At 45.5% G+C, this 61,874-nt stretch overlaps 3 protein-coding genes and 1 pseudogene across 3 annotated transcripts; all 4 read right to left on the bottom strand.

Annotated features, from left to right (window-relative positions):
* Window positions 1-3,322: 3,322 nt before the first annotated feature.
* Window positions 3,323-13,978, bottom strand: LOC125510350 (annotated as a pseudogene).
* A 2,345-nt stretch (window positions 13,979-16,323) lies between these two features.
* Window positions 16,324-20,497, bottom strand: LOC125510352 (G-type lectin S-receptor-like serine/threonine-protein kinase At1g11300). Its single transcript, XM_048675504.1, has 7 exons — window positions 19,177-20,497; window positions 18,927-19,028; window positions 17,670-17,863; window positions 17,371-17,578; window positions 17,054-17,291; window positions 16,821-16,971; window positions 16,324-16,704 (listed from the first exon to the last, which is right to left on the bottom strand). Exons 1-7 carry the CDS (start codon window positions 20,495-20,497, stop codon window positions 16,405-16,407), a joined length of 2,514 nt encoding a protein of 837 aa, XP_048531461.1. The 3' UTR covers window positions 16,324-16,404.
* A 17,656-nt stretch (window positions 20,498-38,153) lies between these two features.
* On the bottom strand, window positions 38,154-41,739 carry LOC125510351 (receptor-like serine/threonine-protein kinase SD1-8). The gene is made up of 7 exons (XM_048675502.1): window positions 40,419-41,739; window positions 40,182-40,283; window positions 39,414-39,607; window positions 39,116-39,323; window positions 38,806-39,043; window positions 38,566-38,716; window positions 38,154-38,450 (listed from the first exon to the last, which is right to left on the bottom strand). Exons 1-7 carry the CDS (start codon window positions 41,737-41,739, stop codon window positions 38,154-38,156), a joined length of 2,511 nt encoding a protein of 836 aa, XP_048531459.1.
* Window positions 41,740-44,836: 3,097 nt separating this feature from the next.
* On the bottom strand, window positions 44,837-59,573 carry LOC125507292 (G-type lectin S-receptor-like serine/threonine-protein kinase RKS1). The gene is made up of 13 exons (XM_048671919.1): window positions 59,252-59,573; window positions 52,403-53,017; window positions 52,185-52,271; window positions 51,713-51,717; window positions 49,426-49,665; window positions 49,252-49,308; window positions 47,235-47,237; window positions 46,301-46,385; window positions 46,049-46,209; window positions 45,751-45,958; window positions 45,435-45,672; window positions 45,202-45,352; window positions 44,837-45,085 (listed from the first exon to the last, which is right to left on the bottom strand). The coding sequence occupies exons 1-13, from the start codon at window positions 59,571-59,573 to the stop codon at window positions 44,837-44,839; spliced, it is 2,421 nt and encodes an 806-aa protein (XP_048527876.1).
* Between the last annotated feature and the right edge of the window lie 2,301 nt (window positions 59,574-61,874).

Consider the following 61,874-nt stretch of genomic DNA (forward strand, 5'->3'; position numbering starts at 1 on the left):
ATCCGAATTTTCATGCCAGGCAGAGTGGCTTGCCGAGGACAAGCCGGTCATCAGACACGTTCACCGGAAGGAAGACCAGAGGATGAACACCGCCGTGCCTCTGCAGCAGGGGAGAGCAGGCCTATCCATCGGCCGATCAAGACAAAATGTTAGTACTAACTACTCCCTCCGCAAAGAAATATAAGAGCGTTTTGAAAGTAGTAACAAGCAAAGCCTATTGGTGCTGCTAATTGTGAGCACTTCCATTGCCAAACCTTGGTCTACAAGCAAAAACATGCTTTTTGACGAACGACTCGTTGCAGAATCCACACATATATTTGATCTCGTAACCAGATGATTAACTACTGTAGTTTCTGCCTTTCTGGAATCCTGGTATAGTTTTTTGTCTTTTATTAAACGGAAATCCTGGTACATTGCATTGGCTTGGTTCCGAGTATTTGAGAGTTGTGTGGGTTGAAATGGCAGCTGTCAAGTAGCAGTCGGAATGACTGGATAGACTTATAGTAAGTAAAAGCATTAAGCTACACCGGTGAAGCCGTGATTTGCCCGTCAACTCACGGCGACTTCCCGGGTCACAGCCCACCATTCTTGCACCCGCCCCCACGTCCTGCGAGGGAAGGATAATTCATCTGGAGACCTTTTGGAGCTTCGGGGAGGCCACCGGAGTCACGAGAAGCGACCCTTCAGCCCCATAATGTGTTGCCTGTGTGGAAAATAAATGGTTTGCTTGGCCTGTCTTTTAAGTGCTTGTATATTGTATATTGATCTTCCCCAATATCTACGTTTGATATTTCTGCTCTGGACACAATGGTTTCTCGTTCCGGCATGCGCTTGGTTAGATCAGAGATGCTTGTGATGTTATTTGTACATCTTCGAGCTGTATCGGGTGATTTTACAAAACAATTACACAATCTTAGTTGAAGTCTAGATTTCTACCTCTGTTCGTAAAAAGATGACTCTTAGCAAGCATTGTACTACTAATAAATACTAAAATATTGATTGATAATGACAGCACCATATGATTTTCAGGGAAAACATTCTTTTGGTCCAAATTTGTAATTTTATACTAAAATATATGACTACAACAATAATTGTCAAAGGTATAGGTTAGAGGACGTACCACTGTCGTCTAAAATATCATTTATTTATGAACAGAGGAAATATACGTGGTGAAGCAAAAAAGTGGACATATATCCTCGATTTCGGTTACTCAATGACGCTTCCAATCTCTATACAGAATCGTTGAGTGACTGTGCTTGTTCCCCAGCCCACCATTCTGGCGGGAGTTGGTGAATTACCTTTCGGTGGGTAAATCTACATTGTTTGGTTTCTCTGTGAAAATCATTCTACCCAAATTTGCATTATCATTTTGTTATGGTTCCTGAAACTAGCTGCGACTCCCTACATGAACATATAGTTTGAACTAGAATGTGTAACCTCGCTAGGAGGCTTCCCTTTTGAGTTTTGAAAGAAGGTGTACGGAATTACTTGCTAAATATGACAGTGGGCTTCGTTTGATGCAGAGGGGTAAACCCTCCTTTTCAAGAAAAAGCAAACATTGCTTTCTCGAACACAGTGTACCGCTAAAATTGTAGTTATTTCCTCTGTCAGGAATTAACTGTCGCTGAAATGAGTCAATTTACACATACACTCATTTCAGCGACAGTTAATTCTGGATGGAGGTACTTAGTCATTTTGATGTGTTCCCTTTCTGAAATCATTCAAAGGTGAACCATACTATAAATCACCTTGTTGATTCAGTTACTCATCATGGTTATCCGATGAAAATCCACCGTGTATTGTTGCCCATTCTCGTGACTTGCAGTTGGTCAGTTTAGACACCAAAGCTTCTTAAGGGCATGTACTACATGCCAGCATGAACAGCTGCCCCATATATCCACGTGGGAGGAAAGAATAGTGTGGACGAGAGATGGTTGCCTTTAGGCCAAGATGGGATCTTGCAAAGGAGCGTGCCCTAAGAAAGCATGCTGTTTGCAACATTGATAGTCCGGCGGGAGGGCTCTGTTTTAAGGTAAAGCATGCTCCTCACAACATTGATGATCCGGCGGGAGGGATCCATTTCAGTTTTCTTAGGCTTTGTGTCTTGCTCTAGAAGGTGAGATGGCGGCGGTTTTCTGAAGATGGAATAAGTTTCTCCCCACCTTGCCCCCATCCCGGTGGTGTGCCTAGCATTCTTAGAGGGCGGGTGGAAATGTGTCTTCGGCATATCTCGCAGGATTTTGTTGGTGGTTGTCTTTGGTGGATCTGCTCTGATCCGGTCTTCGTTTGTCTATGTTCCTGTGTCTTTAGGTTGGATCCTTCTGATCTACCGTTCTCTTCATCGGTGGCGGTTGTTGTTCTGGTGCATTAGTCCTATAGGACCTTAGCACGACGACTTCCTGACTGTCTAGTATAATAAGTTTTGTCTGGCTTCGACGGGGATGGGGCGATGATGGCGGCCGCCGGGGAGGGGAGGCGGAGAAGGCAGACCTGCTTCGTAACGTGGCGCACTTAGATTTTACTCGATGAGGTGGCACATTGACTGACGTGGAAGGTTGCATGTTGATGTTGATGTGGATAGTCTACATGTTAAGAGAAATCATCTAATGGGGAGCTCCTATTTATATATAGAAGACTAGAAATAGTTGTGTCTGGTTTGGACTCATTGGTGGCGTTTGCAAAGCACGTACTAGTTTTGGTAAGGTTGGAGTTTGTATCCGATTACGTTGGTTAGCTTGATCGTTAGGCCGGCAGCTTCGGGTGTGTATATACACAGGGAAGGCTGTGAAATATTGGATCATACCGAGAAAAGGAGAAAGAAATAAAAAGAAAAGCAGGCACGACACATGCCTTTGGCTAAAAAAAATTTGTGCACGTGTTCATCGTCTAGTTTGATGTGATCTATCTTGTAGGAGAATTTCCAATATACTTCGTCAAATCAGCCTCTCAACCAAGAGGTTGCAGATTCCCATCAGTTAAATGTTTGTCTTACATGTCAAAACTCTGTTTTTCTGCATCTTGGACTAACCAAGAAGATCACCGATTCCTAACGAAATCGATGTAGTGGCCTGATGGAAGCCTAGAGTCTTTAGTTGATTTAGTATATTGGGTGTATATCCCATTCCAAAATGAACTCTTAATATGCTAATAAGTCGTTTCACATCAGTTCCGTCTATCTCTTTACTATGGAAGACCAGATTGGCCCATTCCGCCATACCTAAGTACCCCCCCCCCCCTTTCGGCTTCCAAACAAACTGAAGCGCAACATATATGTTTCACAGGGAAATGTTATTTCCCATGTCTAAGAAAACTTGTATGCATTTCACCTCCCCTCAATCTCGGTTAGAGTAAAGCTATTCCTAGAGTTTAGGATACCATCTCCGATTTGCTCAAGTTCCACGCTTCGCTGCGTAAAGAAGGCAGGGCATATTGGGCATGGAAGTGTGGTGCTTCCATTCTCGAGGACGAACACCACTGATGAAATGAGTGGCCTATCACCTGGGTTCTCTTGGACACACAACAGTGCTACATGGATGCAAAGTGAAGCTTCATCCAATGAACAAGTATCCATGATAGATGAGTCCGCCAATTCATTTATCGTTCCTTCCTTCCACATATTCCATGACTGAAACAATGACGATTATTAGAAAACATCATCAATAACTTGATATATTCCTATATTTAGAACTTCACAAAATTCTTCTGTGTATACTTACATATACAATGAGGCTAGGGAAGCCCATGGTGTGACAATTTGAGATTCTCTTCATATCAGTAATAATCTCAAGTACTAGCACACCAAAGCTGTAGACATCAAACTTGGTAGAGAAGACACCTTTCATGGCCTATTATGGAGACATGTAGCCACTGTATGACATTGCACTCACATAGATTAGTAAACATGAATTTAACATGCTTTCAAATTTACATGGTTTATACTTTTGAAATTTTTACTCACTATGTTCCCACAACACGCTGGGTGCTTGCATTCTGTTGGTTGTCGCCAAAGATCCTCGCCATACCAAAGTCGGCTATCTTGGGTTTCATCTCTACATCAAGCAATACATTTCCAGCTTTGAGATCCCTATGAATTATGGTCACCCTTCTATTATATTAAACCGTATTGTCCAGTCCAGTATTAATCTTCTTGAATCAGCTTTACAATAAACACATGTTAGAAAATGTTGTGGTTTGTTTTCGGGAACTATTGATTGTTTCTGGAATATGTACCAAAAAGGACATCATCTAAGCTTTTGTTCGGCAGATACTCATAGACCAATAATTTTTCATCCCCTGCACCACAACATCCAAGAAGTCGAACTAAGTTTCTATATTGCAATTTGGCAATTAGAATTACTTCATTCTTGAATTCCTTTGTTCCTTGTTGAGAAGCACTACTTAGCCTCTTGACAGCAACTTCTTGGCCACCTAATAATCCCTGGAGAGTTTTAAGGGGGACTTAGACTCAAACTTTTCAATGAACAATTTAATTATACTAATTTTAGAATGAACTTCAGGAATTTGCTGATCTATCAAGATACCTTGTAGACCCTGCCAAATCCTCCCTGTCCAATCATACATGTCTCGGAGAAACTGTTTGTTGCTAGAGAAATTTCCTCAAAGCTTACAAATGGAAATTCATGGTCATGTGGAGGGTCTCCTTCCCCAAGTTCATCAGAGGTACAAATACCATTCAATGCAGTATTCTTGTATTTTATCATTTTTTTTGTTCTTGCCTGAATGCACAATGTTATAATTATTCCTCGTTTGATGAGTGTATGATTAACATAAAAATAAAGTGTTACTTCCTCCCTCCCATAAATGAATCTAATAAGATCTTAAATTATGGGATGGAGGGAGTATATTTCACCACTAGAACTGTCCATGTATGTCTACTATTCTCTCATGGACTAAAAAACCAAAGCAAATATAACCTTTATGCCATGGTGGGAAATGGTTGACCTGACAAAATGGTGACCCCCAATCATGTAAATTAAGTTACAACTTACATGTGTTACGAAAAACTACCTCTTCCTCCTAGCCTCATCCTCCCAGGTAAAGAGATGGTTTGGTTTCTCTAGCATGCACTAGTGCAGAACCGGGCAATAGCACCGGTTTGTAAGGCCCTTTAGTGCCGGTTCGGTAACCGGCACTAAATTGTAGGCACTAAAGCCCCCCCTTTAGTACCGGTTCAGCATGAACCGGTGCTAAAGGGCAACCACGTGGCACGAGCCAGCTCCGTGGGCGCGTAGGACATTAGTACCGGTTGGTAACACCAACCGGTACTAAATGTTTGGGTGTGTTTTGGTTTTATTTTTTATTTTTACTTTAATTTTGTGTTTTCAATTTAATTTAGTGATTGTTTTACATTATAATGAGTTGTTGAATCATTAGGTGAATGTACCATAGATTAGTTTGACTGGATGCGTGGATCCTAGCTAAGTCATCAAGTATATATCATATCCATATTATATATACTTGATCACCTACTTAAGTGATCAAGGTAATATGGATATGGCATGTACTTGATCACTTATCTAGAATCCATCCAGTTGAAACTAATATGCAATTTCTTTCATAAATGATATAATAACTCATCATCATCATCATCATATTAATATAAAAACTCTTGCATCATATATATCATCACCAACGGTTTTCATAGAAAAGATATCATCGAGTTCAACATGGTAATGATATTATAAGCGTTCATAACACCACAAAAGCAAATCACTCTTTGAGATTAGGTTCAGGACGAAGAACACGGACATAAGAGGACAAGTACTAAGAGCATGAACTAGCTAATTAATCACTCCTGCTGCTCTTTCTCAGGTAAAATAGTATAGAACATGTATAGCTTTGCTGATTCATCATATTGGAGCATGCAGATGAACCTGTCTCCTAATCATGGGTTGCGCTTCTGATTGCTGCCCCCTAGTATTTCTCTGTGATCGTTCACAATTTTGCTCCAGTCTTTTACTATTAAGCATTCCTCGCTATTAGAAATCCTGAATGCACTAAAGTGCATTGTAGGATATCTTGGCCGTAAGCTAACAATATTCATGGTACCTTTAGTGTCGATCCAATCAGGCACAACATTCATCGGGAGTCCCTGTTGAAGAACATCGTATAGTAACATACTTAGCAATGAAGTTTAGCTTAAAAAAATAATGTATGCAAAAGATGCACTGAGGAGAAATAGTAGAAATCTTACCATCTTTCCTAAATATATGTGACCGTAGTTCAGTACAAACACTATTGGTCACACATTTTGAGTACTAACATTTCTAAATGCAGCAAAGAAATTTGTCTTGATAGCATCAATATCCTCAAGCCATGAAACATAATGACTTGTCTCCTCGCAGTTTAGTTCAGCCCCGGGACAGTGGACGGTCCTGTCTACCAAGCCCCAGGACAGTGGAAGTAAGCTTTCAATATAAATTGAAATCTATTAATTATTCAACTGGTTCAAATAATCTCATATCGAAGACATAAATATGGTTGAGAAACTCACATAATGGTAGAACTGGAGGCGTCTGCACATCGACCCAGATGTCTCTATTACCTTCAATATCATCTTCCGGACGAATATCAAAGGTGATAACCATATCAGGCTCAAATGCATAAGCCTTGCATAGTGCTTGCCAAGTTTTGCTTTCAAAATAGGTGTATGTGTCTGCATTGTATAATTTGACGTTGAAGGTATAACCATGCTCGGTCTTCAAGTAAACTCCTTTTACCTCCATAGTTTCGTTAGTACTGAAACCTATCTTATCCAAGACAAAAATTCTTGCATGGCAGGGGATACGCTACTAGAATAGTGAAAAATTAAAATTAAAAGTTGAAGTAAATGAAGCATAAGTCATGCTTAATTACGAAAAAAGACTTGTCGTTGTGACTTACTGTATCCACTTCGAAGTTCTCATCCAGCTTGATGCTGAAGCATCTACCATCAACTAGAAAATTTCTGCCGCACAGGCCGCGCTGGTCTTCGCAGTATTCGCACATAATGAAATTGTGTTCGTCGTCAGACGACATTTCTATGTTCATAGGTGAAACATTAAACGCTTATTAGTTCTATTAACTCAACTAGTTCAACTAATTAATTGAACTAATTCAACTAAGCACTTACGAAAAATATACCTAATTAATTGAACTAATTCAACTAACTAGTTCAACTAATTAATTCAACTAATTCAACTAAACTAGTTCTATTAATTTTCTTACTAAAAATAAGGTAGCTAGTTCTATATAACAAAATGTTAATTAGTTAATGAAATCTCATATAACTAAATTAAATATATATCTAACATATAATTTATATCTAATTCATCTAACATTTGACATTAATATCTAACATATGTTCATATATAGGTGAAACATTAAACACTTACTAGTTCTATCAATTCAACTAAATAAATTAGTTCTATTAATTCAACTAAGCATTTACTAAAAATAAACTAGTTCTATTAATTATTTCTAAAATAAAGTAGGTAGTTCTATATAGTAATATTTTGATTAGATCATCAAATCTCATATACCTAAATTTTCTTACTAAAAATAAACTTGTTCTATTAATTTTCATACTAAAAATAAACTAGCTATATTAATTCAACTACTTCAAATCTCATATATATACCTAATTAATATCTAGCTATACTAATTCAACTAGTTCAACTTGTTCTAATTCATGTAAAATATATTTGACATTAATATTTAACATCTTTTTTCTATATAATTCATCTAACATTAACATTCTAACATTATTATCTACGTAATTTATCTAATATTAATCTAAACAACAGAAAATACAAAATAAGTAAAAACAATGTGTGTGTGTGTCTACGAGCGGGGGCGGCGGCGTACGGGCGGCGGCGGGCGACGACGGGGACGGGCCGCAGGCGAGAGGCGGCGGCGACGGGTGCGGCGGGGGCGACGGCGGTGACAGCGACGACAGGTGGCGGGGGCGACGGCGGTGACGGCGACGACGGGTGGCGGGGGCGACGGCGGTGACGGCAACGACGGGCGGCGGGGGCAGCGAGGGCGGCGCGCAATGGGCGACGGGCGCAGCGAAGAAGTTGGATCGAGAAGAAGTGGTGGTCGATAAAACTGATTTTTTCGTAAGTGCCATATATATAGGAGGGGTCTTTAGTACCGGTTGGAGCCACCAACCGGCACTAAAGGCCAATTTTCGCCAGGCCAAGGGGCGGGAAACGACCCCTTTAGTACCGGTACTAAAGGCCCAATCATTAGTACCGGTTGGAGCCACCAACCGGTACTAATGGTTGTGCGCTGCCACCGGCGGTGCACAATATTTAGTCCCACCTCGCCGAGCGAAGAGCAGCTGCACTGGTTTATAAATCCATCTGCGGCTGCTCCTTCGAGCTTCTCTATATAGTAGGCTTCTGGGCCTAACTAGGGCGCGCTGCCCTGTGAGTCTGCTGGCCCTTCTGGGCCTGCATTTGCACACCCTAGGTCTGGCAGGCTCACTGGGCAGCGCCCCAACAAATTTTTTATATAGTTTTTTCTTTTTTGCATTATTTAGTTTCTTCTATTTATTTTTGAGTAATTTTATATAGTTTTTTTCTTTTCTGCATTATTTATTTTTTTCTATTTATTTTTGAGTAATTTTTTTCTATAGTTTTATTTCTTTTCTGCTTTATTTATTTTCTTCTATTTATTTCTGAGTAGGCTTTTTATGACCCTCTCTACTCTGATACTCCGAAATGATAATACCATTGCAAGTTTCAACATTTTCAGAGTTTATTCTGTAGTGATTTTCAATTTCACAGTCATTTAGCTCCCTAAACAATTAGGTAAATGATCGAAAAACAACAAATGATGTGAGAACATGTTGAAATTGATGACGTCGCTTTGAATATTGCATACTGAACACAAAAGAAGTCCGGAGTTCAAATAAGTTTAAAAAACATTGAAGTGCTCGTGTAACAGATGAGTTCTCGTTCGAAACCCCGATACTCCGAAAGAGTTTGTCCAGTTTGTACACGAAGTGCGTCCAGTTTTTGCCGTGACCCTCTCTACTCTTTCGCACATGCTATGCGGGTGAAATGATGATACCATGCCAAGTTTCAACATTTTCAGAGTTCATTTTGTAGTGATTTTCAATTTCACGGTCATTTAGCTCTCTAAACAATTAGGTAAATGACCGAAAAACAACAAATGATGTCAGAATATGTTGGAAATTGATGGCGTCGCTTTGAATGCTGCATACTGAACACAAAAAAAGTCCGGAGTTCAAATAAGTTTAAAAACATTGAAGTGCCCGTGTAACAGATGAGTTCTCGTCCGAAACCGTGATACTCCGAAAGAGTTTGTCCAGTTTGTACACGAAGTGCGTCCAGTTTTTTTCGTGACCCTCTCTATTCTTTTGCACATGCTATGCGGGTGAAATGATGATACCATGCCAAGTTTCAACATTTTCAGAGTTCATTTTGTAGTGATTTTTAATTTCACGGTTATTTAGCTCTCTAAACAATTAGGTAAATGACCGAAAAACAACAAATGATGTTATAACATGTTGGAAATTGATGACGTCGCTTTGAATGCTGCATACTGAACAAAAAAGAAGTTCGGAGTTCAAATAAGTTTAAAAAACATTCAAGTGCCCGTGTAACAGATGAGTTCTCGTCCGAAACCCTGATACTCCGAAAGAGTTTGTCCAGTTTGTACACGAAGTGCGTCCAGTTTTTGCCGTGACCCTCTCTACACTTTCGCACATGCTATGCGGGTGAAATGATGATAACATGCCAAGTTTCAACATTTTCAGAATTAATTTTGTAGTGATTTTCCATTTCACGGTCATTTATCTCTCTAAACAATTAGGTAAATGACCGGAAAACAATAAATAATGTGAGAACATGTTGGAAATTTATGACGTCGCTTTGAATGCTGCATACTGAACACAAAAGAAGTCCGGAGTTCAAATAACTTTAAAAAACATTGAAGTGCCCGTGTAACAGATGAGTTCTCGTCTGAAACCCTGATACTCCGAAAGAGTTTGTTCAGTTTGTACACGAAGTGCGTCCAGTTTTTGCCGTGACCCTCTCTACTCTTTCGCACATGCTATGCTGGTGAAATGATGATACCATGCCAAATTTTAACATTTTCAGAATTCATTTTGTAGTGATTTTCAATTTCATGGTCATTTAGCTCTCTAAACAATTAGGTAAATTACCGAAAAACAAAAATGATGTCAGAACATGTTGGAAATTGATGACGTCGCTTTGAATGCTGCATATTGAACACAAAAGAAGTTCGGAGTTCAAATAAGTTTAAAAAACATTCAAGTGCCCGTGTAACAGATGAGTTCTCGTCCGAAACCCTGATACTCCGAAAGAGTTTGTCCAGCTTGTACACGAAGTGCGTCCAGTTTTTGCCGTGACCCTCTCTACTCTTTCGCACATACTATGCGGGTGAAATGATGATACCATGTCATGTTTCAACATTTTCAGAATTCATTTTGTAGTGATTTTCAATTTCACGGTCATTTAGCTCTCTAAACAATTAGGTAAATGACCGGAAAACAATAAATAATGTGAGAACATGTTGGAAATTGATGACGTCGCTTTGAATGCTGCATACTGAACACAAAAGAAGTCCGGAGTTCAAATAACTTTAAAAAACATTGAAGTGCCCGTGTAACAGATGAGTTCTCGTCTGAAACCCTGATACTCCGAAAGAGTTTGTTCAGTTTGTACACGAAGTGCGTCCAGTTTTTGCCGTGACCCTCTCTACTCTTTCGCACATGCTATGCTGGTGAAATGATAATACCATGCCAAATTTTAACATTTTCAGAATTCATTTTGTAGTGATTTTCAATTTCATTGTCATTTAGCTCTCTAAACAATTAGGTAAATGATCGAAAAACAAAAATGATGTCAGAACATGTTGGAAATTGATGACGTCGCTTTGAATGCTGCATATTGAACACAAAAGAAGTTCGGAGTTCAAATAAGTTTAAAAAACATTCAAGTGCCCGTGTAACAGATGAGTTCTCGTCCGAAACCCTGATACTCCGAAAGAGTTTGTCCAGTTTGTACACGAAGTGCGTCCAGTTTTTGCCGTGACCCTCTCTACTCTTTCGCACATACTATGCGGGTGAAATGATGATACCATGTCAAGTTTCAACATTTTCAGAATTCATTTTGTAGTGATTTTCAATTTCACGGTCATTTAGCTCTCTAAACAATTAGGTAAATGACCGAAAAACAAAAATGATGTCAGAACATGTTGGAAATTGATGACGTCGCTTTGAATGCTGCATACTGAACACAAAAGAAGTTCAGAGTTCAAATAAGTTATTAAAAATAAAAAAGAGGTGCAATGCTGGTTAATTTGCTTCAAGCCTTTCGGAATAGTGTAGACTGCACTGCAGATAGCTCAGTGCAATCTATGCTATTCCGAAAGGTTTGAAGCTAATCAACGTGCAAGTGAGCATTGCGCCTCTTCGTCATTGTCTCTGCACTCACGGCTTATAAACCGCTCATACTGCCTCTCTCTTGGCGAGGTGGGACTAAAAATCAGCTTACTAAGAAACTCTAGTACCGGTTCATGCCATGAACCGGTACTAAAGGTTTTCGTGGGGCCCCAGCCTGACCACAGCCGCACTGGCCTCATTAGTATCGGTTCATGGCATGAACCGGTACTAATGAGGCCAGTGCGGCTGTGGTCAGGATGGGGCCTGAACCGGTACTAATGATGCCCGCCCGCCTAGCCGTTGGAACCGGCACTAATGGTCATATTAGTGCCGGCTCAAATTCAAACCGGTACTAATGTGCTTCACATTTGATCTTTTTTCTACTAGTGATGTGTGGTCCATCTTATTTCTAGTACATCGCCAATATTGATTAAGTCATTTGCAACACTGGCTAATTTCATGCTCAAAACCATGTGAGGGGTTATTTCTATTGTTTCACGTATTTATTTATTTTGTAAATTTATATGGTTCACATTAGGAGAAACACTATAATACCTTTGAATTTTAGCCATGCGAGGAAAAATGCATAGGACTGCAACAACACCGGTTCCTAAAATTGCCAGGACAGTCCTCGCCACGGTGCTCTTTGTCCTTTCACCTGTGGAATGTACAAATACCATAGAATGGGCAATGACTGATGTAATCATGAAAGTATGTTTGTAAATACAAGGTAACTAGAAGGAGGGAGAAAATTGGCACCAGCTGCTACTTCTAAGCCTGCAAGCCGGAGATATAGCGTGACGCTGCCAAGCCCTTCGCCGAACTTCCCGGTGTCGATCAACTCCCCCGTCCAAATTAAGCACCTCGTCGCTTCTCCTCCAGACCTGCTGCTGCCTAGGTTGATGAATGAATACGCCACGCAGGAGCAATTGCTGCTGCACTCCATCGCACACTCCTACAACGAGCTCATGTTCGCGCCGGCAATCATGAACCTGTCCAGCGCCTTCATCTCCGTCAAGGCCAAGAAGCCGTCACCACATCCCTGCATTGCCTCCTTTCGTCGGCACCCGGCTGAAAACCTACCAGCTTCCCACTCATGCGTCCTTACTGGCTCGAAGCCATCGAGGCACTTGCACATTGGTATGGGTGCTACCGTCTCGTCGCAGTAGCCGTATGTACCATAAAAGCCGTACCGACTGCATTCCGATGATGGCCAGTTTTCTAGGACTACCCATGCTGAGGAGGTGGTACTCCAGCTCTGGAGCTGGAAATCTCCGGAGTAGGTCGCCACATACCTAGTGTGTGGGGCGCCGACAGAGACGGTGTAAGTGACATAGATCTCCTTGTCCTCGTTGACGACGGCCTGGTAGATGATGACGGTCGCACTGCGGTTATCCTGCTGGTATGGTGCTCACTCTTCACGACATTTTTAAAGCTTGGGCTCATGAACACCTCCTATTCTTACCCTTCAATATAGCTTTTAGATCCGTGATAGACAACTAACTTACTACATGAAACTTTCTCTTTTTTGTTCCATCCAAATAAAACAACATATGAACATCAGACTTTGCAAGATAGCAAAACATTCTTACTACAATGTTAGAAAAAAACTTATAGATTTTTTTGACCGACGTACATATACAAAATGAGATATTCTTTATTAAAAATGTTATTTTTAGTATTTATGATGCACGAAAAAATTGAAAGTTTTTTCCCACATTCTAGTTAGAATGTTTTGTTGTGCTGCAAAGTCTGAAGTTCATATGTTGTTTTATTTGAAAGAAATAAAAAAGACAAATATCCTTGCACGAATCGCGAGGTAGAGATGGATGGTTAGATAAGGAGATGCATCTAAACCTATGCTCTACAGAATATTTTCCCACGGGCCACTGCGGGCCACTGGGCGAGTCCCGTCCCACAAGAATAACTGGATGAGAGTGTCTGGGTCGACTCCATAGGAGAAGCGCCCGGGTGATGGGTCTCCAGGGTCCTTCCAGGACACCACACGGCTGGTGCCGTGTGTGACATAGCTGAGCCGTATCTTCATTTCTGGAAGCACCGTGTCGGTGAGGTGGTCAAAACTCTGCCATAATATAGTCCCATTCGGCGATCGGACAACGAGGTTGCCGGTGTTCTCGAGCACCGCTACCGGCGAAGAGGAGCTCGAGGTGGCTGTAACATCTGTCGTCCAAACGACATGGCCGCCACCACCGTCTGAGAGAACGAGGTTGGAGGTGTTGGTGAAGGATAGCCTCGGCAGCGAGGAAGTGTTGCTGGTGACCGGGGTCTCCCTGTTGGCTACCCACACGACGGTGAGCTCCGGTATGCTGCTGTACCATACGCCCAGGGACAGGCTGGCCGGACCGCCGGAGTGGAGTCGGAGAGACTGAAGAAGCCCAAGGCGAAGGCACCGTCGTCCGAGATGATGGTTGCGCCCGGTGGGAGCGGCTTGCCGGGGACAAGCCGGTCCTCGGCTGCCCGCAACGGCAGGAACAGAAGGATTAGAGCCGCGGTGTAGCAGGTGAGAGCCGGCCAATCCATTGATCGATCAGGCCGAAGTGTTCTGCAGTAAATTCCTACGTGCTCTGGCAATGAATCTACTAATCGTGCCCTGTTCCGTTGCTGATGCTGACATGCTGTTAGTTATTAAGGTGCAAAGTCCCGATCGATATATGATGCTTGGTCTTGCAAGCAGCAAAGGACTAGTGCTAATATCTTGACAAATTAGTGACCGGTTCCAGCACTCACGTAGTGTTGATAAGGAATTCGGCGATTGAAAAATGCAAAGCTTTTGGATTATTGTTCGAGTTGAGAGTTGACATTTCAGCCGTCCACGTCGAAGCAGCGTTACCGTAGTTACCAGCTTACCAGGGCAACGTCGCCAGTGTGAGCCCAAACAGTATTTTTCGAAACGGTTTTACCATTTCAAAGGCGACTGAACGCTCAAAAACTCCGGCCATATGACAGATTCGTGCTATTCAAACAAGAAAAAGGATTTTTTTTAATCTAAAGGCTAGCGATTGTTGATTGAGAATTAACCATTTTCATGTCTACTACGACACTCACAGAACATGAAATACATTTTGTGCCCACGCGCTCTGAAAGCCCGGGGCGAAGCACACCACTGCAACGTGAGTAGGAGGACAAGGAACACAACGAAGATGAATATGTCATGACAGCTTCATGAGACCATTTTAGACTTGGTTTTGTGTAGAGGAGAGAGACAATAAAAGAGAAACAAGAGGGAGTAGATATACAAGAATCCATCTCTATATGTGTTTCTAGATAAATACTATGAAGAAAGAGAGAAGGTAAAAAAAGATTAGTCCAATAGCAAGTGTTATATCTAACCTCATTATATGTGTGACGTGGGAGCAGCGTGGCTATACTATTAACCATGCTCTTAGATCACACAAGTTGTAGAGTTCGTCTTCACAACAGTGAAATACTTGTTTTATATCAAATGTCACTATTTATATACATTTGGTAAGAACAGCTATGAATCTAAAAAATTATTCTTATGGTATCAACTACCACCTCTGTACTGGTTTATTGGTTCCCATATTATTTTGTGTCAAATTTTGGCCATAGATTTAAGTAAGCAAAATAATAATACATGCCACCAAAAATTATATCTTTCGATTTGTATTCGAACATAGTTTTCAGTGATATTATTTTTGGTTACATGCACTAACATTTATGATTGCGAATGCGATAGAATAGCAGTACATACCAAAATCTTGGGTAACATTAAAGATACTGCTCCACTTTTGGGTTGTGCTCGCAGCAGCACGACTTACACGTACTTCACATAGTAGTCCTACTGTTCACCAGATAGTTTACTTTTGTTTTGCGTTTGTGAATCACTAGATAGGTAACTTTGCCTATACGCTGTGGTTTACCCATGTTGGGTGCACCCACCGTTCGCTGCTATCGTCATGTGCAGGAAAAAGCTTTCATGTTGAGTGCACCAAGGTCTATTGGTCGACGCGCACAACTTGAGTCGTAGCTCAGTTCGATGGAATTCCTGCATGACCGTTGGTTTTGCACAAGTTGCAAAATGATGAGGTAACTTGGTCGTGACACCTCCCTGTTTGTCATACTTTTTGCACAATTTTCATTGTCTAGTCCATCAGACCTTACCAATCAAGTGGATGCGCCCTTGTATATGTAGTCAGAATACAGAAAATGTACTCAACAATGCACACGATGGTTGTTGGGGGGACAAATACAATAGAATCTGGGCTTGTCGTAGAAAAATAGGAAAAATGAATCTGGACCATCAGATGTGAGATTGATGGCCCGGATTTGAGTGGAGTGATTTGTGCACACAATTTGCAGGAAGGTCCCTCCCTGCAAGCTAATTTGGTAGCGTTATCCTCGTCGTTCAAGCCCAAGTCCCTTATGCAGCGACATCACAGATCCATCCGACTGTGGTTGCGGCGGCCTAGATGCCTCCTCCAAGCTAGGCAAGTATGCAGGGTGGAGGCGCTGTACGATCTCTCCGGTGGCTCCTGGCCGTTGTCGCACTGGAGGCACTGTTTGAGGTAGATCAGATCCCTCCACTATAATCTGTATCATGCATGTTCAATCTGATAGTTCAGAATCATTTTTTTCTATTTTTCTACCACAAACCCAGATTCTACTATAGTTGCCCTCGATGAAGCACCCTAACTTTGTGTGACCATCCTACTATTTCTGACAAGTATAAACACAACAAATGAAAGAACGGCAGACAAGAATATCACTTGCTTTCAATGTAGAGGTCGCCTTCATTGTATCTTAATTTTCATAAACTGAGAGTGATATACTAGGCCAGAAACGGAATATCATTCAAAGATCATGCCTTCTGAACAACACATGATAGATAATTATTGTGTCTTATTTAGAAAATGCTGTCACTATTTTGTGAGCCACAGGATTTACAACGATGTTATGTGCACAGAAATCTAAATAATTAAAAAAAATCACCGCCCCTCTATCTCGGTATGAGTCAAATTATTCATGGAAGTGTGAATATCTTTTCTTAACTCATCCACTTCAACATTCCGCCGTGCGAAGTAGGCAGGGCGATTGGGGGTTGTAAGTGTGGTGCTTCCATTCTCTAGGACGAACACAACCGATGACATGAGTGGCCTGTCGTCTGGGTTCTCCTGGACACACAAGAGTGCTAGATGGACACAAATCAAAACTTCTTCTGGTGAAGCATTTATGATAGATGAGTCAGGAAGTTCCTCGGTCTCTTCTTCATTCCACATATTCCATGACTAAAACAAGAAAGAACATCATATCAGTACTGAATTTATCCCTCAAACAAAAAATTACTTCGGACTTTGATCTATTTCTAGAAATGGAACTTAATATAAATATTCTGTCTACTCACATATACTGTGAGGCTAGGGAATCCCATGGTTTGGCTATTGGAGTTTCTCCTTATACCAGTTACAATCTCCAGTATTAATACGCCAAAGCTGTAGACATCGGACTTGGTAGAGAAGAAACCTTGCATTGCATACTCAGGAGCCATGTAGCCACTGCTTGGTTATACTAAAACTGTTAGAATTTATCTAACATGAATTTAACTTACTAATATGAGTTTCTTTTATGAATGCTCACTATGTTCCAACTACACGTTGGGTATTTTCATTTTGCTGGTTATCACCAATGATCCTTGCCATACCAAAGTCAGCTATCTTGGGTTTCATGTATGCATCTAGCAAAACATTTCCAGCTTTTAGGTCCCTATGAATTATGGTGAACCTTGAATCTTCATGAAGATATAGAAGCCCCCTTGCAACCCCTTTGATTATACTAAACCGTTTTTCCCAATCCAACAACAATTTTCTTGAGTCATCTACAAAGAAACAAATATGACAAAAATGTAAATTTTTGGGTTATCTTAGGAAATTATGGATTGTTGTTAGAATATGTACCAAAAAGGGTAGCATCCAAGCTCTTGTTAGGAAGATACTCATATATCAAGAGCTTTTCACCTCCTTCATCACAACACCCAAGAAGTCGAACCAAGTTTCTATGTTGCAATTTTGCAATTAGAATTACTTCGTTCCTGAATTCTTTTGTTCCTTGTTGAGAATCTCTACTTAGCCTCTTGATTGCGACTTCTTGACCACCTAATAGTCCCTAGGGAAACATAAAGTTGAGTTTTACATATGAATAAATCAGTTCTCCTAATTTAGAAGGAATAACGTGAACTACATAGTCAACAAGCTACCTTGTATACTTTGCCAAATCCTCCTTGTCCAATCTTACATGCTTCAGAGAAATTGTGGGTCACAAGAAAAATTTCCTCTAATCTTACGAATGGAAAATCTTGATCATGAGGAGCCTCATCTCTACCAAGTTCTTCGGAGGTACTCATACCATCCAATCTTATATTCTTGTGCCTTCTGCAATTTTTGTTCTTGCCTGCGACCACAATGTAACATTCATTTACAATTAGCATACCATGGGCATAAGAAATAAAAAGTTATACGTGACCCCACAAATTTTCTATATTGTTGTTATTCCCTTTATGAACTCACATAACAAGATGAAATAACCCATCAGGCAAAAAAAACATTCACCAAAAAAATGTATTTGCTCTAGTTCACTATTCAACGCAGCGGTAAAGCTGTTGCCTTGTGACCATGAGGTCACGGGTTCAAATCCTGAAAATAGTCTCTTGTAGAAATATAGGGAAAGGTTGTGTACTATCTATACTACTTAAAAAGAATGTAAGGTTTTCATTTCATCTCTTTTTCGTCCAACCTTTCATATATACGTCCCACTCTTTCCTTATCCTTTTTGATTTCTTCCTCCCATATTTGATTTTTCTCCCATTCATTCAATTGTCTCATGTTTATTATACTACTTAAAAAGAACATAAGGTTTCCATTTCACCTCTCTTTCGTCCAACCTTCCATATATACGACCCACTCTTTCCTTATCCTTTTTGATTTCTTCCTCCCATATTTGATTTTTCTCCCATCCATTCAATTGTCTCATGTTTATTAACTTACCAAAATAAACACATATTTTGTTGGCAAGTCATTAAATTCTTACCAAATAAGTGCTTAACAATAAAATGGCAGATAAATCATGGCAATTGCATACAAATATTTGGTAAGATTTTAGCGTATCAATATAATAATATACGTGGATTCTCAAAAACAATAATACAATAATAGACGTGCAGTCAGGGGCTAATCTATTAGAATGTTTATACTCCCGTCGCAACGCACGGGCAATTGTCTAGTAGACCCAAAATGGTCGGACCCTTTCCTAGACCCTGCGCAAGCGGGAGCTACGTGCATCGGGCTGCCCCTTTTTTTTATTAATTCACTATTTAAGTGGCTTAGAGCCTTAGACGATACCGGAAACTGAGGGCATATTGTGGTAGTAGATGATGAATTCCAAGTTATGTTATTAAACTGGCATTCTCATAAAGTTTTCACATAAAACTTGTTTAAGTAGATTCGGCGAAACATACCTTTGCACTTTAACCATGCAAGAGAGATGCATATGACTGCGAAAAAACTACTGATTAGAACTGGCAGCATAATCCTAACTGCATTACTTTTTCGCCTTTTACCTGCGCCATACATATATATAACATAAGAGAAAAAGAAGATGACTGATACAACTTAACTATATTAGCAAAGATAAAACAGCAGTAAAAATGAGAGTGACAAAACTGGTAGTAGAAAGAGACAAAATGAAAGTTTGTTGCCACCGGCTACCTGCTAGTCGTAGATAGAGCGTCTCTCCACCAGGCTCGCGTAATTTTCCAGTGTCAATCAAATCCCCAGCCCATAACAAGCACATTGTCGCGGCTCCTCCGAAACTGCCACTGCTGACGTTGCGATGCACATACCCCACACAGGAGCAGTTGCGGTTGCACTCCGCCAAACACTCCTCAGACGTACTTCTGCCCCCTCCGACAAGCGCAAATTTATCTGGAGACTTCATCCCCAACATGGCCAAGTAATTACTTGTGCACCCGTGCAACAGCTCCTTCCGCCGGCACCCCGCCAAGAACTTGCCACTAGTCCACTCCTCCTTGTTTGCTGGCTCGAAGCCATCTAGGCACTTGCAAGTTGGGATAGGCACGACTGTCTCGTCGCAGTAGCCATATGGGCCACAATGACCATAGCGATTGCATTCAGCAGACCACATCGAAACGACAACCCACACCGACAACCTGCTACTCCAGATCGCAATGTGATACTGACCAGAATAGGTCAACACTGTCCTTGTGGGTGGGGCGCCATCAGAGAGGCTATATGTGACATAGATGTCATCGCCGTTGCCGATGATGGCCATGTAGATGAGAACATCACTAACGTTCATGGCCCCTACCAGCTGTTGTTGGCTAAAGCTAAACACTTGGATCCCCGTCCATGGGTTGCTACGGGTCACCAAGCTCTGCCCGTCCCTCAGAAATATTTGGAGGGGTGTGTCCAGGTCGCCACCTAAGGAGAAGCGTCCTGGAGAAGGGTCGCCGGGGCCCTTCCAGGATACCAGATGATCGCGAGTGTCACGCGAGCTGTATTTGATCCGCATCTTCATCCCAGGGAGGAGCGTGTCCGTGGGGTGGTCGAAGCTCTGCCACAGCGTGGTACCGTTTGCCGATCGGATGACGAAGTTGCCAGTGTTCAGAAGCACCGCTGTTGGGGTAGACGAGCCAATGGTAGTGGTTATGTTGGCCGTTGTCCAAAGGACACGGTCGCCACTATTATCTTCGGAGATAATGAGATTGGAGGTGTTGGTGAGGGAGAGCATCGGTGCAGAGGAAGTGTTATTGGAGATTGGGGTTTCACGGTTGGCAACCCACACAACTGTGAGCTCAGGGATATTGTTGTACCATATGCCAAGGTACAGCTTGGCTGGAGTGGAGTTGGAGGGGTTGAAGAAGCCTAAGGCGAACGCTCCGCCATCAGAGATGATGGTGTTGCCAAGGGCCAGCGGCTTGCCAGGGACAAGCCGGTCGTCGGAGGCACTCAAAGGAAGGAATAGAATGATGAGGGCCGCGGTGCAGCAAGCCAGAGCCACTGAATCCATCAATTGGTTAGGCTAAAATCTTACTTACTAAGCTGTACCTAAGCTATAGGCTATATATCAGTGCTGCTCAATGGAGAAAAGCACTTGCATCGAACCTTCGTCTACAAAGTAAAAAAAGATAGTTTGACCAACGATCCACGACTGTTCTATCACGGAAGCAGATGATTGATAATGCAAAGAGAATGCTACAATGAGCTGGTTTCATAATATGCGCTGGAGTTTATATTTCAGCCATCCACGTCGGAGTTGGGATGCCACCATCACTGCTGACTACTCCCTCTGTTCCAAATTACTCGTCGGAGAAATGGATGTATCTAGAATTAAAATACATCTAGATACATCCATAACTGCGACAAGTAATTCAAAATAAAGGGAGTAGGTAGCTAGTTCTTTTTTCGTCATCATTAACCACATCGCTTCTCACTAAAAGGAAAAATCCATAATAGCAAGACACAGCGATCAGCGAATGACCGCGGTGGGTGAGATCTTAATATTGAGATACTGACCGGGCCCAGATCATACGGTCCAGCTCCGGCGCGGTTGGATCACAGGATTTCAAAGTCGTTGGTCAAACCTATGAATGTACGTACCGACGGAAAAGGTGCTTCCATTCTCAGACATAATTGCCGAAAAAGGCTTTCGCCCCGCTTTATAAATAAAGCAACCACCAAGCATTCAACAAGGTACCACCCAGCACACACACACACAACGCCACCGCAACAAGGTCCAACACAAACAATACAAAGTCTGCTGTGGGCACAGCTCAACAAGCCCAAACACCACAAAGGTGGCACACCCAACACACGGCGGCGGCGTCAAAGACGTAGAATAGCTAATCTGGCTCAGGTGGTGGAGGGGGAAGCTGCGGAGCCATACGGAGAGCCATCGCGCGAAGCTGGGTGATGATGGAGGTGATGGCGTCTCTCTCCCTGGGGCGGCTAAGCGGCCGCCAAAACTGCAAGTAACCAGACCATTTGAACAAAGCATCAGTAGCGCGTCGAAGAGGAGAAACAAGCCAAACATAGACTTGTTTCTCAGACATAATTTCCTAACGTCCTAATGTGCAAACTGAATATTCTCTTACTCGTCATGTCACAGCTGAAAACATTTAACACTAGAAAAAGGTATGGTAGCTCTCGGGTGCCCCTCTAAACAACACTGACCCGGCCTGGGTTATATTCTCATACGGCCGCGCGGTTGAACCCCAGTGTTTCAATTCTTGGACAAACTGGTCTACACGCCGATGTACGACCAACGGCTTGGCAGTGGAGACCAGCTTGCCGGAGACCAGCCTGTCGTGGGACATGCTCAATGGCTGGAGGATTAGAAGGATCAGAACTGCAGTGCGGGTGAAGAATGGGTGAGCCGGCCAATCCATCGGTAGCCACTAGTCTATTGGTGCTGCTACATTGTTAAGCTTTCATCGAGCATCGGTCACAAGCAAATAAATAAATAAAAATGCTCCGATGAATCGTTCAGTATCTGTCCACATGTCTAATAAGATGATTCAACGATGCAAAGTTTTTTGGATTTATGGTCGATTGGCTTGGAGTCGCTGAGAGTGCGTTGGATGGAGTTGACATCTCAGCTGTTCACGTCGGAGTTAGGATGCCATCATCACTTGCTTATCAGTCAGGCTAGTGACTGAAATATTAGCCTATACCGCCCCGGCTGCTATGGCCCCGATGCATTGGATCTTGTTAGAAATAAAATCATTTTATTAAATTGCAAACTGTGGTATGTATACCGTGTAAATCTAGCTAGTACTTAAACCATCTGTTATGTCATTCAGAGTAAGGATAATTTGATCTTTAAACCCAGCTTTGGTGTGGCCTTGACGATGTGCTCTCTCTATCATTAGAACTGTTTTTTTGTCAGCGTGCTGGCGTATTGGGAGATGGAAAAAATATGTACCAAAAAGGTTATCATCCAAGATCTTGGTAGGTAGATAATCATATATGGGAAGCTTCTCATTTCCCTCATATCCAATAAGTTGAACCAATTTTGTATGCTGCGTTTTGGTAATTACAATTACTTCATTCCTATATTTTTGTGTGTTGTTGAGATTTTCTACGTAGTCTTTTCACTGCAACTTCTTGACCACCTACCATTCCCTACAGAATTATAATGGTAATCACGTATTTGAGTTTTGTTGGAAATAAGAATGATGTTTGCAGAGAACATTTTGCTTAGTGACAAAATTCAACAAATGCAACAATAGTCCTTCGCCCACTCACATTAGCTAGTTATTAAGAGTGGAAAAGGTTTAAGCTTAGCCTATGCTACTACTTTCCCAGTAAAACAACTACAGTTTTCGCACAGCGCAACGACCTCAACATGATGATATGACAAGTGACAGTAATTAGGTAGTTAGGGTATCTCCAACGCCGACCCGTAAACCTCCTGCAACCGTCCGGACCGCGGAAGCCATCCAACGCCGATCTGTATCGGTCCGGGGAGCAGTCCCGATGCGATTTCTCCCGCAAACCAGAGACAAGCGTGGGGGAGGCTTACGGGAGTCCGGACACGTGAAAAGTCGCTCCCCGCCCCCTGCCCCCCCCCCCCCCAAGGAAGACCGAGCCCGCGCTTTTGAAGCATCCCACACTATTTCCGCGCCAAAATTGCCCACTCTCTTCTTCCACTCCAAGCCGCTCTCCACCCAATTCCGCTCTTTTCTCCCACCCCCTCCTTCCCTCTGCCACCGACGCATGCAACCGTCGAAGAACCTGTTGGAGATGGAGGCGGCGGAGGTGATGGAGGTGCCAGAGGATCCGAGCGTCACGCTCACCCGGAAGATCAACAAAGAGAAGCGGCAAAATCGTCGCGTCAAAGCGAAGGCGCAAAGGAGGAGACGAGGAGCAGGTGTCCGGCCACCGGTGGGCCTGGTGGTGGCGATGGTCGTGGAAGACGGGGCGGTCGGCAAGGCCATGGCAGATGCCACCAGACGGGCGCTCCCACATTACTGACGTCATCGTGGCCGAAGCCTTACAAGCCTTCGTACTACTACGCTGCCAAGCAGCTCGCAAACCCAGCTGGTACCGTTGTTTACATCGTCGATGTTAACGCGGCGCCGATCTTCCTCGAGTATTCTTCGTCGTCGCTCGTCGGGGCGAGAACAGCAGGCGGAGAGCAGATGGGTGCCGGCGCGCTATTTGCTGCAATGCCGAAAGCGAGGGAGCCGGCGTACAACGCGTGACCGTGAGTTGCTCGATATCACCCACAACGGAGGCGAGGGAGGAGGAGGGGGCAACAAGGAGGAGCAGGTGGATGACTCGGATCCCACCTAGTCTGGCAACTACCAGCAGCAGTGGTCCTACACCTAGTCCGGCGATGGCACACGGCAATAACAACATTAGACTGACGGAGAGCAGCATCCAGAGGGGGAATGAGGGGGAGAAGGAGGAGGAGGAGGAGGAGGGAGACGACGATGATCTGGATGATACAGCCGGACATCCGAAGAAGAAAGGTAGAGGAGAAAGCTTCAACATGCGGGAGGACGAGCTGCTGTGCGACACATGGTTGCCCACTAGCCTCGATCCTATCCATGGCACGGAGCAAAAAGGCACAACCTTTTCGAGGCACATTCACATAGGGTTCCATGAGCACAAGCATTTCGCTCCCTACTCTAATGCGTTGATACGCAATCATGAGTAGAAGTCCCTCAACCATTGATGGTATACCATAGAAGAGGCCGTCTCCAAGTATTGCGGGCACTTGAAGCATCTCATTGTATGCTGGCCTAGCGGTGCACAAATCACCGAGCAAGTAAGTTGATCACTAGCCAGATATGCTTTAGTTTTATTGATCACCAACTGGATATGCTCTAGTTTTGTTGATCACTAGCGAGGTGTGCTCTAATTTTGTTGATCACTAGCCGGATATGCTGTAGTTTTGTTAATCACTAGCCGGATATGCTCTAGTTTTGTTGATCACTAGCTGGACATGTATTGTTTTGTTGCTCACTAGATGAAATTACATTGTTTCCCATTTGTAGCCTACTCGTGTTTGTGTGGTATACAAGAAGTTGGAGAAGAATCCTTCACCGCATGCATTGTTGGTTTAAGTTGAATGGGCAGCTGAAGTGGAACCTTTTCGTTGCCGAGACTGCCGCCCAAGCCAATGAGGAAGAAACCGGTGACCCTACCAACTCAGCCCAAGAATCGCAGAAGAAGGTTAGAAGAAATCTACGGGGCAAGAAATGGGAGGAGGAGAGGGCGAAGCGAGAAGGTGCGGCGGCCAAGGTGACATGGAGGTTCGAGGAGATCTTGGCGAAGAAGGAAGAGGCATGCGTGAGGCGCTCGGACATCTAGGGGGAGTGGAACGCAGAGAGGTTCAAGCAGTTGATGGATGTGAGGGAGAAGAAGATCAAGCTCGAAGATAGGAGGACCATGATCGAGAAGAGGAAGGCGACCCTCGAAGAGAAGAAGGCCGCCCTCAATGAAAAGATGAGGAAGATCGCAACCAATGCAGATGATGCCAAGATGTTGACCTTGAATATTGGCTCTTTGGATGATGAATCTAGAATTATCATGCAATCCATCCGCTATCAGATGCTAGAGCGGCAGAAAAATCAATTGGTGGCGGCGCAAGATGAGTACGTGGTGGAGGCGGAGGTGGACGCGGAGGCTGCCTACGCGGCGGCTACTGCACCTCCTTGATTGGCAAGCATCTTGCTGGGATGGCTGGTCCGGTAGGGAAGTAATGCACGGACTGCCGGACTGATGTTCTTTTGGAGTCGAGTATGTAAAAACTAAGCATATTTGCCTCCTTTTGGTTCTGATCGGGGATGCGATTCGGCGCGTGTGTGATCCGGCGCGTTGTTTGGATCAACAAGATTTGAGTCTGAATTTGCCGGTAGACAGAATCGGACTACGCTTGGATGGCTGCCTTCCATATGTGTCCGCGGTCTAGTAACCCCTGTCCGTGGACGGAAGCAAGAGGTTTTTTACGGGTTGCCGTTGGAGGTGCCCTTATTAAGAGTGAAAAAAAATTAAGCTTAACCTGTAGTGCTACTATCCCAGGAAAACAACTACAATTTTCTCACAGCGCAACAACCTCGATATGATGATATGACAAGTGACAGTAATTTGGCAGTTATATATTAAGAGTGAAAAAGGTATAAACTTAGCCCGTGCTGCCACTTTCATAGGAAAACAACTACAGTTTTCGCATAGCTCAACGACCTGAACATGATGATCTAACAAGTGATAGTAATTAGGCAATTATTAAGAGTGCAAAAGGTTTAAGCTTAGCCTCGGCTGCTACTTTCCCAGAAGAACAACTACAATTTTCACAGAGCTCAATGATGAACATGATGATCAGACAAGTGGAAGTTATTAGGTAGTTATTAAGAGTGGAAAAGGTTTAAGCTTAGCCTGTGCTGCTACTTTCCCAGGAAAACAACTACAGTTTTCGCACAACTCAACGACCTGAACATGATGATATGATAAGTGACAATTAGGCAGTTATTAAGAGTGCAAAAGGTTTAAGCTTAGCCTGTGCTGCTACTTTCACATGAAAACAACTATAGTTTTCGCATAGCTCAACGACCTGAACATGATGATCTAACAAGTGATAGTAATTAGGCAGTTATTAAGAGTGCACAAGGTTTAAGCTTAGCCTGTGCTCCTACTTTCCCAGAAGAACAACTACAATTTTCACACAGCTCAATGATGAACATGATGATCTAACAACTGGAAGTTATTAGGCAGTTATTAAGAGTGGAAAAGGTTTAAGCTTAGCCTGTGCTGCTACTTTCCCAGGAAAACAACTACAGTTTTCACACACCTCAACGACCTGAACATGATGATATGACAAGTGACCATAATTAGGCAGTTATTAAGAGTGCAAAAGGTTTAAGCTTAGCCTGTGCTGCTACTTTCCCAAAAGAACAACTACAATTTTCGCACAGCTCAATGATGAACATGATGATCAGACAAGTGGAAGTTATTAGGCAGTTATTAAGAGTGGAAAAGGTTTAAGCTTAGCATGTGCTGCTACTTTCCCAGAAAAACAACTACAGTTTTCGCACAGCTCAATGACCTGAACATAATGATCTGACAAGTGATAGTAATTAGGCAGTTATTAAGAGTGCAAAAGGTTTAAGCTTAGCCTGTGCTGCTACTTTCCCGGAAGAACAACTACAATTTTCGCACAGTTCAATGATGAACATGATGATCTGACAAGTGACAGTAATTAGGGAGTAATTAAGAGTGGAAAAGGTTTAAGCTTAGCATGTGCTGCTACTTTCCCAGAAAAACAACTACAGTTTTCGCACAGCTCAACGACTTGAACATGTTGATCTGATAAGTGATAGTAATTAGGCAGTTATTAAGAGTATAAAAGGTTTAAGATTAGCCTGCGCTGCTGCTACTTTCCCAGAAGAACAACTACAATTTTCGTGCAACTCAATAATGACATGATGATCTGACAAGTGGAAGTTATTAGGCAGTTATTAAGAGTGAAAAATGTTTACGCTTAGCATCTGCTGCTACTTTCCCATGAAAACAGCTACAGTTTTCGCACAATGCAACGACATAAACATGATGATCTGACAAGTGACAGCTAGTAGGCAGTTACTAAGAGTGAAAAACAGACATCTCCAATGGAGAGGCGCTTGTACAGCCGCTTGAGGAGAAAAAAATAACAATTTACCAGTTAGCACCGATGTAATAGTCTCATCCTCCAACGCTCGTATCAATCTGCGGACGCTTAGGCAAATTTTAAAAAAGTGCAAGCGCCTGTAACCTCCAACACTACAAACGAAGCGTCCGGCGAAGTTCACCGCAAGATGCGTACATACCTAGTGGATTTTTGTTCCTTTCTTTGCGTCCTTTATAGCGCCCGACTCCCGTTATATCCGCTTGTGAGACTTTTTTTACTGGAGTGCCCGGCGCCACCTCACACGTCGATGCCAAGGAAAATCCCAGGATTGGCAGGGAATGAAGCGTAACGGCAAGGAAATCCATCCTAGCGCTCGCTTATAGCGCCTGCATTGGACATGCCCTAAGCTCAGCGATGCGCAATCAGGTGCTAAAAGAGCGGCAGTTCCTAACGGAACAGAATCTGCATCCCCATATAAATTAACGGAAACAGTAACGCCCACACGTCTGGGCGTTTGCATCTCGCCCACATGCATGGATCCGCGTCCATTTGTGGGTGCACGAATCTTAGTATGTTTGTGGTGCAACGTAGGACATGGTTGGTGTGTGAGCATTCACCCGGCCGTCCACACGTTCGTTTCACCACACGGAAGGGGCCGGTGTGTGGACGTTTAGCAGTACGTCCACACGCTAGTTTTCACTCACGCACAAGGGCTGATGTGTGGGCATTTGCCATCTCGCCCACATGTTCGTCTCCTCTCCCACACCCAAGCTGCCAGTTGCCATGCGTCTTGCAGTGTACATAACAACTGGCCTAGTGTGCTTGTAAGCAGATGGCAACTCTCTATTTTTTGCCCAAACATGTCAGTTGCTATGTGTTTTGCAGGGTACACGGCAACTTCCGTAGTGTTCTTGTAAGCAGATAGAAACTCTATTTTACCTGAATATGTTGTTTTGCCATGTCTCTTTGTAGCGCTACATGACAATTGCCTAATGTTAGTAGGTGGCAACTCCTATGGTTTTCAAATCATGGCAACTATAGTAAACCAGACCATACATGACAACTGCTTAGTCTTAGTAGATGGCAACCTCTAAAGTCTTCAAATTATGGCAACTATAGTAAACCAAACCATACATGGCAACAGATGCAGTTGTCCAAAATGGCATCTGGCACTTGATATGGCAACTATAGTTGTCCGACATGGCAACTGCAGTTAAACGGACATTGAAGAGGGTCCGGACCATCGCAACTACGGGGACACGTGGTGACTGTCAAGCGGGGCGTGCGGGACCGTTAGGTAGGTGGCTGAGAGAGGTCGTGTGGGCGTTATGCATTTTCCCACACGTAGGCGTGTGAGAGGGACCGCAAAAAAAAGATGCGTGTGGGCGCTAGTTGTTTTGGCCACACGTAGACGTGTGGACTGATCCTCTTAGACACCACACAAAACGTGTGGGCAGACCCCTTAACTGCCACACGTGTGGCAGTTATCGTCTTCCTAAATGAATTGAACAATCAAGAATTCTGCAGGCATTTGGATAATTTTAACATTGTGAATGCGATAGAATAGCAGTGCATATAAAAATCTTGGAGAAGAACGGAACTCGGACCTCCCAGTATCTCTAGATCGAGTCGCCGCGCGACATCTTGTTCGCGCCGCGCCGCGTGACATCTTGTTCCCGCCGCGCCGCGCGAGGGGGCAGACGAGGACCGTTCCCGCCGTAGTTCACCATGGTAGTCCGCGGCGAGATGGATGCCGAGGCCGAGCTGAGTACAGATGCTGGGATCTTGCTAGGAGAGCTCGGTCTACGCGCAGGCAGTGCGGAGGAGGTCCTCGTCGAGCGACAACGTATAGCAACAGAACGCTTCGGTGGCAGAAACGGACAACGGCGGCGGACGAAACACTTCGGTTCGTGACGGGAAAAGAATACCCAGAAAAACGGTCCGAAAAATATCGGAAGCCCACTGAAAACCAGCCTCCTGCTGCCGCTAGAAAAAGCGGCCCGTTTGGAACGAGACAGGCGTCCGGTTTGGTTCCCAGCCGCCGCCGCCTCCCATAGTCCATCCGCCGCCGCTCCCTTCGCACCAATGCCTAAAAAACCAGATCCCACCACCGTCGCAAGTCTCTGGCTCCATCATCCCCCTCTCCACTGCTGCTTGGATGGACTTCCTCCCCTCGCCTCCCAAGAGCAGCTCGCCCACAACTCATTCAGTTCCTCCCGCGGCTCCACATGAAATTGTAACTCTTAATTTCTCCATGTCATTGTCCGCGAGGAAACTTTTTTCTTTTCGCGGGAAATCGTCTGCAAGGAAATTGAAACTGCGCTCTTCTTCGGTCCAAGACGAGCGGAGCAGCAGATCAGAGGAAGAAGCAGCAACTCGATGAATTGCCTTACGGCCCTAGGATTTGTTAGACAATATAGACGTAGCCTCTGTACACATATTGTAACATTGTATTGTACCTATTGGTACCTCTATATAATGAGATAGCCACACCCCATTTAGGGTGTCGAGCAGTTTCCCAAATCATATGTTTTACATGGTATCAGTTTAGGTTACGATGTCTTCCGCTGCCCCCGCCGCCGCCAGGGTCCTTGATTGGATCGGGCACCTCGGGGGATCCTGCCTCGACCGAGATCGCCACGCCGCCGCCCTACGGCGTTGTTGCGCCGCCGTCCTATGGCGTTGCCGCGGTGCCGCCTTACGACGTCGCCCCTACCTTGTACGACGCCTCTTCGGTGCCCCATGGCTCACTGCCGCCGCTGTCATCTTCATGGCCGGTAGCGTCCTACGGGGCGCCGCCCCCTCATCAACCCTACGCGGCACCGTCGCGGCATCCCTACGGGCCGCCGCCGGCGCAGCCCTACTCTGCGCCGGCACTGCAACCCTATGAGGCGCTACCGCGCCAACCCTACCCCGTACCGACCGGGTCCACGGCCCCTTTGCCACAGCAACCCTACGGGGCTGCGGCCTACGGCGCCCCAGCCGCGGGTCCTCCCGGCTTCTACTCGGCGGTTGCTGCTCATCCCAAGACGGCCCTGTTTTACTTCTCGCACCTGCTACCGGTGAAGCTCGCGCCGGACAACTACTTGTCCTGGCGTGCTCAGGTGCTGCCTCTTCTGCGGAGCCGCTACTTGGAGGGCTATGTTGACGGATCCATCCCGTGTCCGCCCCCTAATCATCCAGCGTATCACACACGTGGGTGGCCCAGGATCAGGCCATCCTCTCCGCCATCCAGTCTTCGCTCACTCCGAGCGTCTCGTCGATGGTCATCTTCGCCGCTACGTCCCGGGAGGCGTGGGCCGCGCTTCACACTAGCTTCGCCTCCCAGTCTCAGACGCGTGCTCATTCCATATGCACCGAGCTGGGTGAGACCAAGCTTGGTGACCCCAGCATCACGGACTACTTCAACAAGATGACTGGTCTCAGTGACACGTTGGCTTCCGTTGGCCAGCCGCTGCAGGATGAGGAGTTCACCACCTACGTGCTTAACGGGCTTGATGATGACTATGAAAATCTCATTAAGAACGTCCATGGCCGCGATGATCCGCTCCCACCTCGTGAGCTTTATGCACGACTCCTTGGTCGTGAACAGCGCATCAAGGCACGCCGTGTCTCCCCGGGCTTCGCCTCTGCCAATGCCGCCACTCGCGGCAAACCTCCAAAGTCGTCACCATCGGGTGGCAAACCGGCGCCCTCCTCACAACCGGCCTCGCGGGGCAATGCGCCAACCATCACGGGTGGTAGCCGGCCCGTTGCTTGATGTCCTTGTTGTGGTGCTTAGCAGGCCTGCCAGCTGTGTGGCCTTGAGCGCCACATTGCCTCTCGCTGTCATCGTCGCTACAAGCAAGACTTTCTGGGCCTGGGCAACAATGGCAAAGGGAATGATAAGCAGGTCGCCGCCGCGGTGATGAGTCATGAGTATGGCCGCACTCGGTCCTACTCCATCGATCCTACGTGGTATATGGATACCGGAGCTACCAACCACCTCACCGGCAAGATGGGCAACCTTTCTACTCAGGAGCCATATCGTGGTCATGATCAGGTGCACACCGCCAGTGGAGCAGGTATGCACATCTCCCATGTTGGTCAGGCCTCTCTCCTTACACACAATTTTCGCAAACTGCATCTTTCCAATGCCCTTCGTGTTCTCTCTGCTACGCGTAGTTTGTTGTTCATTCCTCAACTTACGCGTGATAATAATGTCCTTGCCGAGTTTCATCCTTTTCATTTCTTTATCAAGGATCGGGACACAAGGGCCGTTCTGCTTAGCGGTCGTCTTTGTCATGGCATGTATGCACTTGATGCGCCACGCACACCTTCCATGCAGTCTTCTCCTCAGGCGTTCAGTGGTGTTCGTGTGTCGCCTACACACTGGCATGCGCGCCTTGGTCATCCTGCGGCTCCTATAGTTCGTCATGTGTTGCATCGTCATGAACTACCAGTTGTGTCCAATAAAACTGCTGAAACTATCTGTGATGCCTGTCAGTAGGGCAAGAGTCATCAACTCCCGTTTTCAGAGTCTAGTCGTGTTGTGAAACAACCTCTTGAACTTGTGTTTTCTGATGTATGGGGTCATACCCAGACGTTCGTTAGTGATCACAACTATTATGTCAGTTTTATTGATGCTTATAGTCGGTTTACTTGGCTATATCTTATTAAGCGCAAGTCTGATGTGTTCGATGTTTTCAGTCAGTTTCAAGCACACGTTGAGCGTCTCCTTAAGCAGAAAATCATCCATGTTCAATCCGACTAGGGGGGTGAATACCACAACCTCAACTCGTTTTTTAACAAACTTGGGATTTCGCATCGTGTATCATGTCTTCATACACATCGGCAGAATGGAACTGCCGAATGTAAGCATCGTCATCTTGTTGAAACAGAACCTTGCTCGCTCATGCATCCGTTCCTTTTCGGTTCTCGAGTGATGCTTTCTCCACAGCCTGTTTTTCTGATAAATAGGCTTCCCTCACGACTTCTGAAAATGCAAACCCCGCTTGAACTCTTGCTCAATGAAACTCCAGACTACACATTCTTCAGAGTGTTCGGGTGTGCGTGTTGGCCTCACCTACGTCCGTATAACAAGCGTAAGCTAGAGTTTCGGTCTAAGAAGAGCGTTTTTCTCGGGTATAGTTCCCTTCACAAAGGGTACAAGTGCCTACATGTTCCTACAAATCGCGTCTACATCTCTCGTGACGTTGTGTTTGATGAAAATGTGTTCCCTTTTCGTGCACTTCCGACTAACTCTACCATTCCCACACCACCAGTGCCCGTGTCTATACCTTTGCCTGATCAATTTGTGGATGTTGCATATGCCCCTGCGTTGCTTCCTAATCATGCTACACGTATTGGACGCGGCGCTCGCCTTGAGCTCCTTGATGAACAGGCTGATCGGGACGTGCATGCGCCATGCATGTCGGGTGGCACCTGCCAACCCGTCACCGCCTCGCCCGTGGAAGCTGCCCCGCGGGAGCCGGCCTCACCCGGCCCGACGCTGGCCTCGCTCGGCCAGATGCCGGCCTCACTCGGCTCGACACTGGCGTCGCCCAGCTCGACGCTGGCCTCGCCCGGTATGGTGCCGGCATCGCCCGACCTGCTGGTCCCGTCGCCTGGGCCGGCTGTTGCCTCGACTGGCCCAGGGGCGTAGTCGCCTGCCTTGGCCAGCCCCGTCTCGGCCTCCAGTGAGCCGGTCGCCCCTGTCTCGGCCTCCCGTGGGCTGGACTCGCCTGGCTCAACGTCGTCAGTTTCTCTAGCATCGGCCTCATCACCATCACCTGCTGCATCGGTGTTGCCAGCGCAGCCTTCTGTCAACCTTCGTCTTCACACACGGAGCCAATCCGGTATTTTTCGTCTGCAGGAACGCAAGGATGGGACTGTTGCCTGGCTTGCTGCGTGCATGGCTCATACTGCTGCTGATCCCACTACAGAGCCTCGTCACTTTCAGGCTACACTGAGCATTCCTCACTGGCGTGCTGCAATGGAACAGGAGTTTCAGGCTCTACAAAAGAATGACACTTGGCAACTTGTTCCTTCAGTGTCTGGCGTCAATGTCATTGATTCCAAGTGGGTTTTTAAAGTCAAGAGACATGCTGATGGTTCTATCAAACGCTACAAGGCACGGCTAGTTGCCAAGGGTTTCAAACAGAGGTATGTTCTTGATTATGAAGACACGTTCAGTCCAGTCATCAAGCCTACTACCATTCGTTTGCTACTGTTACTCGCGGATGGTTTCTTCGTCAGCTCGATGTGCAGAATGCCTTCCTATATGGAATTCTGGAGGAGGAGGTTTATATGCGTCAGCCGCCTGGTTTTGTTGATCCTGCCCGTCCTCATCATCTCTGTCGTCTGTTTAAGGCGTTGTATGGACTCAAACAGGCTCCTCGTGCATGGCATGCTCGCCTTGGATCTGTCCTTCATGCTCTTGGGTTTACTCCCTCCACTGCTGACACGTCACTATTTCTTCTACAGCGTCGTGAGGTTACGATGTATCTCCTGGTTTATGTTGATGACATCATTCTTATCAGTTCCTCCAATGTTGTTGCTGATCGTCTTGTGACTGCACTCAGTGGTGACTTTGATGTGAAGGATTTAGGTGCTCTGCATTTTTTCCTTGGTCTGGAGGTTTCACGGTCTTCAGCTGGGTTGACTCTTACTCAGAAGAAGTACTCCTTGGACTTGTTGCGGCATGCTGGAATGCTCAAGTGCAAACATGCTATCACTCCGATGTCTGCCACTGATCGGTTGTCTGCTCTTGATGGAGACTCTCTCTCGTATGATGATGCTACTGAGTATCACAGTCTCGTTGATGGTCTGCAATACCTTACTATTACCACGCCTGATATCTCCTATGCAGTCAACTGTGTGTGTCAATTCCTGCATGCACTCAGGACATCTCATTGGTCAGCTATGAAGCGTATTTTGCGTTATGTCTGTCTTACTGCCTCCTATGGTTTGCTTCTTCAGCCTGCACCGTCGTATGAGCTCTTAGCTTTTTCAGATGCAGATTGGGCTGGTAGTCCCGATGACAGGCGATCCACGGGAGGTTATGCGGTATTCCTGGGTTCTAACTTGATCGCCTGGAATGCTCGCAAGAAAGCAACAGTGTCTCGCAGTAGTACTGAAGCTGAATACAAAGCAGTTGCTGATGCGACTGCTGAGATCATATGGGTACAGTCTTTATTGAGAGAGTTGAGAGTCCCTCAAGCTCGCCCTCCAGTTCTGTGGTGTGACAACATCGGTGCTACATATCTTTCATCTAATCCGGTGTTTCATACTCGAACAAAGCATATTGAGGTTGACTATCATTTTGTTCGGGAACGTGTTGCACAGAAGCTACTTTATATCAAGTTCATCTCGTCAAAGGATCAACTTGCTGACATTTTCATGAAGCCTCTTGCACAACCACAGTTTGTAGGCTGTAGGCGCAATCTTAACTTGCTTTGTACTTTAGGCCATAGTTAAGATTGAGGAAGGGTGTTAGACAGTATATACGTAGCCTCTGTACACATATTGTAACATTGTATTGTACCTCTTGATACCTCTATATAATGAAGTAGCCACACCCCGTTTATGGTGTCGAGCAGTTTCCCAAATCATATGTTTTACAGGATTTTGAGATCCCGTAGTTACCAATTGTTTTCCTAGGATGATACTCTATTGCCGGGTGTGTACTGAATGATTCAGAGCGTACTTTAAAGGTACTGCTCCACTTTTGGGTTGTGCTTGCAGCAAGAAGGGAGCACCACGTACACGTAGTTCACTAGTACATAGTACTCCTACTGTTCACTAGATAGTTTACTTTGCCTATATGATGGTTTACCCATGTTGAGTGCACCCACCGTTCGTTGTTATCGTCATGTGCAGGAAAAAGCTTTCATGATGGAAAAGGCTTTGCCCAAGGTCTATTTTGTTGGAGACACACAATTTGAGCTTTCAGACAGGGAATCGTAGCTCAATCAAGCTGCAGGTTTGGTGGAATGCCTGCATGACCGTTGATTTTCCACAAGTTGCAAAATGATGAGGTAACTTGATCGTGACACCTCCCTGTTTGTCTTACTTTTTGCACAATTTTCATTGTTCAGTCCATCAGAACTTACCAGTCAAGTGGATAACAACCGGCTGGGAACTAGAAACCCATGGAGTCACATGCATGAGCACAAGAACTGAGATGCTGTTACTCCTTGGCTCCTTGCTCCCTGTTTTGTAGCTGTGGTACGTAGCGCTATGTAGAAAATCTAGCAAACCGGTGTACAAAATGTAGTAATTATGAAAGGGTTAATTGGATTTATGCCACTACAACTTTCACTAGTTGGAAAAATGCCATTACAATTCTGCACATTGGAAAAATACCATCACAATTCTTTCATCCTCCTCTATATGCCATTATGTTAAATTCGAGACAAAAATACCCTTGTCTTCCTCCTTTCACTCTTCCCTCGTGTTCTTCTACCAAACTGACATGCCATTAACTCCAGCGAGCATGGGGCCGTGCAAAAAACAACTTTCAACACCGACCATGCATACTGTATGGGGTCGTGTGACTTCATGGACGGCACTGGATGGGTTGTGCAACCACTGCAGCCGTCTCCACGTGCCAGAGCATCAGCTTCTAGGGAAGTCATCACAGGAGTAGCGGGTGCCGTTGCTAGTGCTGGAAGCACCCGGCGTGGTTGTTTGAGCAGCGTAGGAGGACACGTAGGGACGAGCAGCACCGGCCACGGCCCAGCACCGCGTAGCTTTGCTGGGTAGGCGTGCATGGGCGCCGGCGTCAACGACGGCGACACGAGCACGGGGTCCAACATGTTCGGGCCGCCGGAGAGCAACGACATGTTCCGACCGCTCGACCCGGTGATGCTCTATGCGGACCAGTCGCCGTCTGTGAGGACGTACTACGTCAACAGCCGCAGCCTTGGGACATGGTGGAGCTCCATGCCCCGCCATCCTCCAAGAGCCGCACTCCTTAGAGCCAGCCCGCCGTGGCTCAGCTGGTTGACACAGGTGAACGCATGCAGGGTGCTCGACAAAATGTCGAGGCCGCTGCAGACCATGCGGAGAGGAGGTCTGCGGCCCTTGTGTGCGTGTGCTCGGGATCCTTGAGCTCTTGGATACGGCAATGTTGAAGAGGCTAGAGCTCCACCTCATGTGTTCGCCGAACTTGGCCGAATCCTGCTTGTTCTGCACGTGCAGACGACGCCGGAGCTCACCGGACAGACGTTGGGCTAGGCCTGTGCGGGCGTAGGCGCATGCGGCGTGCAGCGCGCCATGGGGCGCGACCAGGGAGCATGCGGGCGGGGAAAACAGGATCTCGCTGAGCTCCATGGCGACCATTGTGTCCGGTGGTGACGACGAGATCAGGGAAGAGGCTAGAGGCGTGGGTTGGGACGTGTAAGAAGGGGCCAGGGGTTACGCTGTTGCCGGTGGCAACGGTGGCAGCGACAGCATGGCGACGGCGAGCTATAGTTCGCTGGACGCTGTTAATGGCATGGTTGTCAGTTTGTTAGAAGAGAAAATATGAAAGGAGGGTGAAAGGAGAAAGACAAGGGTATTGGTGTCTCAAATTTAACATAATGGCATATAGAGGAGAATGAAAGAGTTGTAATGGTATTTTTCCAATGTGCAGAATTGTAATGGCATTTTTTCAACTCCTGAAAGTTGTAGTGGCATATATCCAATCAACCCATTATGAAAATACTTTTCGTATTATCTAAGTTTGAAATTTACTATATTTTTAAAATATTAATATATTTTGTGTGTAGCTAGCATTACTGAGGTGTAGACTGCTCATGCTTAGTTTAGTGTTATACATATATTGGATTCAAAACAAACACAATCGGAACATCTTGCCTTGTTTGGATGGATACGATTAGAGTGCTGAGCGAGGAACTAGCTTGTACTTTTGATCGGATGGATGGCCTCGGGTGCTTGAGCAGAGAGCTGCCATGGAGCCGTTCGCCCTGTAGTGCTGGACCAGCTTCGCTATTGTGGTGCTCCTGTACCGCGCCTCACCATCGGCCACAATTGGCCATAGCACTCTCGTGGATGTGGCTGCGCCCTGCCGCCAGAAGAAGCAGGCCACGGAGACACGAGGCTTGACGCTCTTGGCCACCACGCGGTGGGGTCGGAGTAGGTGGTGGTGCCCATCGTTAGGTGTGGCTCTAGGCAGGACGGGATGTAGTGGCCGGAGAGCCCCTCCACGCATGCGGCGTCCTCCTCCAGGTGCCCACTGCGGAGGCCCAGCCCCTCCAATAGTAGCTTGAGCAGGCTGCGGCCTAGCTTTGCACCAGCCTCATGTACTCCGACGCGATGGTGTTGCATGAGGGCGGGATCTCCTCGGGCGGCAACGGTTCCGGCGCCGTCGCCATGAACAAGGTGTTGTGCCAGTTAGCCACCGGCGATTGGAAAAGTTGCTCTGATACCTCACGCGCCGGCAAGAGTCCCGGCTGTAGTAGGGCGCCTTGGTCTCCGCTGGCTCCTCCTGAAAGCCCCGCAACGCTATGAGCATCTCTGACATGATCGCCTTGGGGATGCCGTCGTTCACCACCTGGAAGAAGCCCACTGTCTCCGCGGCCGCCTTCAACGCGGTGACCAGCTCAGCTTACTCAGATGGTGTAAGAGGCAACAGGATGACACATCAATATTTAGTACTCCCTCTATAAACTAATATAATACCTTTTAGATAGTTTACAGAGGGAGTACTGAAGTGTGGATTATGACCTCTAAATATCCACTACTTATCCTGTGCACCCTAATTTTGTCCGACCATGCTGCCATATTTTTCAAGTAAACACAGAATTTATAGAAGGATGGCACACCAGAACGCAACTTCAAAGATCGTGAGACTGCTATATTCATATTTTTTAAACTGAGACTGCTATTTTTTTTAAACTAAGACTGTTATATTGAGGCAGAAACGGAATAGAAAGCACATTCAAAGATCGTGACATCTGAACAACACATGATACAACACTATTTTGTCTTTTTTTTAAATCTGACATCACTATTTTGTGAGCCAGACAATTTACAGTGTTGAGTGCATAAAAAATACAGAATTATTATTTCATCGCCCCTCTATCTCGGTAAAAGTAGAACAGTTGACTGAAGGCTGAATATTTCTTATTTGAATCAGTTCAGTACTTCGTCGAGTAAAGTAGGCAGGGCGATTGGGAGTTGTAAGTGTGGTGCTTCCATTCTCTAGGACAAAGACAACGGATGACATGCATGGCCTGTTATCTGGGTTCTCCTGGACGCATAGGAGTGCTACATGGACGCAAAGCAAAACTTCGTCTGGTGAAGTATCTATAATGGATGCGTCTGGCAGTTCGTTGGTCTTCTCTTCCTTCCACATATTCCATGACTAAAATAACCAAAAATGTTATCAATATTCATTTAGTCACTCAAAGAAAAAAATGCTTCAAAATTTTGATCCAACTTTAGTAAACAAACTTGAGAGAAGTTTCGTGTGCACTCACATAGACTGTGAGGCTGGGGTATCCCATCATTTGACTAATGGAGTTTCTCCTTATACCAGTTACAACCTCCAACAGTAACACACCGAAGCTATAGACATCGGACTTGGTAGAGAAGACGCCTTCCATTGCATACTCAGGAGCCATATAGCCACTGCTTGATCATTTAAATTATCTGAATTATCTAATGGGAGTTGAAATTATAAAACCATTAATATGAGTTTTTATCAAATGGATACTCACTATGTGCCAACTACGCGTTGGGTATTTGCATTTTGCTGGTTGTCACCAAAAATTCTCGCCATACCAAAATCCGATATCTTGGGTTTCATATCCGCATCCAACAAGATATTTCCAACTTTGAGGTCCCTATGAATTATGGTGAACCGCGAGTCTTCGTGAAGATATAGAAGCCCCCTAGCAACCCCTTTGATGATATTAAACCGTGTCGCCCAATCCAATGACAATTTTCTTGAGTCATCTAAAAAAGAGACGAATGTAAATATATTTTTAGCTATTTTAGGAAATCATGCTTTATTATTAGAATGTGTACCGAAAAGGCTAGAATCTAAGCTCTTGTTAGGTAGATACTCATATATCAAGAGCTTTTCATTTCCCTCATCACAACATCCAAGAAGTCGAACCAAGTTTCTGTGTTGCAGTTTTTCAATTAGAATTACTTCATTCCTGAATTCTTTTGTTCCTTGTTGAGAATCTGTACTTAGCCTCTTGACTGCGACTTGCTGACCACCTAACAATCCCTAGAGAAAGATATATTTGAGATTTACATATGAGCAAAGACTTGTTCTAATTTAGAAGTAATAAGAGGAATTGTGTATTGAACAAATTACCTTGTAAACTTTTCCAAAGCCTCCTTGTCCGATCATGCATGCTTCAGAGAAATTGTGTGTTGCGAGGGCAATTTCTTCTAGTCTTACAGATGGAAATTCTTGATCATGAGGAGGATTTTCTTCCCCAAGTTCATGAGACGTACTCATGAAAAACAAACTTATAATCTTGTGCTTTCTCCATTTTTTATTCTTTCCTGCTCCCGCACGGTTAATGTCATGTTCCCTCTAATAAGCATACTATAGGCATTAGAAAGAAAAAGTTAATTTGATCCCTTAAATTAAAGGTGTTCATTTCCATTCCTTTAGGAACTTGCATAGCAAGAGGAAATAACCGACAAGGCAAGTTGCCACCACGTCAAAATTCCCACACAAGACAATATGTCTATCAGTTTACATAGAAAACACAGACCGCATGTTTGACACACACGTGCGCACGCGCGCACATACATGCTTTCCTTGAGTCCATGGCATGGTGACTTGACATTGCTTTTTATTTCCAAACCCGACTAAGCATGAAACCACTATGATCCACGTGTAGAGATTTTAGCTCGTGGACTACATCTTAGTTGCTAGTAGATTTCCCATTATCGTTACAATCGATGGTACGATGGCTAATCCGCACACAAAACTGAAATTCTTTTGCATATTCAAGGGGCTTAGAGGGTATATTGTGGTAGTACATGACGAATTCCAAGTTGATATAGTGAAACTGACATTCTCATAAGGTTGTCAAATAGCTTTTTTGCAAGGAGATTTAAGTAAGCATACCTTGGCATTTTAACCATGCAAAAGAGATGCATATGAATATGAGAACAGCACTTCCTAAAACTGACAGCACAATCTTGACTGCATTAATCTTTCTCCTTTTATCTGCACCATACATAAATATAGGATAAGTAATAGGGCTATGACTCATAGAACTAGAAGTATGTTAGAACTGATAAAATCAACAGTAAAAATGACAAACTAGAGTAAAAGGCGTGCAACTTTGAAATTTGTTACCACCTGTTGCAACTCGGAGATAGATTGTCTCGCCACCTACGCCTACTTTTCCTGTGTCAACCAACTCACCGGTCCATACCATGCACGTCATGTCTCCTCTGAACCTGCGGCTACTCACATTGCGGTACACGTACCCCAGACAGGAGCAGTTGCGATTGCACTTCACTGCGCACTCCTCAAACGTACTCATGCCCCCTCCGATGAGCTCAAGCTTGTCTGGTGACTTCATCCCCGGCAAGGCCAAGAAGCTACCGCCACACCCGTGTAGCTGCTCCTTCCGTAGGCACCCCGCCATGAACCGGCCCCCAGTCCACTCCTCCTTGTTTGCTGGCTCAAACCCGTCTAGGCATTTGCACGTTGGGACTGGTGTTGCTGTCTCGTCGCAGTAACCATACGGGCCACAGTAACCGTAGCGGTTGCATTCAGTGGAAGGCATCTTCCAGAGGACAGCCCATGCCGACGAGCTGCTGCTCCAGCTCTCGAGGTGATACTCACCAAAGTACGTCAGCACCAGCCTAGTGAGCGGGGCACCGTCAGCGAGGCTATATGTGACGTAGATCTCATCGCCATTGTCGACGAAGGCTATGTACACGATAAGATCACTGACGTTCATGGTTGCCGCTAGCTGTTGTTGGTCTACACTCATTACTTGGAATCCGGTCCATGGGATGCTACGGGACACCAAGTTCTCTCCATCCCACAGGAATACTTGGAAGGCTGTGTCCGGGTCGAAACCATAGGAGAAGCGCCCCGGCAAGGGGTTGCCAGGGCCCTTCCACGACACCAGACGCTCCACAGTGTTGGGCGTGTTGGATTTGATTCGGAGCTTCATCCCAGGGAGGAATGAGTCTGTTTGATGGTCAAAGCTCTGCCACAGCGTGGTGCCGTTTGACAACCGGATAACAAGGTTCCCGGTGTTCAGAAGCACCGCCGTTGGGGTAGACGAGCCCACAGTAGTTGTCACGTTAGGCGTCATCCAAAGGACACGGCCGCCACTATTACCTTCAGAGATGATAAGATTTGAGCTGTTGGTGAGGGAGAGCATTGGTGGAGAGGAAGTGTTGTTGTTGGCTGGGGTTTCACGGTTAGCAACCCACACAACTGTGAACTCAGGGATGTCGTTGTACCATATGCCAAGGTAAAGCTTGGATGGAGTGGAGTTGGAGGGGTTGAAGAAGCCCAAGGCGAACGTGCCGCCATCGGAGACGATGATGTTGCCGGGAGACAGCGGCTTGCCAGGGACAAGCCGGTCATCTGAAGCACTAAACGGCAGAAACAAAACGATCAGAGCTACGGTGGACCAGAGGAGAGCCTTTGAATCCATCGATCCGTCAGACAAAAATCTTTGTTACTAAGCCCTAACTAGCTATAGGCTATATATAGATGCTGTCAAATGCGAGAAAGCAGTTGCATTGAAACTTGGTCTACAAGTAGAAACTGTTTCCACGAGGGAAGCACCCACGAATGTTCAATCACGGAAGCGGATAATTGAATAATGCAAAATTTTGAAATTCTAGAAGTGTTGGCGTCGTGAGTCAAGAGTCAGTTGGAGTTAACATTTCAGTTGTCCATGTCAGAGTTGGGATGCCACCATCACTGCAAGAACGTCCCCTCCCACCGAAAAAAAAAATCTAGATTAGTGATACATGGGTGAGCATCAAACCTAGATTTCGATCCACTTATGCATCTTTTGTTATCCATGCGTTCCTTTCACAGAAAGCCTTTTCTTGTACGGAATCAGTCTCATCCTTGAGCTATTGAGTTTTGACCATTAGAGGTTTTACTACCCTATATTTTACCTGCTTATTTTGATCTCAGCCAACAACTACAGTTGATTTCTGCTCTAGGCACGACAATTTCTCGTTCAGACATGTGCTTGCTGTGTGAACTTGCAGAGGAATGCATGCTCTTCGGTCTTCACATCGATCAACGTGCTTATGGAAACTCAAAACGTTGAATGTCACACCCTAGTTTTGTCTGACTCATTCTGTCCTCACACTACCAGAATAACTGGCGATGCCGACGGCCGAACCTATGCCGACGGGCCCCATCGGCATAGATTGGCCTATCCCGAAGGCCCAGCCCAGGCCGTCGGCATAGATCAAAAAGCTTGATCAAGCTTTTTCTTCAAGTGAACAAGAATTTCCATTCTGAGAGCGAGAATGAAGATTCAATTCATTGGAATGTAATGATGGTTTTGTGATGTTTTATTTTTACTTTTTGAAAAAGGAATAAACCTGGCCTCTACATATTGCGATGCACACAACCATTTTATTAACATAATAAGTCAAAGTCACTGAGTACCAAAAGGTTTACATAAAGAGAGGACTACACCGGACGGTTATGTTATTCTTGGTTCCAGTGTTTATAGTTGTTGTTATATGGCCTACAGATCTAGATGTAATTATTATTATTATTAGTGTTTGCTATATTATTATGATTAATGATGAATAGATTAAAAAAATCATAAATGAAGCTTTGTTTTGCAAAGTGACGTGGCTAGCAGCCTATCACTGCCTCTCACGAAAGAGAATAAAGCCATCGGAATATAACGACTTCCAACCAACTGATGCATGCCGTTTTGTTTCTCCAAGAGCACGATGATCTCACAAGTTACAGCTATTAGGCAGTTATTAAAGGCATCTTCAACATTGGCCCGCAAATTTGCTACAGAATCTGTCCGCGGATCGGCAGACTAGTCCATGGACATGAATGCGGGAGGCGGCCATTCAACGTTTTCCGCGTACATTTCGAACCAAGTTTAAATTAATCGGACGAACTTCATGCAAACACGACCAATTTTCATATAAACCGGAGCACATTCATTATAGTTTGGACATTTTTCATATAAACCGGACAAAATTCATTACATTTTGGTTAATTTTATACTAAACCCTACTCTAAACACAATCTAAATGACCGCCGCCGCCCGTTCCTCATGTCCGGCCGTGAGCCCTGAGAACCGAAGCTCCGGCTCTTGCCTTTGTCTTCTCCAGTTCCGCCTCGGTGCTCTCCAGCTTCGACTCCGCAGTCTGGGTGGCTAATAGGCCGTCGATTTTCATCCCGCCAAGCTTGGCTTCATTGGGAGGGGAAGAGCGGTGGCCTTCCTAGGTGCTGAGGGGCCGCAACCTACCATGCACTACTCTTTCCTCGGTACCGGCGGCACCCTTCGACCTGTCGGGTTCATGGTCGTTGCGGTGGGGCACGGCCTTGGCGGAGCCGGCGATGTCCTCCTCGTCGCTTTTGCCGAACAACTCATCTGACGCTTCATCAGTCTCCTTGTAGGCGGCCTGTAATTCCGTCTGATATTGGCGGTACTGCCAGCGGTCACGGCGGATGTCACAAGTAGAGTGGTAGGAGTTGAGCAGTCCCGCCTGCTCTGCCACGTGCGCGTCTAGCGCAATGGTCATGCTAGCAGCGAGTTGCTCCTCCGCCTGCCGGTGCTCGTCGAGGAGCTGGAGGTAGTAGGTTTGGTCGGCCTGCGCATCGTGGAACTTGGCCTCTCGCGGCATGTTCATATAGTGGGCACAGGCCTCGCCGATGATGGTGCTGCCGGCATGCACTAGCGTGGAGGGTGGCATCGGCTCATCTTCAGCATCGTCCTCCGTTGGGACGTCATCGACCTCTGTCTGTCTGCCGTCCTGGCAGTCGGCAGCAATTGCAGCCATCTTCTTCTCGTCAGACAAGAGGCTGTCCCAAAGGGCTTTGGAGCACGAGGAGGCTGTAGTGGGCATTATGCAGAGAGGAGAAAGAGACCGGAGGAGAATGACTGCGACTATAGCTGGGGATGAAGTTTATATAGCGGCCGGATGGCAATGGTGGGCGGCAGACAGATGGACGGGTGGCGTCAGAGTAGGTTCCTCGGCAACCGTGTATCATAAATGTAGGGCGACGGACCGCTGTGGTGTCGAGCAGTCGCGTGCACTGGGAAGCGGCAGAGGCAGCGATTTCTCGGCATGGCGCACCACTTTACTGTCAGCAACAGTGAGAGGTCGCATCCGCTCTGGCCGGGCATGAATTCGGCACTGATGGTCTGGAGCGGCGATGACTGTTTCGCGTGGGCGAGGAAGGGGGTAGGAGGGTTATTTGGTGGGCTAGGGCAGTCAGAAGCGGACGTGACAGCGGTCCGAACGCCCGCAAACCCTCCTTGTTTATCTATTGTTTACAAGAAAAATGCGTCCGGACCGCCGAGCGGACCGATATAGGCCGCGTGGTCCGAATCGTGTGCGGGTGGTTTGAGAGTTCATAATGGAGATGCCCTAAGAGTGAAAAAAAGATAGCTCAGCGATGCACAATTAGGTGCTAAAAGAGTGGCAGTTCCTAACAGAACCAATTCTGCATCCCCAGAAATTTAGATAATTTTATCATTGCGAATGCGATAGAATTGCAGTATATCTGCAAATCTTGGGGAAGAACGGAACTCAGACATCCCAGTTTCTTTGGATCGAGTTGCAGCTGTGCCGCGCGATGTCTTGTTTCCGCCATGCCACACGAGGGGGCACAAGAGGACTGTTCCCGCCACCGTTCACCATGCTAGTAGTTGGCGAGATGGATGTCGAGGCCGAGCTGGGCGGGGACGACGGGGTCTTGCTAGGAGAGCTCGGTCTACGCACAGGCGCGCGGTGCGGGAGCAGTTCCTCGGTCTTCTCTTCGTTCCACATATTCCATGACTAAAACAAGAAAGAACACCATATCATTACTAATTTTATCTCTCAAACAAAAAATTACTTCACACTTTGATCTATTTTTAGAAATGAAACTTGATAGAAATCTTGTGCGTACTCACATATACAGTGAGGCTAGGGAATCCCATGGTTTGACTATTGCAGTTTCTCCTTATACCAGTTACAACCTCCAGTAGTAACACGCCAAAGCTATAGACATCGGACTTGGTAGAGAAGAAACCTTCCATTGCATACTCAGGAGCCATGTAGCCACTGCATGATCACACTAAAATTGTTTCAATTTATCTAACAAGAATTGAACTTACTAATATGAGTTTTCGCAATTAATACTTACTATGTTCCAACTACGCGTTGGGTGTTTGCATCTTGCTGGTTATCACTAATGATCCTCGCCATACCAAAATCTGCTATCTTGGGTTTCATATATGCATCTAGCAAAATATTTTCAGCTTTTAGATCCCTATGAATTATGGTGAACCTTGAGTCTTCATGAAGATATAGAAGCCCCGTTGCAACCCCTTTGATTATATTGAACCGTGTTGCCCAATCCAACAACAATTTTCTTGAGTCATCTACAAAGAAACAAACATAAGAAAACTGTAACTTTTGGGTTATCTTAGGAAATTATGGCTTGTTATTAGAATATGTACCAAAAAGGGTATCATCTAAGCTCTTGTTAGGAAGATACTCGTATATCAAGAGCTTTTCATCTCCTTCAACACAACACCCAAGAAGTCGAACCAAGTTTCTATGTTGCAATTTTGCAATTAGAACTACTTCGTTCCTGAATTCTGTTGTTCCTTGTTGAGAATCTCTACTTAGCCTTTTGATTGCGACTTCTTGAGCACCTAATAGTTCCTAGGTGAACATAGAGTAGAGTTTTACATGTGAATAAGCCAGTCTCCCAATTTAGAAAGAAGAACATGCACTACATATTGAACAAGCTACCTTGTAAACTTTGCCAAATCCTCCATGTCCAATCTTACATGCTTCAGAGAAACTGTGGGTCGCAAGAACAATTTCTTCTAGTCTTACGAATCGAAAATGTTGATCATGAGGAGGGCCTTCTCCGCCATGTTCTTCGGAGGTACTTAGACCATCCAATCTTACTCCCTCCGTCCAAAAATACTTGTCGGAGAAATGGATGTATCTAGACACATTTTAGTTCTAGATACATTCATTTTTACACACTTCTTCAACAAGTATTTCCGGACGGATGGAGTATATTCTTGTGCTTTATCCAATTTTTGTTCTTGCCTGCTCCCACAATGTAGTAGTCATTTCCCTTCCAATAAGCATACACTACAAGAAATATGTCAACTTGCGACCATCACTATTGGTCACTGAAAGGTCATTGTTTTTTATTTGCGACCTTTTTTGACCAAAAACAGATAGTCAAAAGTTGGCGGTCGTAAACTGAAATTAACGACCTTCTTCGGGATAAGGTCGTAAACGTTTACGACCAAAACAAAAGGTCGTTGAACCAATAACCTTATGTTTTGGTCACTCGCTGTCTGCCCAGGCCACGTCGGATCCGACATGGCAAGCTAACATGGCAAAATTGCGACCAAATGAAAAGGTCATTCATAAGAATCAGCCCGGTCCAGTTGGAGGTTTTACATGGGCCGAGCCCACTAATTCAACAAATTTATGTCTTTTTCATGGTCAACTAAATGGGCCAAGCCCAATTTTACAACCATTTTCTTTTTTGGGCCCTTTACTTTTTCTAGTAAATTTCTTTTTTGTTTGCCTTTTCATTTTGTTTTTTATAACTTGTGGCAGGATTATTATTATTTTCGTTATTTAAAATAAAATAAACAATTCCACAACAACATCTTCAGTTAGGATGTAGCCTTTAATGTGCAGTACAACTTTAAGCATAGAAAATTGGAAAACATATATTTAACCCATATATATTGTTGAGAAATTTTCATAATTTTGCTGTCAAAGCAGGATGTACACAGGAATACAATTTTGCTGTCAAAGCAGCATTCCAAACGTACATCTTCATGACATCATACATAAAAACAACAATAAAATGTTTACAATATGCCATATGGCTCAGATCACACAACACATGACATCCATGTTCAAATGATCCCAGCAACGAAAAAACATCACCAGCACAGCATACTATCTGCACAATCAAAGAGAACAAACTATATGTCAAAAGAGAACTGAGCAGAAAATAGCCACTAAAAGAAAGCAAATAGTGTACTCGGTAATTACTACAGATTTGCTCACTAGACACACACAAACACTTTGGCATATACTTTTGAAAAGAAGTGCATATTCAAGTAAACTGTAGAGTTATATCAAGACTAAGATACTTGACGGTAAACAACAACAGGTAAACCTAGATAGAAACTAATAAACCTAGATAGAAAGCAACAAACTTGTACCCCTGATACAAACCAGTAATCAACCCAAATAATCAGTACATTCTAAAATGTTAAGTGGCTACCATTCCAATCATAATTGTACCATGCCATAGGAAAAAAATGTGTGACATGACTGCTACAAATTAAACTGATGCTCTTCTACTACTAGACCATTCAAGCTCATGGTCAGGATCAACAATACAAATAACCTGTAGGTACAATGGCACAGCAGCAAGCAAATAGTGCAATAATCCCACCACAGCGCATGAAGAAAAACACTGTCCTACTGCCACTCTCATCCCTTCAGCTGACAACATCTATTTCATGGAGGGAGGGAAGGGAATAGATAGGCTAGTACTAGTTAATAATGGCGTCGATGATGATATGGATGAGGTTGGCGTCGGTGAGCAGGGATCCACCTCCCGTCAGTTCCATCGACATTCCGGTGAGGCATTTTCCTCATAACCAGGTTATATCACCACGAAAACAGAACAGAGTCAGGGAACAGTAAGAACCTCCTCACGATCGACCAGAACAAGAACAAGATAAATCTGGTCAAATGCATGACTTTTGACTTTTGTTCACCTCACATACCAGAACAAGAACAGTAAGAACCAGAACCTAATTGTATAAACACACACAAAATAAACCTTTACCTCTTGACTCTAGAGATTATCAAACTTCTACTCTGAAGTTGTCGTTCTATCCACCTCTGCATGCATCCACTCCTCCAGCTCTAAGCAACTTCCGAGACACAGTAGCCGCTCGAACATGCACACAAACAAACACAACAAACAAATTAATCGAGATTTTGAGATTTTGCATAAGCCAGAGTCAAGCACGAGTTATTCAAGGGCAAACGGTGTGAAGAGCTTGATGATTATATTTGACATAGGCAGTTACACGGGAGAGTTAGTCACATGTACAAATTTTAGCTTTTTCTACCTAAGTACAAATAGCAAAATGGAACATAGGCAGGTTGATTATATTTGACAGAGCTAACTGAACAAAAAAGAGAACATAGCGCCGCGACTTGTTGAGGACAGAAATAATAATGTTTGATACATAAATTAGTAATGTGAGGCTCAGTAAGGTCCTATCTTAGTGCTATGGGGATTAAGAGCATGCACACAGAAAGCTAATTGGCAAACAAAACTTACTGGTCATAGTTCCCAACACAGATCAAACTGGCAAATGATAATGTTTGTTAAAGCAATTAACAGGGCAGTAGCTCAACCTAAAGAAAGGCAACAGAACATATATGAAAGAAACTGAGTTGCAAGTGTCTAAAGAGTGATTGATGATCCACTCCAGAGACATGGTAGTTTCTTCTAACATATTGTATTATCAAGTAAACTCTTACAAGAAAGATGCCCCAGTAAGTAAGCTGAATGGGTGACAAACTGAATAGTGAAACAAGTTGATAGTTGTACACTATAGTGTTTACGCACAGTGGAACTGAATGAATTTCAGATTATGTTGCATGCAAGAAGAGGAGCGACAGTGCTCTCTAGCTAGTAGTACGCCAGGATAAGAGCGCGTGGTGTGACAACAAGAGCAGCAGGGTGGACTGTACTGGAATCTAGATCCGTCCGAGTAAAATAATGGCAGACCATAGAGAGCGTCGGTTTAGGCGGTTGCAGACTTGGAGTGCGCTGAGTTTCACTATTCGGTTGTGACAGTTTTACACTTTCAGTCAACACTGTAGAGAAAATACAGTTCGGCATGTTCTGAATATCTTCACCAAGCTCCGTTTTCGATAGTACTTACAGAGTTTACTGGTTGCAGAGTCATCTGTGCGTAGACCTCGTCAGTGTCCTTGTTAGCCTGTGCAAAACAAGCAGCATTCATCAGGATTAATTCATGGAGTAAGAAGAAATACAGAGACAGCATCATCATCTGATGATGCGCTAACCAATCAACGGCTTCGTTCATCCAGATCACAGGCGGCGTGACAGAAGAAGAGACTACATGGACATCCTTGACGGCGGCACGGAGGTCGGGCGAGTCCTTGACGGCCTTGATGTGGTCAATGACGTTCATCCTGTGGACGATGCGCTCGAGCAGGTGGACCAAGCGCTCCCACGCAGGCTCCACGCCCTTCTCAAGCTCCTCCAGCTCGCCCTCCTGCATATAGAGAAACTTCAGATGAGCTAGACTGAAACTCAACTTGTCAGTTGTCACCTACATAAAATAGTCAAGACTAGAGTCTAACTCAAATCAGGTATGCATTCTTTGGACGTTAAATGGAAGCTTTATATATATATGGCTATAAGGTATGATGCGAACCAACCAAAGTTATCATCTCCATTCTGAACAAATTACACTGCAATGGAGTTGCTTAATACTTATAGCATGATTGGTTTTCCGTTCTGAAACTATAGACATGTTGTGCTTGGCTCATGCTTCAGATATGATCGGTCTACAGAGATTCAGACTGCGCCACAAAGGCACAGTAACAGCTGATGGATATACAAGTACAAAGACAATACTCCCTCGGTGTCAAAGAAACCCGTCTTACACTATTAAGTTACAGAGATAGTATGAGATCAGTGATCTCCAACAGTTTCCAGGAACGCCTAGCGCACCGGATCAGATCAAGAACACTGAAAATATAAACAATGACAGTACCTCCAGCTCAGCCATCTCCTGGCCGAACTATGCTCAATCATGAATTAGCGGCCAAGTGTTTGATTAGCGATACGGGAAATGCACGTGGCCAATGGGCGTGAGTTTTGGCTGAGGATGATCATCTACTAAGAAGACTGTCTTCAAAAAAATTTAGCTCAAAAGGAGGATCCTAGGTGGTACTTGCTTGGCAAAGTACCACACTGGACAGAAATATGAATATTGAAGCTGAGCTCAAAATAATGAATGAATTGAGATGAAATTTGGTGGGGGTGGTTATTTGGGCATAGGAAAGCACTGTAGAAAATTGATACCATTTGGACATGCTAAAGTGGTACTTCCTTCACAATGCTATTCCCTGGACAGAAACTTGGGAAAATTAGCGAGAGAAATTGGATAAATGAAATGAGCTCAAATTTCATGTAGGTAAGTAACACAGGTATGGTCATGCCCTAGTAAATTTTCAGATCATTTGGGGAAGCCTAGCTAGTACTTACTTCACAAAGCTTCTCTCGAGATAGAAACTTTGTAAATTTCCTGAGAAAGATTTACCAGGAAAATGGAGCTGAATATTTTCATATGGCAATTATTTGGATATGGAAGAGTGCCCAAAAAGTTTGAGGGTAATAGGAGGGATTTGGATAACACTTGCTTTGCAATGTGCCAATCTGACAATAAAATATAAATTGAACCTGGGCTCACATAGATGATTTGACTGAGCTGCAATTTGGAGGAGGGTGATAATTTGGGCATATGAAGGAACTGTATAAATTTCATGTCATTTGGATATATAAAAATGGTACTTCATTCACAATGCTTCTAGGTGGAAAAAGACTTTGGAAATTTGCCGAGGAAGATTTACTAGGAAAATGGAGCTGAATTTTGTTACGAGGCAATGATTTGAATAGGAAAGAGTGTCCAAAAAATTTGAGGGCAATCAAGAATATATAAATAGCACTTCCTTCACAAAGTATTGTTGTGAACAGAATAGGAAAATGAATATTGTTGAATTATTTTCGAACTAGGCAAGGAAGGATTTTTACATATTTGACGAAGATATGACCCAAAGAATTTATGAGATTTTTTGGGGAATTTGGGGAATGACAGAAATATAGGTTGCCTCACAACCTAGGGCAAACATTGACACATGGACATGACACATAGGCAAAACTGATTAGGTGGCGCCTAGTCATAGCAATCCACCACAATTTACAAGGTAATGACCATATATATTGGTCGTGATCAGCTAGAAATAAGGCAGCAGACCAGTGAAGTCTGCTTTATGACCATTTCGTGTAAGGAAATTACGACCTTTCTGACCAAAATGGTAGATATAGTTGAGGGTTTGGAGCCCCCCGAACAACTTTTGACCAATTGATCTCAAATGGTCGTAGATCTATGACCAATTCTTTCAGGGTCACTGACAAAAGATCACTAGTTGACATATTTCTTGTAGTGATACCGCAGACATAAGAAACAAAAAGTTATATGTGACACCTTGAATTTTTTTATTGTTGTTATACCCTTTATGAACTCACATAAATTACCCATGAGGTAAGTTACCGCCATGTTAAAATCATAGAACATAAAGTATCTCTATCACTTGACCTAGAAAATGAGGTCCAAATGTTTGAAAAAACACACTTAGGACCCCCTCGAGAAGAAAACAAACCTTTATGTGTGCGCACACATACAACCCATTATTCCATAGCACCGTGACCTAACCTCACTCTATTTTTTCGAACTCCATGCATTGACAAAAAGTATTTCTAAAGCAAAATTGCTTGAGAATGGGAAGCAACAATCACTATGATCGACGTGTGGAAAATCTTGGAGTTGTTAGTAGGTTGCCAATTACTGTTACATTGATCCCATGTGATGGCTAAGCCACACACAAAAAAAACAACCTTGAAATATTATTTGCTCTAGTTCACTATTCAAGTGGCTTAGAGGATACTTGAACCTGAGGGCATATTGTGGTAGTCGACGACGAATTCCAATTTCATGTAGTTAAAACTGGCTTTCTCATAAGGACGTCAAGTAAAACAAGTTTAAGTAGATTCAACTAAACGTACCTTTGCATTTTAACCATGCAAGAGAGATGCATACAAGTACGAGAAAACTACTGCTTAGAACTGGCAACATAATCCTAACTGCATTGCCTTTTGGTCTTTTACTTGTGTCATACATACATATACCATAAAAGAAAAGGATAATAATTGATACAACTAGAAGTTTATTAGAAAAGACAAAAACAGCAGTAAAAATGGAAAAACTAGTAGTAGAAAGAGACAAAATGAAAGTTTTTTGCCACCTGCTGCATCTATACCCGCAAGTCGAAGATAGAGCGTCTCCCCACCGTTCTCGAGTAATTTTCCCGTGTCAATGAAATCCCCAGCCCACAGCAAGCACATTGTCGCAGCTCCTCCGGATATGCTGCTACTGACATTGCAATGCACATACCCCACACAGGAGCGGTTACGGTTGCACTCCGCCAGACACTCCTCAGATGTACTTCTGCCGCCTCCAATGAGCGCAAATTTATTTGGTGACCTCATCCCCAACACGGCCAAGTAGCGACTGCTGCACCTGTGCAGCAGCTCCTTCCGCCGGCACCCCGCCAAGAACCTGCCATTGGTCCACTCCAACTTGTTTGCTGGCTCGAAGCCATCTAGGCACTTGCAAGCTGGGATCGGCACCACTGTCTCGTCACGGTAGCCATACGGGCCACAGTATCCATAGCAATTGCATTCAACAGACCAGATCGAAATGACAACCCAGATCCACGACCTGCTGCTCCAGATCTCAATCCGATACTGACCAGAATAGGTCAACACTATCCTTGTGGGTTGGGCGCCATCAGAGAGGCTATATGTGACATAGATCTCATCACTGTTGTCGATGATGGTCATGTACATGATAAGATCACTAACGTTTATTGCCCCTACTAGCTGTTGTTTGCTAAAGCTAAACACTTGGTTCCTCGTCCATGGGTTGCTACTGGTCACCAATGTTAAACCGTATGTTGTTAGGATAAGAAGGTTGTTAGTATCTAGGGTTATGTATATCCTCTGTAACAATTTTTGTGTATATCCGGCACCGTCGGAGCCCTAGATGGCTGAGTATATAATGAACTCAAAGGCCGCCGTTCCAGGGGAGCCAATCTAATCTACATCTCCCTAGTTTCACATGGTATCAGGCCCCCTCGCATAACTGCTCGATGAGTTCTCCTTCCGCTCGCACCATGACTTCCTCGGCCATGACCTCCTTCGCTCTGCCGGCTTCCCTCTCGGCGACGTCCACTTCTTCCGTTACTTCTCCCTCTACCAGTCTCATCACGGCCAAACTCACCACTTCCAACTACCTTCTGTGGAAACCACGATTCTCCCTCCTCTCCGCATCGCCAATGTCACCGGCTACGTCGATGGCACTTCTCCCGCTCCCCCTTGGCTCCTTCCACCCGATGACAAGGGGGAACGTGCGCTCAATCCCGAGTATGCTATCTGGTACCGTCAGGACCAAATTGTTCTTATCTTCCTGCTCGCCTCCCTCACTGATGATGTTCTCCAGCAGGTTATTCTCTTTGACACCTCTCGCGCCATCTAGGCGCATCTTGAGGAGATATATTCTGCCCATTGTCGTGCTAGTGTTGTGTAGATCAAGCTTGACATGGCCAACTTCCGCAAGGCCAACCTATCCATGGTGGAATAATTCGCCAAGATCCGCTCCTACACCGACCAGCTAGCGGCTGCTGGGCGTCCCATGCGGGATGATGACATCATCACCACCGTCATCATCGGTCTTGAAAACGACTATAAGCCTCTCATTACCGCTGTTACGACCTGGATTGATGAGATGACCCTGGGGGGAGCTCTACTCTCATGCTCTCTCCTTCGAGTGTCGCCGCGAGTACCATGCTGCTCGCCTTCATCTTCATGTTGGTGGCTCTTCTGTCAACTACGTCGCCCGCGACAAGAACGGCAACAACAACAACCGCGGTGGCAACCATGGCAACTACCGTAGCAAGGGCCACGACAATCAAGGTGACCGCGGCGACTACAGCAACAACAACCGCAGTGGTAATCATGGTGACTGCGGTGGCAATCGCCAGCAGGGTGACTACATCGGTAACCGCTGTGGTGGTGACCGTGGCGACTATGGGGGTGGTGCTGACACTCGCGTCCAATGCCAACTCTACCGTGGCCCTGGGCATTATGCCGGGGAATGTGGTCAGCACTACAATCATACTTTTCAACCCCAACACTCCAAGATGGCCAGCCTCGCGGCTACTTCCCCGCCGTCCATCCTCGGTGACCCGACCTGGTTCACTGACACGGGGGCGTCCGACCACATCACATCAGATCTGGATCGCCTCACTATAAGGTAGAAGTATCCGGGGAGGGACCGCATCCACACCGCCGACGGCTCAGGTTTGCACATAGCTCGTCATAGTCATGCAATCCTTCCTACCCCTTCTGCCAACCTTAAACTTCGCAACATCTTACATGTCCCCGATGCAGATAAAAATCTTCTCTCTGTTAATCGCCTTTCCATTGATAATCATGCTTATCTAAAATATTATCCAACCCATTTTCTTATGAAGGATTTGATCACCAAGAGGGTCCTTCTTCAAAGAAGATGTGAGAATGGACTTTACCCTATTCGGCCTTCACCTTTTGGTGCCCTATCTTCGGTTCGCCTCTCTGTCGAAGATTGGCATGCTAGGCTCGGCCACCAATCCACACAAGTCGTTCAACATGTTTTGGTGTCCAATAAATTGCCTTATTCTAGGAGGTCTATGATGCATGTGTGTAATGCTTGTCAACAAGCCAAAGCACATCAGTTACCTTTTCCTAGATCTTCAAGTGTTTCCTCGTTCCCGTTAGAACTTGTTTTTCGGATGTGTGGGGACCTGCCAAGACTTCTTCTGGTCGGTTCCAGTACTATGTATCGTTTATTGATGATTATAGTAAGTTTGTGTGGATCTATCTCCTTAAAAGAAAATGTGATGTGTTTCATGTTTTTCGTGATTTTCATGCCCATGTTAAACATTTACTGTCTCGCAAACTCATATGCGTTCAATCTGACTAGGGTGGAGAATACGAGAAACTTAACAATACTTTTTTCGCCAACTTGGCATTACACATCACATATCTTTCCAACACACACACACACCAGCAAAATGGTTCCCCCCAACGGAAACATCGTCACATTGTTGACATGGGTCTTTCCCTCTTATCACATGCGTCTATGCCTTTGCGGTTCTGGGATGAGGCGTATATTTCTGCATGTTATCTCATTAGCCTCCCTAGCCTTGTCATAGGCAACATGAGCCCTATGGAAAAAATATTCAATACTAAACCCGACTACAACTCTCTCCGCACATTTGGTTATGCCTGTTGGCCCAACTTAAGGTCATACAACAATCAAAAACTTGCTTTTCGGTCTCAACAATGTGTGTTTGTCGGCTATAGTATTCGCTACAAGGGCTACAAGTGTCTTCACTTGCCCACGGCCTGTGTTTACATTTCACGTGATGTAATCTTTGACAAGAATATGTTTCCGTTTGCCACTGCCCAAACTACCCCTGTTTCAACTCGCATTGCTAAAAATGCCATTCTCCTATTTCCGCATGACCACCTAAGTTATGGCACGTCTATTTCGCGAACTAACCTGGATGCAGGATCATCATCGCCACAGAAAATCCCAACTACGGGATCCCAGCAGGATCCGGGTGCTGGATCCGGAGCAGATCCTTCCTCGGATCACGCGTTATCAGGCGACAGTGACGCGCCCTCCCGCGCGACAGGAAATAACGACCGGGGCGAGCCCAGTCTCCAGTGGGCCGCGTGGCGTCTGCGGATGGGAGGCACACCTCCTCGCCAGCATCGCCTGCCTCCCATGCACGCTCGTCCCCCGACCTGGCGGGACCCGCCTCTAGGCTGACCATCTCACGGATGGGCCGGTCCAGGTGCCCTCTGCAGGGCGAGAGTCTGCTGTGGGGTCGCCTACTGATCCCACCTGTAGCTCGGGATCCGAGACAGATCTGTCGGCCGCCCCTACACCAGCTCACGACGCGGGATCCCAGGTGGATTTTCCTACACGTATGGCTGCATGCGCCCCTCCTGGATCGTCTTTGGCATCTGGATCCGCTGCTCCAGCTCATGCAATGGTGATGCGCACCCGCAACAACACTCGTACTCTTCTGCAGCGCAAGGATGGTACGGTCACATATGACCCGTCTCGCCATGCGTTCTTGGCGACCTGGGAGCCTACTGATCACTGTGAGGCGGTGACATCTCAGGAGTGGCATCGCGCCATGCAACTTGAGCTTGACGCTCTACATCAGAATGGTACCTGGACTTTTGTTCCTCCTCCATCTCGTGCTAATGTCATTGATTGCAAATGGGTTTTCAAGCTCAAGCATAAACCCGATGGCTTTGTGGATCTTCGCAAGGCACGTCTTGTCGCCAAGGGGTTAAAACATGGCTATGGTTTGGACTATGATGATACATTCAGCCCGGTTGTCAAACCTGTCACCGTTCGACTGGTTCTATCCATTGCAATCTCACATTGTTGGTGTTTGCGTCAGATGGATGTTCAAAATGCATTCCTTCATTGCATTCTTCAAGAGGAAGTATACATACGGCAGCCCTGGTTTTGTTGATCCCTCCGCTCCTCAACACCTATGAAAATTCCACAAGGCTATTAATGGTCTCAAACAGGCCCCTCAAGCGTGGTATTCTTGGTTGAGTTCTCGGCTGCAGCAACTTGGTTTTTCAGTGTCAAAGGCTGACACTCACTTTTTGTCTTCAATCGTGCTGGTGTTACTATCTTCATGCTCGTTTATGTGGATGGCAACCACCAAGATGCTTGCTGATATTTAGGCTTCTTTCGCTCTTAAAGATCTTGGCCCGTTGCACTATTTTCTTGGCGTCCATGTGTAATCTTCAAGTGAGAAACTAGACAAAGGCAGCGGAACACCTCTCTCTCTAGAAGACAACACAAAATACCGTAGTTTGGTTGGAGCTCTTCAGTACCTGATACTCACGAGGCCGGGCATCTCATTTCCAGTAAATCATGTTTTTCAGTTCCTTCATGCACCAACAACTACGCATTTATCGGCTGCTAAGAGGATCTTGAGATACTTGAAGTACACGTACCATGGGACTTTCTATCATGAAGTCTCCTTCGATGCTACTGAGTTGTTTCTCAGATGCAGATTGGGCAGGGTGTTGTGATGATCGTCGATCTACAGGAGGTTTTGCTGTTTTCCTTGGTCCCAACCTTGTATCTTGGAGTTCAAGGAAGAAAGCTATGGTCTCTCGGTGAAGCATGGAGTCTGAGTACAAGGCCCTTGCCAATGGAACGCCGGAATTAATCTGGATACAATCAGTCCTTGGTGAGCTTGGTGTTTTTTTGCCACGCCCTCCTGTTTGTGGTGTGACAATCTCGGAGCCACATATCTATCTGCAAATCCGGTGTTTCATGCCAGGACAAAGCATATAGAAGTGGACTTTCATTTTGTTCGAGAACGCGTTGCTGCCAAGGCACTTGATGTTCGGTGCATATCCTCCAAGAAACAAGTGGTTGATATTTTCACAAAGCCGCTAGCCGAGACTTCATTTGTTTCAAATCGGTAGAATCTGAATCTTCTTGTAGGAAGTTCAGATTGAGGGGGGTGTTAAACCGTATGTTGTTAGGATAAGAAGGTTGTTAGTATCTAGGTTTATGTATATCCTCTGTAACAACTTCTGTATATATCCGGCACCGCCGCGGCCCTAGATGGCTGAGTATATAATGAACTCAAAGGCCGTCGTTCCAGGGGAGCCAATTCTAATCTACATCTCCATAGTTTCACAACCAAGCTCTCCCCGTCCCTCAGGAATACTTGGAGGGATGTGTGTGGGTTGCCACCGAAGGAAAAGCGCCCTGGCGAAGGGTCGCCGGGGCCCTTCCAGGATACCAAACGATCGCCAGTGTTGCGCAAGCTGTATTTGATCTGTATCTCCATCCCCGGGAGATGCATATCCGTGGGGTGGTCAAAACTCTGCCACCACGTGGTACCGTTTGCCGACCGGACGACGAGGTTGCCGCTGTTCAAAAGCACCGCCGTTGAGGTAGACGAGCCAATTGTAGTGGTTATGTTGGCCGTTGTCCAAAGGACACGGCCGTCACCAGAGGCGGAGGATGAAAAAAAATTAAGGTGTGGCAAACTGTCAACTAGACAAAATTGATGCCCCCTCAAAAAAAAAATTTGATGCAAAAATATAATAGCCAATTCAAACTGCACTGCACATAATCTTTTAATGATGTCTAGAGAAGACGCATGCAGTGGTGGGGATAGGTCGTGGGGTCGCGATGGAGTTCGGGATGGATGGACAGGGTGCAGCGGCGGCGTTTTCGAGCACAAATCGCCGGCGGCGGAGGCGGGCAGTCATCAGCATAGCAGACTCAAATCGACGGGTCGGCCACGGCTACGATGCTGCTGCCGGCGGTGGGGTCGGGGATGGGCCGACAGGTGACGGCGACGCATTTCAGGGCAAAAATCACCGGCGGGCGGGCTGGCGGAAGTGCAATGAAGTTGGTTGGGCGGTTGACGCATTGCCGTTCCTTTTACATCTTCTAAAGGTGTAGATGCAAATTTGCACCGTGAGATGTTGTAGTTTGCATCTCCGGGAGACGGAAATGTATTATTATTATTATTATTATTATTATTATTATTATTATTATTATTATTATTATTATTATTATTATTTGCATTTACACTATCTGTTGGGGAGGTATTTTTGGCCTCAGAGATGCAAAAGATAGTTATTTTGCATACGTCTACATAGTGAGATGGGTATGTGCAGTGAAAGCGAGCTGGTTCGCGTACGTCTACATAGTGAGATGGGCATGTGCTGGGCAACACATCAATCAAGCTGCCAGTTTGTGTGCTTTTGATCTAACTTATGTGTTTCATCTAGCTTTGTTTGGATGAATCAATCTAGCGTGGTCTAAAACTAATGAGTAGTATATGTTTGCATTTCTAAAAAGAAAAGTATATGCTTATATATATAAAAAGTTGGTGCCAAATCAAGGTGTGGCGGCTGCCACACCTTGCCCACTGGGCTCCTCCGCCAGTGGCCGTCACTATTACCTTCGGAGATAATGAGATTGGAGGTGTTGGCGAGGGAGAGAATCGGTGCAGAGGAGGTGTTATTAGATATTGGAGTTTCACGGTTGGCAACCCAAGCAACTGTGAGCTCAGATATGTTGTTGTACCATATGCCCAGGTACAGCTTGGCTGGAGTGGAGTTGGAGGGGTTGAAGAAGCCCAAGGCGAACATGCCACCGTCAGAGACGATGGTTGTGCCAGGGGATAGCGGCTTACCGGAGACAAGGCGATCGTCGGAGGCACTCGATGGCAGGAATATAATGATCAGGGCCGTGGTGTAGCAGAGAAGAGCTGGCGAATCCATTGATTGTTCAGCCAAAATCTTAATCACTGAGCTGTAAGCCTATGACTAGCTGTAGGCTATATATAGATCCTGCTAAATGTAGAAAGCACTGGCATGGAACCTTGGCCTTACAAAGGACAAAATGCTCGGAGGCACGCATCATTCACGAATGTCGGACCACGGAGGCAGGTGCCGCAAACCGTAGCCGCCCCTCCTCCTCCCTCCTCCTCCTCCCTAGCCGCCCCTCTTCCGCTTCCCTTCCTCACCGCCGTCTGAGGCAGCCGCCGGGCAAGCCCGGCGTGCCAAGGATGGTGGCGGCGGGGCCTCGGTTGCCCTGTCTCTGCGTGGGGAACCCCGAATCTGGAGCGGCGGCTTCATTGACAAGGCACGACCGGCTAGCAGCCATGCGGGCGGTGGATCTGGCGTCCCGGCCGCGCTGGCGACGGGATCCGGTGGTTGTTGGCGGATGGCGGCGGTTTCTGCGGTGACCGGTGCGCGTGATCTGGCGCCTCCCCTCCTCTCCTGTCCGGCATGCGGGCCAGCCTCGTCGGGCCGCGCTCCCTTGGATCGCCGGTTCTGTCCAGGAGGCGCTGCTGGTGGCGGGGATCTAGTTCGGGCGAAATCCCTGGTCGGCCATGGCGGGCCGCGTCGACGGTGACGCCTGAGGGCATCGTTCTCCTCCTTGGAGGCGTCGGTATGGATTGATCCCCTCACTTCCCCTTCCGCTAGGTCTCCTCGGCAAAAGCCCTAACTTTGTTGGGCGGCGACGGCGCTCATGGCGTCGTTCCCTTCTTGAAGGCGCCGCTTTAGGAACCTTGGGGCTAGATGGCGCTTGGCGGTGGTGGGCGACGGCGGTGGTGCGGCCCTATCCTAGCATGGATCTGCGTCCGTTGCTTGGAGATGGACTCGCGTAGGTGGAGGTCGTCGTTTGGCGTCATGATGGCGTCGATGGTGGAGGCACCTGCCAAGGTTGGCACCTCAATCTGCTCTGAAGATGGACCAGTTGGAGATGGCGGTGACGACACATGTGAGTGCATCGGACCGGTTTGTGCCCCGGACCCGGTATGTGGTTCGGTCGGGGCCTCCGGCTTTAGATGTTAGGCTTAGGTGGGAGGTCTGAGTATTTGGCCCAGCTTGCATCCCTTCATCATATGGATTGGAGTAGCGGGAGATATTGCCAAGATGATGGATTCAGACATATTGTTGTACTACTTTGTAAGGTCCTCAAGAATAATAATCAATAAAACAGCCACATGCACCTCCTAGATGTAGAGGCCGAGGGTCATCCTCTTTTTCTAAAAAAAGAGACAGATGATTAACTAATGCAAAGTTGCCCAGTTTTAGAAGAGTTAGTTTTCGAAGTCTGCGTGTGTTGGGATCTATAATTCAGCTGCACACGTCGGAGTTAGGCTGCCAACATCACCGCTAACTACTATATAGCTAGATTTATTTATCATTCTTCCCACAAAAAGGCGAGATCTGCATTGGCGAGACACACAGATCGAGCCCAAAATTATATTCGGAACGTCGTGGGTGTGAGTACAATAATCTTTCTAAGTTGTAACCATCTAACCAATGATCTATTTTCGACTAGCGAGTTAGTGACTGAGACATTAAACAATACTGACCCGACCTGGGTCATATACTCATATGGCCGCGCGGTTAAACCCCAGTATTTCAATTGTTGGACAAACTGGTCTACACGCCGATGTACGTTGGTGTTGGTGTTGCCAGTCGAGAGCGGCTTGTCGGGGACCAGCCGGTCGTCGGACATGCTCAATGGTTGGAGGATTAGAAGGATCAGAACTGCAGCGCAGGTGAAGCATGGGTGAGCCGGCTAATATTCATCCGTAGCCAGTAGGTTATTGGTGCTGCTAGCCTGCTACAATGGTAAGCTTTCATCGAGCATCGGTCACAAGGAAAAAAAAATGCTCCGATGAAGCGTTCAGCATGTATCCACATGTCGAATAAGATGATTCAATGATGCAAAGTCTTTTGGATTTATGGTAGATTGGCTTGGAGTGGGGTTGAGCGTGCGTTGGATGGAGTTGACATCTCAGAGGTTCATTTTGGAGTTGGGATGCCATCGTCACTTGCTTACCAGCCAGGCTAGGGACCGAAATACTCCCTCGGTTTCAAAATAAATGACTCAACTTTGTATTAGAGTTAGTACAAAGTTGAGTCATCTATTTTGAAACGGAGGGAATACTAATTAAGTGATACCGGCCCGGCTGCTATGGCCCCGATGCGTTGGATCTTGTTACAAATAAAATCATTCTATTAAATTGCAAACTGTGATATGTATACCCAGTAGATCTAGCT

This window comes from Triticum urartu, chromosome 5 (assembly GCF_003073215.2).
Source record: "Triticum urartu cultivar G1812 chromosome 5, Tu2.1, whole genome shotgun sequence".
Classification (NCBI taxonomy): Eukaryota; Viridiplantae; Streptophyta; class Magnoliopsida; order Poales; family Poaceae; genus Triticum; species Triticum urartu.

Excerpts from the sequence above, each read along its gene's own strand:
- LOC125510351 (XM_048675502.1), bottom strand. The coding sequence starts at position 41,739 with ATGGATTCAAAGGCTCTCCTCTGGTCCACCGTAGCTCTGATCGTTTTG. Across the intron at positions 39,044-39,115 it reads CTTAGATTCTAGCCTTTTCG|ATGACTCAAGAAAATTGTCA; the intron begins GTACACATTCTA and ends TCTCTTTTTTAG. Across the intron at positions 38,717-38,805 it reads CAACGCGTAGTTGGCACATA|TGGCTATATGGCTCCTGAGT; the intron begins GTGAGTATCCAT and ends ATGATCAAGCAG.
- LOC125507292 (XM_048671919.1), bottom strand. The coding sequence starts at position 59,573 with ATGGATTCGCCAGCTCTTCTCTGCTACACCACGGCCCTGATCATTATA. Across the intron at positions 49,309-49,425 it reads CTTCTTCTGTCACGCCGCCT|GCTAACAAGGACACTGACGA; the intron begins GTGATCTGGATG and ends TGTTTTGCACAG. Across the intron at positions 45,673-45,750 it reads CTTAGATGATACCCTTTTTG|ATGACTCAAGAAAATTGTTG; the intron begins GTACATATTCTA and ends GTTTCTTTGTAG.
- LOC125510352 (XM_048675504.1), bottom strand. The coding sequence starts at position 20,497 with ATGGATTCAGTGGCTCTGGCTTGCTGCACCGCGGCCCTCATCATTCTA. Across the intron at positions 17,579-17,669 it reads GATTTGGCAAAGTATACAAG|GGACTATTAGGTGGTCAAGA; the intron begins GTAGCTTGTTGA and ends ATGTTTCCCTAG. Across the intron at positions 16,972-17,053 it reads CAACGTGTAGTTGGAACATA|TGGCTACATGGCTCCTGAGT; the intron begins GTGAGCATTCAT and ends ATAACCAAGCAG.